Source organism: Pelodiscus sinensis, chromosome 19 (genome assembly GCF_052426305.1).
Source record: "Pelodiscus sinensis isolate ZL-2025 chromosome 19, ASM5242630v1, whole genome shotgun sequence".
Classification (NCBI taxonomy): Eukaryota; Metazoa; Chordata; order Testudines; family Trionychidae; genus Pelodiscus; species Pelodiscus sinensis.
In genome coordinates this window covers 10,735,707-10,806,129 of record NC_143070.1, presented here as the reverse complement: position 1 = coordinate 10,806,129, position 70,423 = coordinate 10,735,707, and the positions used below count along the sequence as shown (strand labels likewise).

The following is a 70,423-nucleotide window of genomic DNA, read 5'->3' as shown; positions in this document are numbered from 1 at the left end:
CTCATGATGCAGTGCTCATGTTTACAATGGGTTCCAGACTGTGGCCTGGCAATTACAGGCTGGTGAGCCTAATTTCAACAGGGGATGACTCTAAGCACCACACACGGCAGGAAAGGGATTGAAAGACTTCGCCTGCTCCCCCTCACTCCCAGTCAATCAGGGCCGGGTGGATGGGGGTGGAGGGGAAGCAGGCAAAGTCTCCTCCTGCCTTGCCCTGCAAGGAGTGTGTGGTGGTTAGAAGCTCTGCATGCTTCTGGCAGGCTAGCATGAGCTACTGAAGGGAACTGCCAGCTGTTCAGAATAGCTGGTCCTTCTCTTGTTGGGGGGGGGGGGGGTAAAAACTTTGCACACTCCCCCACCCCAGACTAATCAGGGTCTGTGGGTGAGGAAGCAGGGAAGTATCTTGGCCCTGACCCTTCCACCTGAGGCCCTGCCACTTCCAGAGTGGTTCAGGACCATTTCAAACATTTCAGAAGTGGTCCCCAGTCAAATATTATTGCCCACCCCAGGTGTACAGGCTCCAAGGGAATTCTCTCCTCTGGCCTCCCAGCCCTGCCTGGCTACAGTCTGCCTGGCTGTGTGCGTGCTGACCCCTGAGAAAACCCCTCGCTAGCACACTCAGGCTGGAGGCTTTTGATGGCTCTGTAGGGGCAACATCAGCAATATCCAGAACTTTGTTTCCCCTTCAAAACAGACTGAGACCCTCCCCCTCGCCCCAGTCGCTATTTCCATTTTGAGTCCCTTCCCCCCCAGACAGGAACGATGGTGCCCAAAGTATTTCTGTCTGGTAAAAAATGGCATTTTCCATTGACAATAAGGTGCTCTCAAAGGAAAACCATGAAACCTTGTGGGACTAGCCGGAGCCCTGCAGCCTCTCTCAGGGCAGGGCTGGTGTCATTGCTCCACTGAATCCTGCCTGCCCATTCCCCGCGCCCTTACCTGCCTTTCTGGCATGACTGCCCCCCACCCTGCATGTTCCTCTGCACCCCCCTCTTTTGAAGGGGGGCATGGGTCTCATTGGCTGCTGCTGCTGACTGATCAAGTTGGAAAGAGGAAACAGGACAAACACCCATTTTGCCAAAGAACTGGGGACAACCAGGACCGGGCTTAGAAAAGGGTCTGTCCCAGCCACAACAGGACGTCTGGTCTCCTTGATTCGAAAGGACCCTGGAATATTTTTAACCTGCTTCAGCCTGACTGTTCAGAACTGACCACACCTCTGTTCCCATCTCTCCCTCCAGGGGGCACCAGGTGCAAACTCTGCCCCATTCATTGGCTGCTGTGTGGAGACAAGTGCTATTGGCTGTCAAAAGAGAAGAAAGACTGGGCTGGGAGCCGGGACGACTGTTCGGGGAAACGCTCGCGACTGCTCGTGCTCCAGAGCCAGGAGGAGCTGGTAACACAATGCAGATCCATGAAATTCCACCTAGAGAGACATGTGCAGGGTTTGTCCAACCTGGCTCTTCCCTCCCCCACTCCCCCATATCCCTACTTTTCCTGTTCCTCCAGTTAACCGAACTCCATGACAGGAGGATTCTCCCCTGCAGGGCACCTGGCTGATGCACACACGGCTTGGAATCCGAGCCCCACAGCTTCCTGCCCCGCACTGCCTGGCTGGTTCCTGCAGGCTTTGCACCGCAGGGGAGTTGATAGGGGGCCCAGAAGGCAGGAGGCACTGGAGGGGGGAAGGAAGCTGGGTGCCAGTGGCTGCTGAACACCCACTAACATTTTTCTCCATCCCCAAAGCACCCACAGGAGGCAGCACCTCTGTCCCGACTGATCTGGGGCTGCCCAAATAACCCCGCCAGGCCTGGCTCCGGGTCACCTGTTTCCATCACCTGAACCCTGTGTCCAGTGCTCCTAGTCAGAGCTGTCCCAAGCTATGGGAGACTGGGCCCTAGCTCGGGGTGCCTAATTGTAAGGGGCGCAGCACAGGGGTGGGGGGCAGAGCTCTGGGTGCAATTATAATGTCTGCTCAGGGTGCAAGAATGGCTTGGACCATCTCTGCTCCTAGTCACAGGTGAGGCTGAACCCAGGGCTCCCTTAAGGGGCCAGCTCACCCTGTGACACCAAGGGCTGGGGCTGCTGTTACCAGATCTGCACAGAGTCACATTCCCCCGCCCCGGTGCTGGGACCTGCCTGCTTAGACGTGAGGATGCGTTAGCTCAGGTGCGGATGGGTTCTCCGGCTGGCAGCCTGGGCAGAGCCACCAGAGCCCAGAGCAGATAATAAATCCAGGAGCGCGGAGGGAATTCCAGCCAGTTAGAGTCTGGTCACGCCTCCCCCTGCTTGCCCCTCACAGGACTCCTTACAGGATGTTACACAAGATACAAGCTTTGTCTGGATCGGACTTAAAGTGACAGCCCCCGGGGGGACGTGGACCTGGGTGGACGGCTCCTGGTTAGACCCAGCGCGGTGAGTGCTGCCTGTCGCTGCCTGTCTCAGAGATGTTTGGGAAACGCTTCTTCTGTCCGACATGCTGCTGTTAAATACGCATCTGTCTACGGCCTGCACCTAGACATGTTACTAGCCTAGCCACCTTGGTTCAGGGCATTTCTGCTGCACCAGCACATGCCCTAGTGTTGCGGCTTCTCTACCAACGTAGCTGGGCTGGTAGCAGGCAGGTGGTGCTGACTGAGGCTGCCAGGGTGAAAGAAGCACTGACATGTGGCCAGGGCTGTGTCTGTGCTGGGGGTTTCACTGTAACCGCCACAGAAACACCTCCTGGTGTGGACAAGGCTCCAGGTGCTGCCGTGGCCCCACTGCCATCATATCTGAGCACCTCACGGCTTTCTCTGTACTGAGCCTCTCACTCCCCAGTGCAGCAGTCCTGGGCTATTAGCCCTATGCTACAGGTGGGGGAAACTGAGGCACCAAGCGACTACAGGTGGACCAGCTCAGTGGAGCCCACCTGCCCTTCCCCCGCCCCTCACCAAGCTGTCCAGGTGCCTGCCACTGACTGACTTCAAGAGGAGGTGGGTCGTGAGTCCCACCCTGGTGACTTGCCCTGAGTGGCACAGGAACCTGGGCAGAGCAGGGAACCAACCCAGCTCAGCGCCCTAACCACTGAACCAGCCTCCCTCTGTCACGTGTCGGCTCCACCAGGCAGGCAGCTGGAGGCTGGGCCATGTCACCGCTGCACAGAACGTGGCCACTGCTCCTGCCCAGTCTCTCCGCAAGGTGCCTATCGGGGAGACACCGATACAAGGTCGTGCCTGGACCTGGACCGATACAAGGTCCAGTCATGGCCCTGACCTGGGCTCTGCTCCTCCTGCTGGGCTTTGTGGTGGTGTCCCCTATACTCCCGCCCCATGTGTAGGGCAGGAGGGTTAAGCCGTCAGGCTGCAGTGAGCCCCAGGGCCCCTGACTGCAGGGGCTTCAGCAAACCAAGCCAGAGAGGTGGCTCAGCAAGGAAGAGTCCCTAGGGGACAGTACAGCCCCCCCACCTCCACCATACACACATTCTCCCAGAGCAGGACCCGGGGGGGGTGGGGGTGAGGAGGGCACCAAGCCCCTGACAGGGGGCCGCTGTGGAGCCTGCAGGGTCAGGGCATGGACAGGCCTGAAATCACTTCCCCAGCAGCACTGCAGAGCTCAGCCCGGGGCCGGAGACACTTCCCTGGGCTGCCCTGTGGGGGGTTTGGCACAGGCAGGACTCAGCTTCTGGCCAGCGCCCCACACTGGAGGGTCTGAGCTTCCCAGGGGCACTGGCCCAGCCAGAGGCAGCGGGGAGAAAAGGAGCCTGCTGGCCGGGCTGTGGGTGAGCTGTGTGCTCCGACCAGGGGCTAGTTCCCTGCTCTAGGGGTGTCAGCGTGTGGTCAGCTACACAATTAACTGATAAGACCGGGCTTATCAACTACAGGAAGCTACATGTATCAGAGGCAGCAAGCGAGCGGAAGGGGGGTGAGGCAGGAGCCAGGGCTCTGCTGATAGAGGGTGCAGTGCAGAGGATGAGGGGGCAGGTGGGAGCTGGTATATGCAGGAACCCGGCTTTCAGCCAGCTCCCCACGTGTATCGGCTCCCACGAGCTGCTTGGCCCTGCTGCTGCCTCTCTATCACACAGCACCCCACAAGCACCAGCTCAGTGGAGCCCACCTGCCCTTCCCCCACCCCTCATGTCTGTTGCCTTGCAGCTCGAGGCTCAGCTCCATCCACGGACATGAGGGGTCCGGCGCTAGCACTCTAGATCCATGGCCACCTCCCAGAGGCTGGCGTACAAGCCGCGGAGCATGTAAAGCGCTGATGGGTGGGAGCAGAGGGAACATGCAACTTCCCATCCACCCCCCACCACAGCTCCATCATCAGCCCCTGACTCCACACTCACTGCTGGTGGGTGGGCAGCTGGTGAGCAGGGATCTGGCCAGCAGCAGGATCTGCCAGTGCTAATGGGGGAGGGGGACAAAATAAAACATGGGAAGATTTTCCCAGTGTTAATAAAAGTCAGGAGACCTCCAGGAATGGCTATATACAGCACCGTCCCTTTAACAACAGGACCTCTGGTCACCCTGCCTCCAGCACACGTCTGAGCATCTGACTGTCCCAGCAGAGATTTTATAACTTGCAGGCAGTTGGTGTCCCCAGTGAGGGAAGGGGTTGCACCTTCCCAAAATGCCTGATAGGCCATGCCCATATGTAACCACCACTGGGCAGATTTGAACCTGGGACTTTTGAAGCACAGTGTAGGAGCCTCGACCTTCTGAGCTAAAAGCCAGCTGGCTCTCAGTCTGTGCTATAGAGGTATCTTGGTATTATCTATTGCTGTGGTCTAGGTGCCACTGCATGGGACAGTGAACCACACTCCAGGGTTTTTGCACGAGCACAGCTGTTCTTGCACAAAAACTCGAAGAGCGTCTACACTGCACATGCGTTTTTGCGCATGTAAATTTACAGTGCAGCGTTGTAAAACAGGGCTTCTTGCATGAAGAGGTATTCCTCTCCCCACGAGGAATAAGCCTTTATGCACAAGAGCTCTGTACAAAAAGGCAGTGTGAATGGGCAACAGGGATGTCTTATGCAGGAAGCCCCTATGGCTAAAATGGACACCAGAGCTTTCTTGCACAAGAGAGCATCCACACTGCCATGGATGCTCTTGTGCAAAAGCACATGGCAGTGTGAACACGTTCTTGCACAAGAACTTTTGTAGAATTCTTGTGCAAAACAGTCCTTATGCAAGAAGTGTAGATGTAGCCTAGGGATGTAAATTAGACATATCGAAAAAGGGAAATAAATTAGACATTTCGAAATGGTAAATAAAGCCAGGGTTTGAATTTTCTATGCTTCATTTATAGGATTACAGAAACTGTCAAAAATGTCCTGTTTTAACTGCGTCCCCCATTATGTAAATGAAGTGCGGGAAATTCAAATCAAAGAGAAGTAGTTTAGACATACCCTAAGGCTACGTCTACACTGCAGGCTTCTTGCACAAGAACTGTTTGCGGAAGAGTTCTTGTGCAAAAGGTCTTCCACAAGAGTATGTCCACACTTCCATGTGCTTTTGCGCAAGAGGGTCCATGGCAGTGTGGCTGCTCTTTTGCACAAGGAAGCTCTGATGGTCATTTTAGTCGTAGGGGTTTCTTGCGCAAGAAATTCATGTTGCTTGTGTACAGTGCCCTCTTGTGGAAGAGTTCTTGCACAAGAGGGTTTATTCCTCATGGGGAGAGGAATAACTCTTCCAGAAGAAGCCCTGTTTTCCAACACTGTACTGTAAATTTACTTGTGCAAGAACGCTCATGCAGTGTAGACACTCTGCAAGTTTTTGCACAAGAACAACTGTTCTTGCGCAAAAAGCCTGCAGTGGAGACGTAGCCTAGGTGTGTGGGTTACAAATGCACCACCTCTGCCCCCTCCTCCTGGCTCCCAGGTGCTGGGGGCTGCTCTAGATGCCCAGTCCTGGACTAGGAGACTCGGTTGGGGGGGTCTTCATGCGAGGGTGCACTAGGGGTGCTGGGGCCCCACTGCCTCCACAGCTTGACACTCAGGTGCTCCAGGGCAGCCAGGGCCAGGAATGTCTGCAACCACCCTGCTTGACAGCTCTGGGCTGGAGGGTGGGGGGCAGGGGCTGGTGGCTGGGACTGGGGGGTGCAGAAGGGACAGGGAGAGCCTGTCTCCCTCAGCCAGGGGCTCACCCACTGCCCACAAGAATGCTACCTGCCATGTTGCCGCATGTTAGCAGGCCAAAGCTCAGCGAATGACACCGCACAAGGCAGGTTTGTTCAGGCCTTAGCATAGACCTGGGAAAGGGGTGAGCCTGGGGTTCAGACTCACACAGGCCAACCGGCTCGGGGCCTGCAGGCGAGCTGGGCAGAGGAAAAGCATCACCCTGGTTTGTGCATCGTGCTGGGGAGGAGCAGCCAGTAGCCCGGGGGGGAAGGTTGGGGGAAGGAGGCTGCCCACAGCAGTAACAGCCACACTCCCTAGAGGGGGTAGACTCACTCTAGGGCATGTGGGGGTGGGATGGGGACCAAAGGTGAGGGTGTGGTGGGGTGATGGGGTAAGAGGGTGTTGGCATGGGCTGTAGGGATCAGATGTTAATGGGTCAAAGGGCATGTGGGTGGGGGGCAAAAGGTGTTGGGCACTGGGGAGCAAGGGACTGGGTTGGGACTAAGCAGACTAATAATATTTATTTACATATTCAATATTTGCATAATGAATATGCAAATAAAATGTTACCAGCCCATTTGTGAATGGGTTTGCTGGTCCGCCACATAGAAAAAGTTGGGGGACACTGATCCAGACCAGCCCTCAAGTTCCCTGCAGCTGCCCCTCATGGTGGTGGTAGGGGGGGCAGGTTTCCTCTCCCCCCCTGGGATTCAGCCTGGTTTGTTCCTTACCAGAGTCCCCTGATTCCTCTCAGCTCCTGGGCTGGCGGCTTGGCTGACGCTCTGCAGTAGGCGACAGGTGAAGGGCAACAGCAGAGCCAAACTTCCCAGCAGTGCAAAGGGGAGGAAAGACCCAACCTGGGGCCTTCCCTTGTGACAGGGAACCCCAGTGACACAGACTCATTTCCATTCTGCAGCTTCCCCGTCTCAGGCCCTGTGGATGGGAACAGCTGCGGTGGGATCAAAGGCAGCCGGATTCAGTCGGAGACGTGTGATGCTCCACTCCAATGGCTCTGCCAGAAAGACGCTGCCGTGATCTAACCAGTGGGACCAAGGAGCCGTGTCCGTGTCTGTGGGATGTCAAGGTCCCTGCGCTCTGGCCCAGCAGGCTGGATTGTGGCTTTAGGCAGAGCCTGGGAGATGCTGGGACTGAGACACACCCCAGAGTCACAGCTCCCGTTAGCACTGGGCTGGGTTCTGGGGTGAGATTTGTACCTGCCCTAAACCTGCAGGCTACGTCTGCACTGCGGACTTCTTGCGCAGGAATGGCCATTCTTGTGCAAAAACTTGCAGTGCGTCTACACTGCATGTATGTTCCTGCGCAAGTAAATTTACAGCAAAGCGTCAGAACAGAGGGCTTCTTGCGGGAGAGTTGTTCCTCTCCCCTCAAGGAATAAGCCCTTTTGTGCAAGAGGGCAGTGTGGATGAGCAACAGGGGTTTCTTGCGTTAGAAACCCATATGGCTAAAAAGGCCATCAGAGCTTTCTTCCACAAGAGCACGTCCACACTGCCATGTGCGAGCTGTGCTTTTGAGCAAGAACATTCATGGTAGTGTGGACACTCTCTTGTGCAAGACCTTTTACACAAGAACTCTTCCACAAAACAGTTCTTGCGCAAGAAGCCTGCAGCGTAGACACAGCTGCAGTGAGTTACTGCCCTGTGCGGCTTCCCAGGGTACCCAGGGCGGAGAGTCACCTTCCTGCCACCTGCTCCTTTAGTGTTGCCTTGTCTGTGCCAGCTGTGGGCCAACTCCCCCACCTCACTGGCCCCACATGCTGCTCCCAGGACACACAGACCAGCTGTGACACTGCAGGTTAGCGAGAGGGCCCCTAACTCCTGAGCATCTTGAGCATCCCCCTGCAGGGTTCAGCCCCAGCCCACGGGATACTCACCCTAGTCTTGCTGCCCCTGCTCCCACTGTACAAGCGCCTCCTCGGCTCCCCACTCCACTCTCACTCACTGCGCTTAGAGTGAATGGTCCTGGTGCCATCCCGTGTCAGTAGAGCTAACTCCGCACAGAGGGTCACGTACCAGGATTGGTATAAACCTTAGAAAGAAATGGCTCCATAGGAAATAAAATCTTTTCACACACTCTGGGGTGCGTCTCTGTTAACAAGACTCTCTCCTGCCCAGCCAAGTCCTGCTCACATTGAATCGGGCAGCGTTTTACAGCCCCTCGTGCTGTGACCCTGCCACACCAACACCTGGTTCCAGTTTGCCTCTCAGGTGAGAGAGCCAGGGTGTCTCTTTGCACCCCCAGCCCAGAGCAGACCAACCCTTTGTCTTTCTCCTTAAACAGGCTCTTAGGGAAATCAGAGCAGGAGAAACTAGTAGAAAAACAATCGCTAAGTTTGCAAGTGGCTCAGAGCACAAATACGCATCCAGCCTGAGCTGTACAATGTGCGTGTGGCCAGAGAGGGAGACCAGTATCTGTCCTCTCCTGCCTGAATGGAGCATGCCCAAGGTGTGTCACCCCCGGGGACCTGCCTGAACTTCAGGATCTTAGGGGCATGATTGTCAGTCTGGGTGCAGCACTGCTGGCATGTTCTCTGCACAGACATCTCTCAGGCTGCGTCTAGATTGGCAAGTTTTTTTGCGGAAAAACTTGCCAGCTGTCTACACTGGCCGCTTGATTTTGTGCAAAAGCACTGACGTTCTACTGTTTGAAATCAGTGCTTCTTGTGCAAATGCTTTGACGTTCCCATTCGGGCAAAGCCCTTTTCCAGAAATGCTTTTGCACAAGAGGGCCAGTGTAGACAGCTGAAAACTGTTTTGAGCAAAAAAGCCCGGATGGTAAAAATGGCGATCGGGGCTTTCTTGTGCAAAACCGCATCTAGATTGGCATGGACGCTTTTCCGCAAAAAGTGCTTTTGCGGAAAAGCGTCCGTGCCAATCTAGACGTGCTTTTCTACAAATGCTTTTAACAGAAAAACTTTTCCGTTAAAAGCATTTGCGGAAAATCTTGGCAGTCTAGACGCAGCCCTTGAGTCCTCAGTGATTATGATGACCAGGGGGCCTCGGATTAGGAATGCAAGCGACTAGTTTGCAGTAGTCGACTATTGGATAAGCACAGGCTTACTTGGTAGTCGAGTTTCTACTTGACTAGTTGTTTCCCCCATAGAGGCAGCAAAGAGGGGGAGCAAGAGCTGGTGCTGGGGGGGAGTTGGCTTAAAAGCTGCTTCCCCTAGCACCATCTCCACAGGTGGGCAGGGAAAGCAGAGGTGCAGCAGGGACTGAGTGTGAGCTGGGACAGCTGACTCCTCACTCATGCCCAGCCCTCCACAGCACCTCTGCCCTCTGAATGGAATAAGAACCTGCAGTTTACCCCCTTGTCAAGTCAGTGGAAATTCCACCAACTACTTGATTCGCTGATTACGCTCAATTTAACACCCCTAGACTGGACATCAGCACAAGCCTCACATGCTCCCTTTGGGGAACTGCTAGGTAGAGCTCAGCCCTTGGGATCCCTGTAACTCGGCCAGTGACCTCAGGGCAGCCTGCTGGGAACCAGGGCACAGGCCCAAGCTGGCTGAGAGTTGGACACTCAGATTTCCCCAACCAAACTCCAGTGTAAGCTCCTCTGGTGCTGCACCAGCCTAACCCTGCAGCCACAGGCAGGCCCTGGGGTGCTCCGCTCTGAGTCACTGCCCAGCTGAACCTGCCTCTGACACAGAGGGCCCCTTACAGCCAGAATCTGTGGTCAGGGCACCAGGGCCGTCCTTAGGATTTATGGTGCCCTACACGAGATTATTAAACTGGTGCCCCTCTGCCTGAATTGCTCTTCCACCTCTACCTCCTCCCCTTCCCAGAAACCCCAGAAGCCAATCCCCTCCCTCAGACTGTGCTGCAGGCAGCGCATTCAGCTCTCTAGGACCCAGCCCTGCTGTCCCATGTGCCACTGCTTCCCGTCATAGGCTGCACAGCACATTTCATTGGGGGGGTGCACCCAAAGAATTTTTTTAATGTACTCTTTGACCCCCATTAACCACACCCCTGACCCCAGTTAGCCACGCCTCTGACCCCTATTAGCCACACCCCCTGACTCCCATTAGCCTGGCTCTGAAGGGAACACTCTCTGGCAAGATGGACACATGACCAAAAGTAAAAGGTGTCATGTGACCCCCTCCCCCCCAAGGACTTTTCCCACCATACTCCTACCAATAGGGATTAGACTGGCACCTACCGAGACCCTCTCATGCATCTATCCTGAAATTGCATTAAGCGAATGTGTGTGACATTAACTGGGGGGGGGGGGGGGGGGGCGAGAGGCTGGGGGAAGTGTTCCCTCCCATGAGCAAAATGAATTCCTCTTCGAGTGGTCCCATGAGTGCTCCACTCATGATGTTGGGCTCGTCCCGGCACCGCAGCTTGGAGGCTTTACACAGCTGTTTCCAGCCGGGTGCGCCTGCTCAGTATACAGCATGCGCCGTTCAATCTTTGCATGCACCCGGATTCCCTGTCAGTTCCTCTCAACCATCCCTGAGCGCAGATGGAGCTCTCTCTTTCTCTCTCTCCTCACAACAGTTCTCTTCTCTCAGGGAACCTATAATTAGTTGATTGTATATAGTTAGTAGTTTTTACTTGTTGCCTGTTCTTATCTTATAAACAAACAAACAAACAAACAAGAAAGGGCTTCTGTTTATACTTCGTTAAGAAAACCCTGGCTTGCGGCAGTTCCCTGCTGTTACAAGCCGCTGATCAGCTGAAAAAAAAAAAACAAAAGAAAACCCTTTTCTCTGAGAAGGAAACAGTGATTGATCGTGCCTGGACCCCCAGGTTTTAAAAAGTGCGCTCACTGCAGTGAGCCAATGCCAATTTCTGACAGACGTTCTTTGTGTGTTCATTGTCTGGGGGAGAATCACGCTCCCCACAAGCGCGGGCATTGCTCTAAGATGACAGCCCGAACTCGCCGTGATGGAGAGGAGATTAAAAATGTTTCTCTTGGATGAGGCACAGGACCCCAATGAGGAAACCTCTGAACCATGGGGGAGAACCCCTAAGAGGAGAATCTCCTCTCCAGATCTGCGGGAGAAAAGGAAGAGAATCTCCCCAGCCGGATCCCTTCCACCCGAAATAATGGTGGTGGATTAGCATGGCTCCTCTGGCTCTGTCCCGCGATCCCTGCAATCTGGGTCAGGGACGAAGGGAGTAAAGGATGCGGTGCCCGAAAAAATGTCCTCTGGTCCAGAAGCAGCCCTGGTGCTGGCAAAGGAGCCGTCACCGCATCGATCATCAAAAGCGCAGAAAAAGCCTCGCGGGCAGCGGTGGCACCGCAAAAGACTCTCTGATAGCTTTGCCGGTGCCAAAGGCTGCAGCAGTGCGGATAAGCAGTGCTCACAGTTTAAACGCACGGGCACCGCTTTCTTCCCCCTGGCAGGTGGCTGCAGAACTTCATATAATGCCGGGCATGTCGCCAGCACCAGGGGAAACCCTCCAGCACCGGCACCCCTTCAGTCAAGGTCGCAGCTACAATGTGGGGCTTCTCGAGTACAGCCAGCCCCAGCACCGGACTACACAGCGCAGCAACAGCTGACTGGCACACCAGCGCCGGAGCAGGAGTGGGGGCCAGAGACACGGCTCCAAGTAGAGCCATTCATTCCATGGGGGCAGGAGAGTAACCTCTCCCCTTCCCCGAGATTCTCACCAGGTCCTTCTTTTTCACCTACAGCTTATGGCTCACCATTACGCCATGGCTATCCTTATCACAGCCCCAGGCATCACACCTATTACAGGCGGGACTCTCCATACGAGCAGCCTTATTGTAGAAGCTATTATAGACGCCCATCCTACTCGCCACCACATGGGCGGTCCTGTTGTCACTCTCTGTGCATCACACATGAGAGGCGGCATACCAGCAATAAATCATCCAGACTTTTGTCTCCTCATCCATCAGATCATTATTACAACTATCACCGCCTTTCTCCATGCTCATCACGTCCACATTCCCATCATTATGGGTATCAGCACTCCTCACACTACAAACCACCATCAGCGAGGCAATCTTTGCCACACCAGCACTGTGACCATCGTCTGGCATCTCCATCACGCAGCCACAACGCGGAAGTCAGACCTTGAAGAGGGTCAGTTGTCTGAGGAGGACGACCATCAGTCTGGGAACCCAGTTCCTGATGGTTCACCCTTGTCTTCTCATGGGGCAGTTTTCCCAGAGGACACAACCCCACCGGATGATTTTAAACAGTTTCAAGATCTATTTAAGTGGGTGGCTCAATCCCAAGAAATACAGATAACACAATCACAAACAAAACAACATCGACTGCTGAAAAATTTGCACCCCAGGCAGAGTGCAAAGGTAGCCATCCCAATTGACGAAGCCATTATGGAGGCAGCGGACACCATCTGGCAAACACCAGCATCAGTAGCGCCAACCTGCCGCAAGGCCGATAAGAGATATTTTGTCCTGGCCAAGAATCTGGAGTTCCTCTTCAGTCATCCGCAGCCAAACTCCCTCATGGTCGATGCAGCACAACAAAGGGCCAAGGCACCACAATATAAGTCAACTCTGGATGCTAAGAAACTGGACACATTTGGCAGGAAGGTTTACTCTTCGGCGACCCTTCTCCTGCATATTTCCAATTATGCAGCCTTATTTATCAAACCATAATTTCAATAATTATAAAAAAAATTCCCAGCTTCTTCAGTACCTTCCAGAAAACAAGTGACCTCTCTTGAAGTCCCTAGTGCAGGAGGGTTTTATGGCATCTAGGGAAAGCTTGCAGATCTCCTTGGATGCAGCCGACATGGCAGCCCACACTACTGAAACTGCGATAATAATGAGACACTCATCTTGGCTAGCTTCTGCAGCAGTACCAAAGGAACGCCACGCAAATGTTGAGGACCTCCTCTTTGATAAGAGCAAACAGTTTGCGGAAAAGACGGATGAAATCCTGCACTCTGGGAAAGATTCCAGATCCATGCTTCGCACTCTGGAGATGTACACACCTCCATTCCACTGCAAAAAACATTATCCATACCAGAAGACGTACAATTACCCCTATCAAAGACAACAATATCAGCCCCGTAGACCAATCACGTCGGAGGCAGCGCCTGCAATGTAAGAGAACCCAACCATTCCATTTGAACAACTAGCAAAATCCCAAACAGCAAGATTGATGGTTTGGTCAAGGGCATGCAACAACCCCTTACTGTGACGGAACAACATCAAGGCACTCATCTTTTTCACCATTGACTTCGACCTTTTCAAAACCAATGGACGGCAATTACATCAGACCACTGGGTATTACAACTGGTGGCATCTGGGCTCATCATCCCCTTTACCACCATACTACCCACAAATCCACCAACCCCATCCCTTTTCAGGGACCCCTTTCACGAGAGCCATTTGAAACAAGAGGCTCAGCGTTTGCTGACCATAGAAGCCATAGAGCCCGTATCTCCTCAGTTCAGAGGGTGAGGCTTCTATTCACGATATTTTCTAACAGAGAAGAAGACCAGAGGATGGAGGCCAAGCCTCGATCTCAGAAGGTTAAACAAATACCTCCGCCGTCAAAGGTTCAAGATGGTGACCTTGCCAAGATACTGCCGTCACTGGAGAAGTATGATTGGTTTGCAGCCCTCAACCTCCAGGATGCCTATTTTCATATAGCCATACATCTGGCTCACAGGAGTTTTCTCCGTTTCATTATAGGTGATGATCACTTCCAATATTGAGTGCTACTGTTTGGACTTGCATCGGCTCCCAGGGTATTTTCAAAGACCCTGGCGGCAGTAGCGGCTCACTTACAACACAGGGATGTGATCATATTTCCATATCTGGACTACTGCCTTACAAAAGGCAGGTCCAGGCAAGAAGTCCAGCGCATGGCAGCATTAGTCAGGCAGACATTTTCATTGCTCGGGCTCATCATCAACGAGCAGAAGTTGTCTCCAGACTGTACACCGGCTATACTCTTCATAGGCACACAGCTCGATACCACCATGGCCGTGCATACTTACCTCGAGAGCACTGGTCTGCACTGCTCTGGCCAGGTGAGCTGGGTGGGGGAGGGCTGGAGCCGGGTTTCTGTGGATCCAGATTGATGCTCTGATGGTGACAAGATGAAACCTGGGGTCCCTCTGCAAGATGCCTTAGATTTCTAGTGTCTTCCCTCTCCTACAGATCTGCACCAGTTAGTCATCACATGCATAGACATATGGTGACCATATAGTCTGACCCAAAATTAGAGACACATTAGCCATGCCCCCTGCCACAAGCAGTCCTTGGGGGTTGTACATCTGGGGTCAGTACAGACATGTGACCAGAAGGGCATCATGTGACCCCTCTAGGAATTCCCTCATGCAACTGTCCTGCAATTGCTTTTACTCAACTTGCATTGCATTTACTCCAGAGGAGAGGCTGGGGGAAGTCTTCCCTGTAAGATTTTCCTCCCATGAGTGCAGGGAATTTTGTCTTGTGCACCAGTATTGAGTTCATGTGCACTTGTTGGGATGTGCCACTGTGGCACCTGAGTTATTAATAAATATCTTATAAACCTTCCCCTTTTCCCTCTGCTGCCATGTCCCCTCCCCTCTCCCAACTGCTCCCCTGGTGCCTGCTGCCTCCCCACCCCTCACCCTCCTCTGACTCCTGCCCTTTTCACTCCCCTCAGCCCTCCTGGGACCTGCTCCCCTCCCCTGCAGCAGCACTTCTCTTCCCCCTGTGCCCAACCCTCCTCTAGCCCCACTCTGATCTGTAGATGCCCCTCCCCATCCCCCCTCCTAACACCTCCCTCTACCCTCTTGCCCTGCCTCTGTCCTCTGGTGCCTGTCCCTCCCCTCCACATTTCTGCCTTTCTGCTTCACCCCAACATGCCCCTGGCACATGCACCTTCCCTTCGTGGTGCCTCCCCCTTCCCTCACTGCCCCATTCTCTTTGCCCACTTCCTCCCTGGTGCCCACCTCCTTACCACCTTCTGCCCCAATTCTCCTCATACCCCTCTGTGCCCTCACACATGACTTGCTCCATCCCCTGACCTCCTCATGCCCATCCCTCCTTTCAACCCCACTTCTCCCAGCACTCCTCCCTCTTGCCCCCATTGTCCTTCCTCTTTCCTCTCCCAGCATCACCCTGTCCCTTCCCTTCCCCTCCCCACACTGACACCTCTCCTCCCCTTCCCCTCCTTTTCCTCATTGTCTCCTCTTGGCCTCTTGGCATTTGTCTCTCCTCCATTCTTCCCCTTGATACCTTCCCCTTTCTTCTCCTGCCCTCCCCCACTCAGCACAAGTCCCTTCCTCTCCCACCCCTCCCCCTTCCCCTTAGTTCTCTCTCTGCCCCATCACTCACCTTCTGCCTTCCAGTTGGCAGGGCTGGAGCCTGCAGTCAGGCCTCAAAAGTCCCCACAGGCCTGGCCCCAGCTGCTCCCGGGGTGGGGCCACTTGCTGAGATTAGAGTCGAAGCTGCCTGCGGGGCTATTTTTAGTGCTGCGGTCTAATCCACACAGCTGGGCCTGGCTCCAGTGAGGCTGCCCTGGCTGGAATGTGCCTCATGCAACTGCTGCTTGACTCCAGCTGGAGCCAGGTAGCCTGCAGGGACAAGCAGCATCAGCATAAGGCACGTTCCAGCCAGGGCAGCCTCACTGGAACATGCCTTGTGCAGCTGCCACTTGATTCCAGCTGAATCTAGGGTCACCCGCAAGGACCTGGACCGTGACACTAAAAATAGCTACATAAGCAGCCCCTGCTTGAGCCTCAGCACCTGCCGAGATGAGCGCCTCACCCCAGCCAGGCTCCACACAGCTACTGCCAGGCTCCAAAGTGGCCCAGAGGAGGAGGATGCAGGGCTGCCAGATCAGGGCACCACGTGGCAGAGGCAGTCCCACTGAGGGAGGGAGAGAGGAAAGGGCCATGTCAGTGCCACTGGAAGCTGACCTGCCCTGGCTTGTCTATGTACCCTGCTGGTGGGAGAGCAGAGGAGGCTGCTACGCTGTGCTGGTGTCTCATCAGGTAGTGAAATGTCCGGCAGGACTTTCCGGAACATTTCACTACAAGAATAAGAACAACCCAGGAAATTATAGACCGGTCAGTTTAACGTCTGTCCCAGGGAAGATAATGGAGCAGGTAATTAAGGAAATCGTATGCAAACACTTGGAAAGTAATAAAGTGATAGGGAATAGCCAGCATGGGTTTGTGAAGAACAAGTCATGCCAAACTAATCTGATAGCTTTCTTTGATAAGATAACGAGCCTTGTGGATAAGGGAGAAGCGGTGGATGTCATATACCTAGACTTTAGTAAGGCATTTGATACGGTCTCGCATGATATTCTTATTGATAAACTAGGCAAATATAACTTAGATAGGGCCACGATAAGGTGGGTGCATAATTGGCTGGATAACCGTAGTCAGAGAGTTGTTGTTAATGGTTCTAAATCCTGCTGGAAAGGGATAACAAGTGGAGTTCCTCAAGGGTCTGTTTTGGGACCCGTACTGTTCAATATCTTCATCAATGATGTAGATATTGGGATAGAGAGTACTCTTATTAAGTTTGCAGATGATACCAAACTGGGTGGGGTTGCAACTTCTTTGGAGGATAGGGACATAATTCAAAATGACCTTAGCAAGTTAGAGAAATGGTCAGAGGTAAACAGGATGAGGTTTAATAAAGAGAAATGCAAAGTGCTCCACTTAGGAAGGAACAATCAGTTCCATACATACAAGATGGGAAGCGACTGTCTAGGAAGGAGCATGGCGGAAAGGGATCTAGGGGTCATAGTGGACCACAAGTTGAACATGAGTCAACAGTGTGATGCTGTTGCAAAAAAAGCAAATATGATTCTAGGTTGTATCAACAGGTGTGTTGTAAGCAAAACTCATGAAGTCATTCTGCCGCTCTACTCTGCACTAGTTAGGCCTCAGCTGGAGTACTGTGTCCAGTTCTGGGCGCCACATTTCAAGAAAGATGTGGAGAAATTGGAAAGGGTACAGAGAAGAGCGACAAGAATGATTAAAGGACTAGAGAACATGACCTATGAAGCCAGGCTTCATGAACTGGGCTTGTTTAGTTTGGAAAAAAGAAGATTAAGGGGGGACATGATAGCGGTTTTCAAATATCTAAAAGGGTGTCACAAGGAGGAAGGCGAAAATTTGTTCCTCTTGGTTTCTGAGAACAGGACAAGGAGTAATGGGCTTAAAGTGCAGCAGGGGAGGTTTAGATTGGACATTAGGAAAAAATTCCTAACTGTCAGGGTGGTCAAATATTGGAATAAATTGCCAAGGGAGGTGGTGGAATCTCCCTCTCTGGAGATATTTAAGAACAGGTTAGATAGACATCTGTCAGGGATGGTGTAGACGGAGCTTGATCCTGCCTTGAGGGCGGGGGGCTGGACTCGATGACCTCTCGAGGTCCCTTCCAGTCCTATTATTCTATGATTCTATGAAGATGGTTTATTAGGTGATGAGCTTTCATGGCCCAGACCCACTTCTTCAGATCAATTTGTGGAAGAAAATTGGCATGATCATATATACGACAGGTTGAACCTTTCTAATCTGGTAGGGTATGTCTACACTACAGCGCTAATTCGGACTAACTTAGTTCGAATTAGTTAATTCGAACTAAGCTACTTTCTTTCTAATCTGGTAGGGTATGTCTACACTACAGCGCTAATTCGGACTAACTTAGTTCGAATTAGTTAATTCGAACTAAGCTAATTTGAACTAGCGCATCTAGAACTAAAAGCTAGTTCGAATTAGCGTTTTCCTAATTCGAACTAGGGTGTCCACACTGATTGGATGCAGGGGGGCATTTAAGGGCGGCTGAAACCGGTTCTGGCAGGGCATCAGGTCAGTAGTTGCTTTGTGTGGCTGCTGTCTGAGGCTATCTGAAGCTCGTGCTTAAAGGGACCCCCCAGGACAGCCGGTTCTCAGCTTTTCCTGCTTGCTTGCCAACCTCGCCGAGGGACAGCAAAGCGTTGGTCTCTGTGCCCGTCTGTGTCGGTGCTTCCCTTCGGGGGGGCCGCCGCAAGTGGCAACATGGAGCCACAGCTCACCCTGCACCTTCTGGTGCACTTTCTGGACTTGCTGCTGCAAGCCTGCCACCAATGGCTCGAGGCTGCCTGGCACCTCCTGGTGCACGTCAGCCCCCTGCCTCTCCGCCTGGCCGCCCTAGGGGCGTGGAGGAGCCGCGGCAGCGCCCCGGCACTGGCGTGCCCTGCCGCGTCTGGCGTCTGGACACCAGCACCGACTGGTGGGACCGCATCGTCCTGGAGCTCTGGGACGACCGACAGTGGACCCAGAACTTCAGGATGAGGAGGGACACCTTCCTGGAGCTCTGCGAGTGGCTCGCCCCTGCCCTGCGCAGAAGGGACACTCGCATGAGGCCCGCCATCCCCCTCCAAAAGCAGGTGGCCATCGCCCTCTGGAAGCTCTCCACGCCGGACAGCTACCAATCCGTCAGGAACCAGTTCAGCGTGGGGAGATCCACCGTCGGAGCGGTGCTCATGCAGGTATGGCACTCGTCGGCCACTGCGCCGGAGGGGAGGGGGGCTGCGAGGAGGGGATGGGCCGCCCCAGGGACAAAGAGGGGGCGGGAGGAGGCAAAAGCTCCCGGCACCGGAGGGGTCGGTCTGTCCCGGCCGTACTACACGCCGCCAGGGGGGTTGCTACCGGGAGTGGGGCACGGGGCACTGCCAGGGCACGAACGCTCCCAGCCACCCGGGTGCCCCACTGATTGGCGCTTTGCTGTGTCTCTCTCCGCAGGTGGTCAAGGCCATCAACCGGGTGCTGCTCCGCAGGGTGGTCCGCCTCGCCGACCCGGTCGCCGTCATCCGGGGATTCGGTGCCCTCGGCTTCCCCAACTGCGGGGGGGCCATCGACGGGACGCACATCCCCTCCGTGCCCCGGAACACCAGGCGTCCCGGTACGTGAACTGCAAGGGGTACTTCTCCGTGAGCCTGCAGGCCGTGTGTGACCACCGGGGACAGTTCACGGACATTAATGTGGGCTGGTCCAGCAAAGCATACGACGCCCGGGTGTACCGCAACTCCTCCGTGTGCCAGCGGCTGCAGGCTGGGACCTTCTTCCCCGACCGCCACATCAGGGTCAGGGACGTGGACATACCCGTGTGCCTGGTGGGGGATGCCGCCTACCCACTGCAGCCGTGGCTGATGAAGCCCTACACGGGGCACCTCAATCCCTCCCGCCAGGCCTTCAATGCCAGGCTGACCAGGGCCCGCATTGTGGTGGAGGTGGCCTTCGGGCGACTGAAAGCCCGCTTTCGATGCCTCCTCACCCGTCTGGACCTGGCAGAGAACAACATCCCTCCCGTGGTGGCAGCATGTTGTGTGCTCCACAATTTGTGTGAGCGAAAGGGGGAGGCTTCCCTGCCAGCCTGGATGGCTGAGGCTGACCGCATGGCTGGACACTACGGTCAGCCCCGCACCGCCGCCATCCGGGAAGCCCGGGGGGGGCCGTCCGGATCTGGGAAGCCCTGCAGGAGAGCTTCCTGGGGGAGGAGGAGGAGGACTGACCTCTCCCTGCATGCCCCACTGGGGCCTTCTTCCACCCTACCCCCCTTTCCCTTTCCCCTCCCTACCTACTGTAAAATAAAGACACCTGTTTTTCAATCAAAAACGTATGTTTATTTCACATAACTGGGGTGGGGGGAGGGAGGGGGAGGGTGGGAGAGGGGAGGGGGAAACCTGGGACGAGGGAGCTGGAAGGGGAGGGAAGGGAGGAAGGGAAAGGAACGCTCAGGTGTGGGAGTCCAGCTGCCTCTCCCGTCTCGCCACACTGCGGGTCCGGGGGCCTCGGTGGGAAATGGTTGTGGAGGGGGGGGCAGGAGGGACAGGGGGTGTGGAGGAAGCAGGAGGGGGAGCAGAGGGGGAGCAGGGGGAGCAGCAGGAGGAGGAAATGGGAAGCGGTCGAGCAGGCTCTGGAGGTGGCCTCGCAGGGCATGGCCCTGCTCCTCCAGGGCCTCCAGACTCCTCTGGCGCAGCCTCAGGTCCTCCTGGACCCAGTGGTCCTGGGTGCGGAGCTGATGATCCATGAACCGGAGGTGCCGCCTTTGGTACTCCTCATCATTCCTGGCTCTCCTGCTGGCCCGAGCACGGGCAGCTGCTGCAGGCGGGGTCGTGCGCCCTGCAGGCCCAGGTGCTGCAGCTGTGGTGCAACAAGACCAGCGGTCAATTACCCCAGGGGCCCAGGTGTGTGAAACCCAGCTCCCCTCTGCAAGGCCAGGGCCCCTGCAGGATCCCCAGCTGCTGCTCCGTGGTGGGCAAGGCCCAGGCGCACGGTCCCGGGGCTCCCTCTCGCCCCAGCCCCCCGTACACATAAGGGGAACACAATGGTACTCACATGTAGATGCTTCCCCGGCCTCGGACGACACAGGCGAGTGGCTCTGTGGGGTGCCTTGGGGGTCCCGGGTCCCGGGCAGGCTGGCGGCAGGCTCCAGGCTCTCAGAGCCCTCCTCCTCCTCCGTCTCCTGGAGCGGTCCCTCTGCCCCGGGGTCTATCACGTCCCGGGGGGCAGGGACAGCATGAGCCCCCAGGATGCGGTCCAGGGCATGGAAGTGGGGGCAGGCCTCCGGGTCGGCCCCTGGCAGGCAAGCCCGGGAGTAGGACTGCTGCAGATCCTTGATTTTGCAGCGCACCTGCTCCCGGCTGCGCTGGTGGCCCCTGGCGGCCAGGCTGGCAGCCATGCGTCCGTAGACGGCCGCGTTCCTGTGGCTAGTGCAGAGATCGTGGACATTGGAGGCCCTCCCCCAAACCTCGATGAGGTCCACGATCTCCGCACTTGACCAAGCGGGCGCCCGCCTTTTGCGCCCCTGGGCAGGCTCCTGGGAGCCGCCAGGCTGGTCCTGGGGAGCAGTGGAGGGCTGGGAGTCCTCGGGTGGCTGGCTCATGGTGTGGCAGATGCAGGGTCTGCTGGCACGGGTGCTGGCAGCCTTGCAACTGGCACAAAGTGTGTAGCCAGCCCGTGCCCCTTTAAGGGCTCCGGGGCCGGGAGGGGGGCAGATGAGTTTCCCTGGTGTTGGCCAGAGTGGCCACCAGGGAAAGCTGGGGAGGGCTAGCCTCCCACTAGTTCGAATTAAGGGTCTACACAGCCCTTAATTCGAACTAGCTAGTTCGAACTAGGCTTAATCCTCGTAAAATTAGGTTTACCTAGTTTGAACTAAGCGCTCCGTTAGTTCGAATTAAGTTCGAACTAACGGAGCGCTAGTGTAGCGCCTATTAAAGTTAGTTCGAACTAACTTTGTAGTGTAGACATACTCGGACTGACTAGTCTGGCAACATCTATGGTTTGGCATCCTTGGGGACCCTGTGGTTGGAGCAATATGTGTGTGTGGAGGGGGAGGGGGGACTATGGCAGCAGAATCATAGATGTTGCCAGACAAGAGAACTCCAGCAGCAGAGCCAGGTTGACAGCAGGAGGCCGAGGACCCAGCTGGGACTGGGAGAGGAGCCGGGCCAAGTGCCCTTGGGTCTTCACTGACCTCCCATAGGAAACTCCTTGGTTTGGGACCAATCAAGTCCAGGGGTGCCGGATCAGGGAGATCCAGCCTGTCCCTGCAGGCTAAGAGAAATGTTTTTGGTAATGTTTGAGATATTAATTACTAATTAAACAACCCTGTTTTCTTAAACTCTGTGCAAATATCACTTCTAATTTATAAAAATAAACCTTAAATGTAAACACAGGGCCAAGTCCTGCCTATTTAAATGAATATATACATAGAGTAAATCTGCTGACGACTCCGAATTATTTTGATTTACACTCATTAACTGAGCACAACTGATTAGATATTAGGAATCAGCTAATTGTTATTGTTAAAACAGAGTCAACTCTAGCCTCATGATTACTGAAAATGTTTCATCGCATTTTTTCTTCCAGACCCAAGAAACCATGTAATAGAGTACACATGCAAATTAGTTTATCTTAACTGACTGCATTCAGTTTAATGGACCAAAATTATGGATCTTTTAAGCTTGATTAGAATGGCAGTCTCAAAAGAGCAATTTTTCATGGTTACAATGGGCAAATGTACACAGTATGGGAGAGGAAGGGGGAGGCTTTCCTGCCAGCCTGGATGGCAGAGGCTGACCACCTGGCTGGCCAGTATGCACAGCCCCGCATGTCTACCAGCCGGGAGGCCCTTTGAGGGGCTGTCCACATCCAGGAAGCCCTGCGGGAGAGCTTCCAGGTGGACGAGATCTGAAGTCCCCCTGGCGTGCCCCACTGGGGCCTTGTGCCTTACATTCCACCCCCCACTTCCTTCCCTTTCCCCTCCCTAACCCCTCTTCCTGATCTACAATAAAAACACCTGTGTTGCCACAAAAAAAGTCTTTATTTTACATAGCTGGGGTGGAAAAGGGGAAGAGAGAGGGTGGGAGAGGCGAAACCTGGGAGGAGGGAGCTGGAAGGGGGAGGCAAGGAAAGGAAGGGAGAGAGGAAGCTCAGGGTTGGGGATCTTCAATCAATCCACCAGAGCCTGCAGGTGCTTGTGGAGGGCACAGCCCTGCTCTAGTAGCTCCTGGAAGCTCTCCCGCTACAGCTGCAGGTCCTCTTGAACCCACTGCTCCTAGCTGTGGATCTGCTGTCCCTGTAACCACAGCTGCTGCTTCTGGAACTCCTCCAGGTTGCGGGTGCGCCTGCTGGCCTGGGTGCGGGTGGATGGTCCAGGCGGGGTGGTGCGTCCTGCACTCACAGGTTCTGCAGCTGCAGAGAAACAAGAGAAGTGGTCAGTTCTCCCTGGGGACACAGTGGGTGAAACCCAGCCGCCCTCCGCAAGGCGAGGACGGCAGGTATCTGCATCATCACCTCCTGCTATCCCCGGGAGTGTGAGCTGGCCCAGGACTACACCCCAGACCCTGTGCTGCCTCTAATGTGGTGTGTGTGTGTGGTAGGGGGAGATGTGCCTGCTTCTGTGTAGAGGGGGTGTCTGGAGGGAGGGCAGTGTGCAGTGTCTGTCTCTGAGGTCAGGAGCCTATCATGTGCCTTCACACGTAGATGTGTGTGGGAACAAGCCAGGGCCCCTGCATGGCACCTAGCTGGGGCCACATGTCCTGGATGGCATGGCAGATGAACAAGTTGCCGCCTGCTCTGTGGCCATCAAGGCCCACGCGCACAGTTCCTGGGCTCCCCCTCGCCCTGCATAAGGAGACCGTGATGTCACTCACATGTGGAGGCCTCCCCGGCCTCGGATGAGGCTGCTGACGGGCTCTCTGGGATGGCTCGGGGGTCCTGGGTGCTGGGCATGGTCCCTGCAGGCTCCTGGCTGCCGTCGTCCTCCTCTTCCTGTATCGAGGCAGGGTCCTCTGCCCCGTGGTCAATGAGGACCAGGGGGGCACAGACCGTCTGACCCCCCAGGATACATTCCAAGGCCTCATAGTAGGGGCAGTCCTCTGGGTCAGCCCCCGGTTGGAGGCCCTGGCACAGGCCTGCCGCAGCTCCTTAACTTTTGTCCCCACCTGCTCCTGGCTGCACATGTGGACTCTGGTGGCCTGGCTGACAGCCATGCGGCTGTAGATGGCCATATTCCTGCACCTAGTGCAGAGATCATGGGCATTGGAGGCCTCCCCCCAAGCCTCAATGAGGCCCACAATATCTGCACTAGACTAGGAAGGTGCCTGCCTTTTGCCACCCTTGGAAGGCTCCTGGGAACTTCCAGCCTGGTCCTGGGGAGCGGTGGAGGGCTGGGTGGCAGCGGGTGGCTGGCTGATGGTGTGCCAGGTGCATGGTCTGCTGGCTGTGTGCTGGCAGGCTGGCAACTGGCACAGGTACTGTGGCCAGAGTCTTCCCCTTTAATGGCTCTGGGAGGGAGCAGATGAGTTTTCCTGTTTGTGCCCAGAGTGGCCAGAAGGGCTCCCTGGGAAGGGCAAGAGGCCCCCTAATTCAAATTAAGTGTCTACACAGAACTTATCCTGAATTAGCTATTTTGAATTTGGTGTTATTCCTCATAGAATGAGATTTACCAAATTTGAAATAAAGGCTCCACTATTTCAAATTAATTTCAGAATAGTGGTTTGTATGTGTAGACGCTATTAAAGTTAATTCGAAATAACAGCTGTTATTTCAAATTAATTTTGTAGTGTAGACATACCCTATAACAGAACGTATTACATATCCAAAAACACCCATTCTAACATACCTGCAGAACGTATGTAACAATACCTGAAACATAAGAACATCTGGAGTCACTACTGTCTGCCACGTTTATCTCTTGGATAAAAACACTAGATAGTCACCCAAATAAAATATAAGCCTACATTGTGCAAAAAGAATACTAACCACTTAACTAAAAAGTGATAACTATGAGGATACAATTTAGCGATAAAAAGATGGTTAGAATTCATCAACGTTGTTGCCACAATGTATGTTTGTTAACTGGAATTTTTAATCAATTCTAGGTAACTGAGCTTTAAAAGGCCCTACATATTGGCTCCAGGGCCATGACTGTAGGTGCTGTAGATAATGTAATTCACCCAACAGCAGAAAGATGGGAGGTCAAAGTATTTACAAGAAGTGAAAAAATGAACAAAGAGTTTCTAATAAATATTTGAATCTTATTCCAACATGCACTTTGATAGCAGTCTACAAGCCATAGCAAAACTCTTATGTCAGAAAAAAAGTGCCAGATTAGCTAACTTATTCTCCGGGAGCATTTTATTGGTTTTTTATAAAAAAGATATAGGTAAGAATCTCTGCGCTCAGACCACACTCAATCTTTGTCATTTATTGCAATTAAAAAAAATAGTAAAACCAATTTTCTCCAACGACTGAGTTAAAATTTTATACAAAATATTGTTCCAAAATCTGTTATAAATGGAAAAGCCACCCCCTCAGCTCCCAGAAGGGTGGGGACTTGAAGAACTTTGCAAAAGAAGAGGCTACAGTTGTTTTAATTTTAGAAAGTATTTACTTTTGAGGGTTATTGATCAAAGAGTGCTTGGTTGTTTCCATATTCAAAAGAGTATGAATAACGCTGATATTCTTAGTTAAATAAATTTTTCTTACGATAGGGATATTGTGCAATAAAGGGAAACTGTTAAACATTTATGGTTTCCAGTCCATTTTTACATTATTTAATAAAACTTATTGTTGAAGCAAACGCCTCAGTTTACGCAGCTAAACAGACAGTTTTATTGGCCAATAAAAGCAAAGTGAGCCAAACGTGGTCCCAGCAAAGTCGGGCCCAGTAAGGCTGCTTAATACAATCAATCCTAGTATTTTATACCCTTAACCAAACAAGTTTGACGTTAGGGCAAGAAATCAAAGAGAGCTTCAAAGAGGAATTATTATCAGCATAGAAAGAAACAGGTTAAAAGGGAGTTTGAGCTTCAGTTCAAAATAGTTCATTAACACATTCCAACAGCGCATCCCTCTGGTCTCTCCCCACCTCGGTGAAGGCCAGTTCACTCCCTCGTGCAGACACAAGAAACTGAAATGGCTTTTTGTTATACAGAATGGCTTTTAGCTAAATATGAAATGGTATATACATTATATTGGCTTACAAGCCTTACAGGGTGGGTGGACGGGCAGGGGAGGTGAGGGACTAGACCCATTCTGGGCACCACCAAAAATTATACAAACCTGCCACCCCTGCTGGCTTGAGCCCGCACCCAGTGACCTGGGAAATCTCATTCCCCCCCTCCTCCCGGTACCTCAAAGAGGCAATACTTCCCCTCTCGGAAGCACAGTATAGTAGAAAATGTTTAAGAAAATGAGGTGAACAACATCAGCATTAAATTGAGAAAACACAACAGCTAGGGTTCACAGACCGAACCATGAGCAAAGACCCACCCCAGGGAAAGCTGAGGGTGGTGCTGCAGCTCTCTGCTCAGGGAAGATCCCAACACCCCTCGCCAGGTGGGAAAGGCTGATCACTGGCAAGGAAAATAGGCAGCAGAGGAGAGAGGACAAAATGTACAAATGGCTTTTGTGTTTTTCACCCAGAGAGCCTCAGACCAGCCCCTGGCACTGGAATGGCTCAGGTGTGATGCTGAAGAAAGATCAGTCCAGCTTTCCCCGGGCTAATTCTAGAAACACTTCCATTATGAGTCTCCTCCCGCTGGAATTGCCTTTGCTGCTTTAAGTGCATCAGGTTTGCTGCAGATCCAGTGTCTCTCGCTGGCACATCGCAGGCTGCCAACCCTGATTTCATTCAGATACGCGCAGTCACCTCCTTCTCGGATTTTAAACCTGCAGGGCAGAAGCCAGGGAGCGGGTGTCAGGCAGGGGCTGAGTGTTTCCTGTCCATCACAGACGGAGCAACACTGGTATGGGGCAGGGAGCTGCTGCATTCACAGCCCCTCAGTTCCCCTTCCGGCCTCCTAGCCGAAGGGGACAGTTCCACGGGGGGCAGTGCGGCAGCAGAACCAGGTGAGGTTCTAAGAGGAACTGGCCACCATGGAGCATTTACACCAAGGGGATGTTTTAACCCCAGGTCCCACTCCCCACCCAGCTGCCCCAGCACCCAAACTGCCCTGGCGCAAGTTCCAGGGGAGCAGCACATGGTGAGGAGCAGCAGGTGATGCTGCACATGAGCTAGGGCAGGCATTTGACATCAGCTCTCAGGCCAGGTATCCAGCAGGCCAGGCTGGAGCTAAAAATGGCAGCAGCACAGACCCTGGGGCCATGGTGTGACCCAGCCGCTCACACCCAGCTTCCCACCAGAGCCGCAGCCCCACCTCTGCACAGGGCAGGATCCTGACCCACAGGCAAATGTCACCCATGGTCTCATGCTGGCTCAGTAGCAGGTACTGGACTGGGAGGAGGCCCAGCACCACTCTGGGCAGGCTGGGATCTCCCCACCCCCAGACCTCCAGCCTCTGGCTCTGGGTGGGCTAAGACATCCCAGAGACAGGATACCCACACCCCCGCCCACCTGGTCACATGGCTGGGGTGTGCAGGGGGAGGCACCAGCACCCTGCCAGCAGAGCTCTGCTGGAATGGCAATGACGTAACCCACAACATCTTGAGTGGGGGGCTCCTGGCGTCTGATGAAGTGGGATTTTGCCCACGAAAGCTCATGCTCCAATAAATCTGTTAGTCTATAAGGTGCCACTGGACTCCTTGTTGCTTTTGCAGATGGAGACTAACACGGCTACCCCTCTGATACTTAACAAATAGTCTAGTAGCACCTTAAAGACTAACAAAACATGTAGATGGGCTCATGAGTTTTTGGTCCAGTCATCTGAAGAAGTGGGCTGTGCCCATGAAAGCTCATGATCCCATCTACGGCTGCGTCTAGACTGGCCGATTGAATTTCCGCAAGAACACTGACTTCCTACTGTCTGAAATCAGTGCTTCCTGCGGAAATACTATGCTGCTCCCATTCGGGCAAAAGTCCTTTTGTGCAAAGCTTTTGCACAAAAGGGCTAGTGTAGACAGCTCAGATTTGTTTTGCACAAAAAAGCCCCAATCGCAAAAATGGCGATTGGGGCTTTTTTGCAGAAAAGCGCGTCTAGATTGGCACGGATGCTTTTCCGCAAAAAGTGCTTTTGTGGAAAAGCATCCATGCCAATCTAGATGCTCTTTTCCGCAAATGCTTTTAACAGAAAACTTTTCCGTTAAAAGCATTTGCGGAAAATCGTGCTAGTTTAGACGTAGCCTAAATGTTTTGTTAGTCTGTAACTGGAAAGCCTTAAAAAACAACAAATAGTCTAGTAGCACCTTAAAGACTAACTTGCCTCCTCTTCTGAAGATGTAAAAGTAGGGGGCTCTGGCTAGTAAGACTCTGGGTCCAGTCCTGCAGCCAAGCCTCAGAGGAACCCCGAATTCTCACTCGTTCAGCCTTGCCTGGCCAACAGGACAGACATGAGCCACAACAGACTGGTAACTACACACTATCTGCAGGACCTGTGTGTGTCTGTACGACAGGCTTGTCTTTATAAAGCAGATGCTAACTATTTGTTTACTGTATTCTCAAAAAATGCAGCATATTGCCTTCTCCCTTGAAAAAGTTCCCATTTGCTTCTGATAAGCCAGAGCTGGGGAACCTTTTTTGGGGTCAGGGCCACTGAACCACAGGAAAAAAATAATCAGTCAGGAGCCACGCACAAGTGACAAATCAAAGCCTTGGAGGCTGGATCCAGGCAAGCTGGGCCCTAATGGGTAAGCTCAGCCCCTCCCCAGGGCTGGGTTTTACCCTTAAAGGGCCAGTACAGGGTAGGTGCCCCTTCACAAGGCCATACATTCCTACTGTACGAATGGAGGAGGTGCAAGGTGTGGGAGGCAGCAGGGTGAAGAAGGGAGCGCTCGGCTGGTGCACAGAGTTGGGATGCAGGAGAGGGTGACAGCTGTGGGCTCTGGGCTAGGCACTAGGGTGCAGCAGGTGCAGGCTCGGGCCAGGAGGCCTTACCACAGGTATAAGCAAATATGTGGACAAGGGCGAGCCAGAGGCTACAGCATGCTTAGACTTTCTGATAATCCTATGTGGCTCAGTAAAGTGCCACAGCGCAGCAGGATGTTCAGGAAGGCTTCAGAATTCATAGGTGAAGACCATCTGGTCTTGGTGTCTTACTGCTGTTTAGCTCGTTCCAAAACATCTGACACCTCAGTCTGGCTCAGTTCCTCAGCCTTCTCCTCTAACAAGAATGCTTGGGGGGTGGGGAGGGGGGATGACACCTTCCCCACATCCTCTGCAGGGACAATGGATGCAAAGAATTCACTCAGCTGCCCTGCAATGGCCGAGTCCACTGGATGCTTCTTTAGCACCTCAAAGGTCTTGTTATTCCTCCCTCCCTTCATCACTGTGTGGAAGGTTTCCTGCTTCTGACAAAAACAAAAAACAAAAAAAACCTCTGTGCTGTCACTTTGACTCGTCGTTCAACAAATGCTTTCTGGACCTGCCTCATTGAAACTGTACACTTGACCTTCTATTTTCCTTACTAGGATTTGGCTTCCAATTTTCAAAGTAGTAACCCTTCCACCAGTGCCTCTTTCTCTGTTTAGCTAAAGTGGCTTTTTCGTTGTAATTTTTTAAGTGTTTGGGGTCGGGGATAATATACCCTAACCTTATCCACTGCACCACTGGAGGAGCCCCTCAATGTTCCCACATTCTGGGACCCTCTTATCAGTCCTATGTCCCAAGGGTGCCAGTGTGGGGTTTGAACCCTTGACATGTGGCAACTGAGTTAGGTACCTTTGCCACTCATAGAATCATAGAATCATAGGACTGGAAGGGACCTCAAGAGGTCATCGAGTCCAGCCCCCCGCCCTCAAGGCAGGACCAAGCTCCGTCTACACCATTCCTGACAGATGTCTATCTAACCTGTTCTTAAATATCTCCAGAGAGGGAGATTCCACCACCTCCCTTGGCAATTTATTCCAATATTTGACCACCCTGACAGTTAGGAATTTTTTCCTAATGTCCAATCTAAACCTCCCCTGCTGCACTTGAAGCCCATTACTCCTTGTCCTGTCCTCAGAAACCAAGAGGAACAAATTTTCTCCTTCCTCCTTGTGACACCCTTTTAGATATTTGAAAACCGCTATCATGTCCCCCCTTAATCTTCTTTTTTCCAAACTAAAAAAGCCCAGTTCATGAAGCCTGGCTTCATAGGTCATGTTCCCTAAACCTTTAATCATTCTTGTCGCTCTTCTCTGTACCCTTTCCAATTTCTCCACATCTTTCTTGAAATGTGGCGCCCAGAACTGGACACAGTACTCCAGCTGAGGCCTAACTAGTGCAGAGTAGAGCGGCAGAATGACTTCACGAGTTTTGTTTACAACACACCTGTTGATACAGCCTAGAAACATATTTGCTTTTTTTGCAACAGCATCACACTGTTGACTCATATTCAACTTGTGGTCCACTATGACCCCTAGATCCCTTTCTGCCATGCTCCTTCCTAGACAGTCGCTTCCCATCTTGTATGTATGGAACTGATTGTTCCTTCCTAAGTGGAGCACTTTGCATTTCTCTTTATTAAACCTCATCCTGTTTACCTCTGACCATTTCTCTAACTTGCTAAGGTCATTTTGAATTATGTCTCTATCCTCCAAAGAAGTTGCAACCCCACCCAGTTTGGTATCATCTGCAAACTTAATAAGCGTACTCTTTATCCCAATATCTACATCATTGATGAAGATATTGAACAGTACGGGTCCCAAAACAGACCCTTGAGGAACTCCACTTGTTATCCCTTTCCAGCAGGATTTAGAACCGTTAACAACAACTCTCTGACTACGGTTATCCAGCCAATTATGCACCCACCTTATCGTGGCCCTATCTAAGTTATATTTGCCTAGTTTATCAATAAGAATATCATGCGAGACCGTATCAAATGCCTTACTAAAGTCTAGGTATATGACATCCACCGCTTCTCCCTTATCCACAAGGCTCGTTATCTTATCAAAGAAAGCTATCAGATTAGTTTGGAATGACTTGTTCTTCACAAGCCCATGCTGGCTATTCCCTATCATTTTATTACCTTCCAAGTGTTTGCATATGATTTCCTTAATTACCTGCTCCATTATCTTCCCTGGGACAGACGTTAAACTGACCGGTCTGTAGTTTCCTGGGTTGTTCTTATTCCCCTTTTTATAGATGGGCACAATATTTGCCCTTTTCCAGTCTTCTGGAATCTCCCCGTCTGCCATGATTTTTCAAAGATCGTAGCTAAAGGCTCAGATACCTCCTCTATCAGCTCCTTGAGTATCCTGGGATGCATTTCATCAGGACCTGGTGACTTGCTGACATCTAACTTTCCTAAGTGATTTTTAACTTGTTCTTTGTGTATCCTATCTTCTAAACTTACCCTCTCTCTGCTTGTATTCACTACGTTAGGCACACCTCCAGACTTCTCGGTGAAGACCGAAACAAAGAAGTCATTGAGCATCTCCGCCATTTCCAAGTTCCCTGTTACTGCTTCTCTCTCCTCACTAAGCAGTGGGCCTACCCTGTCCTTGGTCTTCCTCTTGCTTTTAATGTATTTATAAAAGGTCTTCTTGTTTCCCTTTATGCCTGTAGCTAGTTTGATCTCATTTTGTGCCTTTGCCTTTCTAATCTTGCCCCTGCATTCCCGTGTTGCTTGCCTATATTCATCCTTTGTTAGTTGTCCTAGTTTCCATTTTTTATAGGACTCCTTTTTTATTTTGAGATCATGCAAGATCTCCTTGTTAAGCCAAGCTGGTCTTTTGCCATATTTTCTATCTTTCCTACACAGCGGAATTGTTTGCTTTTGGGCCCTTAACAACGTCCCTTTGAAATACTTCCAACTCTCCTCAGTTGTTTTTCCCTTCAGTCTTGCTTCCCATGGGACCTTACCTACAAGTTCTCTGAGCTTATCAAAATCTGCCTTCCTGAAATCCATTACCTCAATTGTGCTGGTCTCCCTTCTACCTTTCCTTAAGATCATGAACTCTATTATTTCGTGATCACTGTCCCCTATACTGTCTTCCACTGAAAGAGCGCCCTAATGTTCTTACATTCTGGGATCCCTTTATCTGTCCTATGTCCCAAGGGTGCGAGGTCCAGGTTGGTCCTTACAATCTCCATGCAGTTTGCAGGCATTTCACTGACCCTTTTTATTCCCATTTATGTAACTTCTAATTTTTATGCAGTTGTCCTGCATTTTCCTTCTTCAAATAAATGCTGCTGTGGGGGGTTCTTTGACATTTCCCCACTAAAGTGATGTTAAATGCAATTACTTAAGATCACTGTTACCAATCGGTCCAGCTATGTTCACTCTGGGACCAGATCCTGTGCTCCATTCAGAACTGCCGCTCCTCTCACGGGCTGCAGGACAAAGACTCACCAGTTGCTTCCAAGAAGCAGTTACTGATGCTGTCTAGAAATCTGATCTCTGCCTCCCATCCTGGAGTGATGTGTTCCCAGGCAACATGGGGAGAGCTGAAACCCTCCTGTATTACTGGGGTTTCTGCCTTTGCAGCATCTCTCATCTCTCTGTTCTTCTCACAACCACACTCACCAGGCTGGTCCGGTGCTTGGTGGCACTTCCCTACTGCTGTGCTCTCAGGGTTCAGGCAGGGAAATTTCTATTTAGAGATTCCATGGTGCAGCTTGAGGTGAGATTTTTACACCCCATCCCCACCACTGTAGCCTAATCTGCCATTCTAGGGTTCGCCCCCTGCGATCGGCTCAGGTGGGGGGTTGGGTATTTGAACCCACCCAGCTCCCACTGAAATCAGGCTGGGGATACCATCTGAGCCCATCTCTACCTGATTCCTGTTCCAATGGCAGCCCCAGGAACCCAAAGCTTATGACTCTCTGGATTCAGCAGTGTTGATGCCTCGTTACAGATTCAGGGGCCACGTTACAGCCAGACAGATGAGGAGGCTTTGGCCCGAGACACCAGATGGCACCCGTCACTAGCACACTGAGCACACGCCCCCAAGTGCTCTCTGGCTGCTCCCACAGCTCTGGCTGGGGGGGCTCAGCCTGAACTGGGTACCTCAGACACTGGGGACCCAAAGCCCAGGGAGTTCACAGAGAGGGGGGCAAAGACTCACCAGATGTTGAATTCGGTGCCGTTGGCCCATTTCCAGAGCTGCCCTGGGCCCCTTTGGAGGCCGATCCAGTGGTCGAATTTGCCTTTATGGCGCAGCAGGAAAGTCTAGAACAGCAGAGGGGGAGGGAGTGTCAGGGCCTTATTAACCCTCCCCCCCCCAAACCCAATTCCCCCCACCCCAACCTCCCCAGGGCTGGGGCCGCTCTTGGGAACTGCCAGGTCCAAGCTCCCCCACCCACCATGCTGGGCCAGGCTCCGTGTGAAACCCTCCCCTGACAGGGCAGCTGGGCTCCCTCCAGCCCTCCTAGGGGAAGGAGGGTATGTCTACACTACAGCACTAATTTGAACTAACTTAATTCGAATTAGCTAATTCGAACTAAGCTAATTCAAACTAGTGCATCTAGACCTAAAAACTAGTTCGAATTAGCAAAATGCTAATTGAGTGGACCCTGAACCGAGGTTAAGGCTGGCCGGAAGCAGTGCCGGCAGGGCATCAGATGAGGACTTAGAGCATGGAGCTGCTGTCTCAGGCTAGCCGAGGGTTGTGCTTAAAGGGACCCGACCCCCACCCCAGACAGACAGTTCTCAGCGGTTCCCCGCTTGCAAAGCAGTCCTGGCTTGGAGTGCCCTGAGTGCCCACACTTGGCAGATCACAGCACTCGGCCATCAGCCCAGCTGCACTTGCCGCAGGCTGCCATCCGGGGGGGTCAATCGGGGGGCTGCAGGAGAGTTTCCACCCCGAGGAGCCCGCAGAGCCACCCCAGTCCTCCCCATCGGGGGCTCATACCCCATTCCTCCCTCACCTCCTTCCACTTACCCATCCCTAGCCACCCCTTCCTGATGTACAAAATAAAGGACATGTGTGGTCAAAAATAGAAACTCTCTTTATTGAACAAAACTCGGGGAGACTGGGAAAAGGAGATAGGAGAGGGGAAGACAGAGGGTGGGAGAGGGGAGGGCAACTAAAATGATCAGGGGTTTGGAACAGGTCCCATATGAAGAGAGGCTAAAGAGACTGGGACTTTTCAGCTTAGAAAAGAGGAGACTGAAGGGGGATATGAGAGAGGTCTATAAAAGAATGAGTGGTGTGGAGAGGGTGCATAAAGAAAAGTTCTTCATTAGTTCCCAAAGTAGAAGGACTAGAGGACACCAAATGAAATGAATGGGTAGCAAGCTTCAAACTAATAACAGAAAGTTGTTCTTCACAAAGCAAATAGTCAACCTGTGGAACTCCTTGCTGCAGGAGGTTGTGAAGGCTAGAATTAGAACAGAGTTAGATAAATTCATGGAGGCTGGGTCCATGGAGTGGTATTAACCAGGGGGTAGAAATGGTGTCCCTGGCCTCTGTTTGTGGAAGGCTGGAGATGGATGGCACGAGACAAATGGCTTGGTCATTGTCTTCGGTCCATCCCCTCCTGGGTATCTAGTGTTGGCTGCTGTCGGCAGACAGGCTTCTGGGCTAGATGGACCTTTGGTCTGACCCAGTACGGCCGTTGTAAGCTCAGGGTTCAGGGTCGGGGGTCTCACTGGACCACCTTGATTTTAATGCAAACCTGCTCCTGGGTGGCCAGGCTGGCAGCTATCCTGCCCTAGACGGCCACTTTCCTGTGCCTAGTGCAGAGGTTGTGGATGAGGTCCATGATCTCTGCACTAGACCAGGCAGGCGCCTGCCTCTTGCAGCCCCGGGCAGGCTCCTGGGAGCCGCCAGCCTGATCCCAGGAAGAGGCGGAGGGCTGGGTGGCAGCAGGTGGCTGGTTCGTGCCGTGCCAGGTGCAGGGTCTGCTGGCTGGGTGCTGGCAGGCTTACGCCTGGCACGGGCACCGTAGCCAGACTGTGCCCCTTTAAGGGCTCCAGGGCCGGGAGGGGGGCAGAAGAGTTTCCCTGGTGGTGCCCAGAGTGGCCACCAGGGAAAGCTGGGGAGGGCTAGCCTCCCACTAGTTCGAATTAAGTGGCTACACAGCCCTTAATTCAAACTACTTAATTCGAACTAGGCGTTAGTCCTCGTGGAATGAGGTTTACCTAGTTCGAATTAAGCACTCCGCTACTTCGAATTAAGTTTGAACTAGCGGTTTGCATGTGTAGCGCCTATCAAAGTTAATTCGAACTAACGTCTGTTAGTTCGAATTAACTTTGTAGTGTAGACATACCCGGAAAGAGATGATCAGAGCAGGGGATGCTGGGAGGGACCAGGACCAAGAGGACCCCTCTCCCACCCTTAGCTGGCTGCTCTTCCCTACCCTGGGGCACTGGCTCTTCCAGCCACACTGGGGTCTCAGCCCCCTCCAGCTCCAGGCAGCCCAGCAGACACCGGGGCCAGCCCAGCAGTCACTGATACCAGAGGGGCCCTGGGCCCAGCCCAGCCTAGCCCAGCCCAGCCGGGCATTCAGGGCTGGAAAGTCCATTGGCTCTGGGCTCCAAGCTGCTCCTCCCCCGCAGGGCAGAGCCCAGGCCAGGCCAGAGCGAGGAGTCTCTCACCATTTCCTGCTCGTTGTCGATCGCAGCCAGGGATGCCCCTAGGGCAGAGCAGCGGCTCCGGCTGTAGGTCCAGTTCCCTTCGCCCTTGGAGAAATAGAAGCATTTCCCCTGGTAGCCGACCCAGCCATCCAGGCATGCGGGGCCCTGCACAGCTGGGGAGCGCCCAGATAACGACACTGAAACGAGACAGGAAGAGGTGGGGTGAGAGGACCTGCCCGTGGGTGGGGAGAAACGATCCTGGCACCCCAGGCTGCTGAGACTCCTCTGATGCCTAGTAGCTGCTGTGGGGGAGAGGAGAGGGAGCCAGGAGGATGCTGGGAATCCAGCCCCACAGGGAGGGTTCTCTGACCCGATGGCACCCGGCCACTGTCTCAGTTCACACTCCACAGGGAGACAGCTGACAAAGGCCTCGTGTGTCTAAGCCCGTAAGGCTGGGCCCAGGCTGTGGGTCAGAGCAGGGGGCTGCAGGGGGAGGGGACCATGATCAGGGCCGGCAGGAGAGTGATGCTGGGTAAGAGGCGGGTTCAGCAGGGTTGGCCAGGCCAGTTCCCCGAGGAGTTCTGCTCGCCTGGGCCGCTGCCCCTCCCCTGCCCTCCGCTGCGCTGGGCTGCCCAGGAGGGGGTTAAGGAGCGGGGGGGGGGGGGGAACAAACTCCCTGCCCTTCGCCAGGCCGAGCGCCCGCTGCCCGTTGCTCCCAGCGCAGCCAGACACAGGGCGAGGGAGACGTTTGCCGGGCAGGAAGGGACACGCCCAGCCTGGGGGCAGGGACAGCTCAGAGCAGCCCAGGCACAAGTCCTGGGGCCAGACACGCAACTCAAAGCAGGTGAGTAACTGAGAGAAGTGCAGTGACTGTCCATCAGGGACACATCAGTTTACACTGAGTGCCTCTCCCCGCCAATGCCTCCCACAGAAGCAGCAGCAGGGGGGCAGGTGGGAGCCGGTGCTGGGAGAAACCAGCTTGTTAAGCTCCCCAGGAGCACCGGATAACACAGTCTCCTGCTCCCCAACTCCCATGCTGCTGCCTGTATGGAGAGGCAGCACTGCGGAAGGTGAGGGGGGCCAGTGGGAAGCAGCTTTCATGCCAGCTCCCCACACGTATGGGCTCCCATGCAGCCGCCTGCCCCCCTGTGCTGCTGCCTCTCTCTCAGTGGCAGCAGCAGGGGGGAATGAGGGAGGCAGGCTCCAGGAGTCGACACTGAGAAATGGCTTTTCAACTAGCTCTGTGCATGTGCCAGTTCTGCAGAGCCTCCTTCCCCCCACCCCCACTGCCTCAAGGAGGACAGGCGGGAGCCAGAGCTCAGGAGGAGTCAGCTCAATAGCCAGCTCCGGAGCTGCCTGCCCTTCCACCCCCTGCACTGTTGCCTCTGTACCAGAGACAAGAGCACAGGGAGGCTGGGAGGGTCGGGGGGGGGGGGGCAGTCAGGATGCTAGAGCAGCCTCTGTCGGTGGTGGGCCCAGGCTCCCCTTGCAGCCCGGCTCTGGCACCCCACGCTTTGTGTTGCACTGGCTGCCGGCCCCGCCCCAGGGAGTATTTTAGCAATTGCCTGACAGATCATTTGTTGCCGCTGCAGTATTAAAATAAACGTTCTGACATTCCTGTTCCAAACACCATGTGAGTTTGGGATTTCCCTCCCTGCCCCCCGCCCCTGAGCCCTCCCCCGAATCACTCCTGCTCACACTCAGCCCCAGGGGAATCTGGCAGGGGGAGGAGTCTGCTGCAAACCCCTCCAGCCATTTTTGTGCACTTGCCCCAGTGACTCTGTAGCTGGTTTGAAGCCTTCCCCTGTGGCTGGGACACAGTCAGGTTTGGGGGCCATTAGCAGCTGGGGCAGGGGGATCCAAGGCCTGTACCCTCCAGAGAGGTCACCGTGCAGGGTGCTGTTCGCACTAGTGCTGGCGCACGACTGGAGCAGGGCAGGCCTCGCGTATGATGCTTCCTGGCGCCGCTCAGCGTGTGCCCTGTGTCACTGATCTCAGGGGGCTGCTTCAGGGGCACAATTTCAGGTTTCACATCCTGTACAGACTGGAGGTGGACATGGACGTATACGGCCCCCAGGAGAAAAGGTGCCAGGCCTGTGGGCACCTTCCCGTACTGCCTCAGAGGGCCAGGGCACTGCAAGGAGCGGTTCAGGGCTGGGAGCCTCTGACTAGTGCCATCTCCATCTGCATTCTGGGCTCCCTGAACTCAGCAGGGTGGAGCCCCAAGCTCCCAGATTTCATCTTACACACCATGAGCCAATGCTGCTGGCAATAGACCCTCTGAACTGGTGTGATAATGCTGAGCAGTGCTCCCTGTAAGTGTGAGCTGAGCACTTGGGCAGCCACCCAGGGAAATTCAGGTGTCACCCCACTGAGGAGCTGGGTGCCCACAGCAGGCAGTGTGTGTTGCTGCAGGTGGTGCACATCTGCACCTGCCTCAGTGCACAGATAAGTTATTCTGCACACACATGGGAAAAAATGATAGAAAGCTTCATCCTTGCAAATCACTCACACAGAGGTGCTGGTGTAGCAAGTGTCACTCTGGTCATGTACTGCAGGGACCAGCACCAGGGTAGGCCCCTTGCTACACCCTGCAGTGCCCTGATATTACCCATTTGCACCAATTCCATTTTATCAATGAATTAACATTCCCAGGCAGCACCTGCCAGCCTGGCCCCAGGCACGACGCGGGGACACAGGCAGGCCAGGCTGGTGCCTCAGGACAACGGGCTGCAGGCAGAGGGCCCAGCTCACTGCTGCCCTGCACCCGCCCTGTCAATCATCCCTCCCCCCAGTGACTGCGTCTGGAGCCCAACAATAGTCACTGGCACCCCACGTGCACAGAGATGGACTGGGGGGAGTGGGGCTAGTGTCAGTCAGACCCTCCCCCCACAGCGAGTGCCCAGGGCAGGGTCTGGGAGGGGGCAGGAGGCGGCTCTGGGAGGAGCATCCCCCAGGAAGCCTCTGTCCCAGGGGCAGGTGCCAGACAGGTCAGGAGGAGATGCTGTGACTAGGGCAGCTTCAGGGGGGTGGGACGTGCAGAGAGGGGGCAGGGGGGCTGAGAACTCACCTGCCAGGGCAGTAACAGCAATGAGAAGACCAAAGTTCATGACTGCGAGAGCGACTGCACATGTCCTGGAGTTCCAGCAATGCCCTGAAACAGAGGGACCCGTCAGGCCGGGCCGCGAGGCTGCGTCTCACTGACAGCACCGGGCTGGGGCTGCCCTAGAACACATCCCGTTCTGCCCCTCACACCTCCTACCAGACGCTCTGGGAGAGGCACCCAGGAGCTCAGGCAGGCTGGGGCTGGCAGAACAGCCCCTCCCCCCTCAGCCCAGCGCCCCTCTGCCCCCGGCACTGCCAGCCAGGCCAGCACCAGGCTTGTGAACTCAGGGCACATAGACAAGGACCCATATGTGCCAGGGGCAAGAGCTTCCCCTCCCCCGCAAAGTGCCTGTCCCCACACACGGGGTCTCACCCGGGCAGCACGCAGCAAAGGGGGAGAAGGATCCAGGCCGAAAGAGGCCAGGGCTTTCATGAGGGGTCTGATCCGCCAGCCCAAACGGCCCCTGCCCAGACATACACCCAGCACTGTGTGCGCCAGCCAGCCCCTGGGAGTCCCCAACCTCCTGAGCAGTGTCCGCTGTGAGCTGAGCGCAGCTCGGTCCCAGTCCCGGGGATAAGCAAATCCCCCCACTGCGATTATCCTGGGGTCCACGTGATTCCCCCCACATGGTAGGAGTCCCCTCCCCCCCCAGCAATGCCCCCCCGTCTGCCCTTTCCCAATTCCCTGCGCCCAGCGTCGCGCAACTTCCAGCCCCCAATAGCACCCCGCAGCCTGGGTCCCTGTCACTCACCGGCCCCTCGGCAGCGCCTGCCCCAGTCCAAAAGACACGGTCGCTGCCAGCCTGGGATTGGGGCGCTCCTGGCTGAGGGGATGTGACGCGCAGCCAGGCCGCCCTATGAGCCCGCAAGGCAGCTTCCATTTCCAGCCCTGTAACCACCCCGCTGTGCTCACAGCAACTCGGCTGAGGGGCGCTGTGAGTAACAACATGACGCTGGGACCGCCCTGGAGTCTGATTTCCTGGGTGCTGAGATGTTCTCCCTGCCCAGCTGCTGCCTGTGTCCTGGGACCTGCCTGTCAGTGTGGGAGGGGGCACACTGCAGTGACCACCACACAGAGCAGTTTAGTATCATCTGCAGGTTTTGCCACTTTACTGTTTACTCCTTTCTCCAGATCATTTATGAATAAATTGAATGTGATCGGTACCAGGACCATCACTAGTTACCTTTCCCCACTCCAAAAACTGACCATTTATTCCTACCCTTTGTTTCCTGTCTTTTAACCAGTTCTCAGTCCATGAAAGGATCTTCCCTCTTATCCCATGACAACTTAATTTACTTAAGAGCCTTTGGTGAGGGACCTTGTCAAAGGCTTTCTGGAAATCTAAACACACTAGATCCACTGGATCCACCTTGTCCACATGTATGTTGACACCCCCCCCCCAAGAAAGTCTAGCAGATTAGAGTCAAGATTGCCCTTTACAGAAACCATGTTGACTTTCTCCCAACACATTATGTTCAGCCATGCGCTTGACAATATTATTCCTTTCTATAGTTTCAACTAATTTTCCTGATACGGATGTTAGACTTACAGATCTGTAACTACCAGGATCACCTCAAGAGCCCTTTTAAAATATTGGAATGACATTGTCTATCTTCCAGTCATTAGGTACAGAAGCTGATTTAAAGGATAGCTTACAAACCACAGTTAACAGTTCTGCAGTTTCCCATTTGATTTCTTTCAGAACTCTTGTGTGAATGCCCTCTGGTCCTGGTGATGTGTTACTGTTAAGTGTGTCAATTTGTTCCAAAACCTCCTCTAATGACACCTCAATCTGGGATAATTCCTCAGATTTGTCACCTAAAAAGAATGGCTCAGGTTTGGGACTCTCCTCAATATCCTCAGCCGTGAAGAATCAAGTAAAAATTAATTTAGCTTCTCCTCTATGACTCCATCATCTCTGAATGCTTCTTTAGCATCTCAATTGTCCAAGGGCCCCACTGGTTGCTTAGCCATCCTATCCTGAGGTGACATGTACCCCACCAATATGGGGATAGTTGAAATCCCCCATGATTATTAATTTTTTTATTTTTAGACTCTCTAATCTCTCTTAGCATTTCATAGTCACTTTCACTGTCCTGATCAGGCGGTCGATAATATATCCCTACTGCTATATTTTTCTTATTAAAACATGGAATTACTATCCATAGAGATACTATGGAACATTTTGGCTCATTTAAGATTTTTACGTCATTTGATTCTTTATTTTCTTTCATGTATAGTGTCCCTCTCCCACCCACATGACCTGTTCTTTCCTTCTGATTTACTTTGTACCCTGGTAAGACTGTACAAGTTTCCATTATGCCTATTATGTCAATATCCTCCTTTAAAACGAGGTGCTCTAGTTCACCCATTTTATTATTTATACTTCTAGTGGTTGTGTATAATAAGCACATTAAAAAGTTGTCATTATTTATGTCTGCCATTTCCTGATCTGTCAGACTCATTTTTCATTTGATTGTGTCTCATCTGATCTGACCCATACGTTCATCCTCTCCTCCTGACTAGAACACAGAGAATCTCTATTAATAGACTCTCACCTAAGAGATGTCTCTGTCTGATCCATGTGTTCCTCTGTACCCGTTAGCTTTTCCACAGCTCTTAATTTAAAAGTTGCTCTAGGACCTTTTTAATGTTAAGTGCCAGCAATCTGGTTCCATTTTCCTTTAGGTGGAGCCCATCCTTCCTGTACAGACTCTCCCTATCCCAAAAGTTTCCCCAGTACCTAATAAATCTAAACCTCTCCTCTCTACTCCATCATCTCATCCACGCATTGAGACTCTGAAGTTCTGCCTGCCTGCCTAGCCCTGTATGTGGAATAGGAGGGAACATCCCCACACACCAAGGAGACGTTTTCCAGTGGCATTAAGTGATACAAAGGCTGCTGTGGCCAGCACTTCCCTGCTCACACACTGGGGTAGCAGATGCTAGAAAGGGCTGGGCTGGAGCCCTCTGCTTGGGTGCGGGGGTGGGGGGTAAGAATGGGGGCTCAGCTACTTGGGATCCCTTTGATAATGTCAATTCACTTTGGATAAGTCACTCAGCCCTGCTTGTGCTTGGTTATTGCTAGGGATGTCAACGCGTAGTCAACTGCTCAGCTCCCATCCTCTATTAACCCTCCTTTACTTTCCCTACACTGGACGAATCCCACAGAGAATGTCACAACCTGCACCCCACCATCAATCTCAGCCTGGACACTTTGACATGAGAGATCCATTTCCCAGACACCACAGTACAAATCACTGATGGCAAAATCAATACCAATCTCTAGAGGAAGCCCACTGACTTCTACACTTACCTACATGCCTCCAGCTTTGATCCAGGACACACCATATGACCCACCCTTGGACCTGCGGTTCCCGACCTTTTCCAGATGGGGACCCATTTTGACAATTCAGGAAGACTTGGTGACCCAAGGCAATTCAAAAAAGGGGGGAGGAGGGTGAGCAGTGCCACCTGGGGAGACACTTGGCGACCCTTTTGAAATGTAATGGCGACCCATATTTGAGTCCCAATCCATAGGTTGGGAAACCCTGCCTTAGATACAACTACATCTGCTCCAATCCCACTGACAGAGACCAGAAACTTCAAGATCTTTACCAAGCATTCGTAAAACTCAACTACTCACGAGGGGAAATAAAAAAACAAATTCAGAGTGCGTGGCTAAACGTGTCAGGCATCCCTCCCGACATACATATCTCCCTCTGTGACCTGCTTTTTGAGGGAGCGGGTCTCTTTTTGGACCAAACGGACTCCAGACTACATAACCTGAAGGATTCTTGGGTGCCCCTTAAGTCTCTGGGAATCCCTTGTCTGCATGTTTGTTAACCCCTTCAAAGAACTCTAATAGATTAGTGATAGAAATGCAGCCGTGTTAGTCTGGTGTAGCTGAAACAAAATACAGACTATGTAGCACTTTAAAGACTAACAAGATGGTTTATTAGATTGGAATGGAAATCCATCAACCATATGAAGAAACTTGCACAGATACAGACAGACATCATCTTTCTATCCAATTGCAAGATGGACATCGTACCCAAAGGACTGAAAGTGAACAATTCCGGCCCACGAAAGCTCATCATCTAATAAACCATCTTGTTAGTCTTTAAAGTGCTACATAGTCCTGTATTTTGTTTCAAATAGATTAATAAGGCATAATTTCCCTTTACAGAAACCATGTTGATTTTTGCCCAAAAATTATATTCTTCTTTGTGTCTGACAATTTTATTCTTTACTATTGTTTCAACTATTGTACCCGGTGAGAGTACAAGCTGTGGTGTGAGTGTGTGTGCGCCTGACTGTTTGAATTTTACAGTTTGAAGTGTGAATTGAGTCTGATTCCAGGTGAGTGCTAGCAGTTTCAGTTTCAGCTTCTGTGGCAGTTGGGACTGAGAGCCTGCCATTGTTCCCTTGATTGCCTCTGATTAGCCTCAGGCTCAGCCTTCCCCTGTGTGACTCAGAAGGGGGCAGGCCTGACCTAGGCAAGCAGGCTTTAAAAAGCCAGAGCAGTGCGACCAGGGGAGCGAAGTGGACAGGAGACTGCAGACAGGGGAGTTGAAGAGGGAGTTGAGCAGAGGGAGTGACTGATGGTGATGAAGACCCGAAGCGCTTGTGCTAGTACTTCTCCTGTCTCCTCCACCTGTGCCTGTATCCAGACAGAGAACCTGAGCATGGATGCCTCTACCCAGGTCCTGGTGTGGTCTTGCTGTATTTGTGGCTTGCAATTCCCACTGAGTGATCTCCAGGCTGGGGGAGACAACCATTGTGAAAGGTGCCTGCTGGTGGAATCTCTCAGGCAGCAGGTGGGAGAGCTACAGGAGGAGGTGGCCAGGCTGAGGAGCATTCGAAGCCATGAGGAATTCCTGGATAGTATTCCTGTGGAGTCCACTGAGGTCACTGTCCTAGGATGTGGGACTGTTGACCAGCCACTTATGGAGGAGGCAGTGGTACAGGGTGAGCACTGGCAGCTGGTTACTTCCGGCAGCAGGCAGTGTTCCACCCCTGCTCCTAACCCTCCCACTGTGTTGTTACATAACCGTTATACTTTACTTTCTGCAGGAGACAAGGAGTCACCCCCCACAGTGGAGGAGACCAGGCCTTGCACCACCAAGGTTGAGCAGTCTCCTGCCACCACTGCGAGGAGGAAACGTAGGGTAGTGGTGGTTGGAGACTCTCTTCTGAGGGGAACGGAGGCACCCATCTGTCGCCCTGACAGTTCATCTCGAGAGGTATGCTGTCTGCCAGGGGCCCGTATCCGAGATGTTACGGAAGCATTGTCGAGGATTATCCGGCCCTCTGACTACTACCCCATGCTACTCATCCACGTGGGCACAAATGATACTGCCAGGTGTGACACTGAGCGGATCAAGTGTGACTATAGGGCTTTGGGAGTACGGGTGAAGGAGTTTGGAGCGCAGGTGGTATTCTCTTCTATCCTTCCTGTCAAAGGTAGGGGCCCGGGCAGAGAGAGGTGCATCCTGGAGGTGAATGCCTGGCTGCGACGATGGTGTCGCCAGGAGGGATTCGGCTTCCTTGATCACAGGGTGCTCTTCCAGGAAGGACTGCTTGGTGGAGATGGAGTTCACCTTTCCAGGAGCGGGAAGGCCTTATTTGGACACAGACTGGCTAACCTTGTGAGGAGGGCTTTAAACTAGGTTCGACGGGGGCAGGTGAGCAAAGCCCACAGGTAAGTGCTGAATGTGAGGGACTGGGAGATGGGTTGGAAATGGGGGGGACTACGGCCTATAATGGGAAGGAGAAAGGAAGGTCAGGGCACAACAGGGAGGCAAGATCAAATCAGTATCTTAGATGCCTATATACAAATGCAAGAAGTATGGGTAATAAGCAGGGAGAACTGAAATTGCTAACCAATAAATACAACTATGATATCATTGGTATTACAGAAACCTGGTGGGATGGGACGCATGATTGGAATGTTGGTATGGAAGGGTACGGCTTGCTCAGGAAGGACAGACGGGAAAAAAGGGAGGAGGGGTTGCCTTGTATATTAAAAATGTACACACTTGGACTGAAGTGGAGATGAACGTAGGAGATAGCTGTGTAGAGAGTCTCTGGGTTAAGCTAAAAGGGGTAAAAAACTAGGGTGATATCATGCTAGGAGTCTACTACAGGCCACCTAGCCAGGTGGAAGAGCTGGATGAGACCTTTTTTAAACAATTAACAAAACTATCCAAAGCCCAAGATTTGGTGGTGATGGGGGACTTCAACTATCCAGACATATGTTGGGAAACTAACACAGCGAGGCACATGCTATCCAATAAGTTTCTGGACTGCATTGGAGACAACTTTCTGTTTCAGAAGGTTGAAAAAGCTACCAGAGGAGAAGCTGTTCTGGATTTGGTTTTAACAAATAGGGAGGAACTAGTTGAGAACTTGAAAGTGGAAGACAGTATAGGGGACAGTGATCACGAAATAATAGAGTTCATGATCCTAAGGAAAGGTAGAAGGGAGACCAGCACAATTGAGGTAATGGATTTCAGGAAGGCAGATTTTGATAAGCTCAGAGAACTTGTAGGTAAGGTCCCATGGGAAGCAAGACTGAAGGGAAAAACAACTGAGGAGAGTTGGAAGTATTTCAAAGGGACGTTGTTAAGGGCCCAAAAGCAAACAATTCCGCTGTGTAGGAAAGATAGAAAATATGGCAAAAGACCAGCTTGGCTTAACAAGGAGATCTTGCATGATCTCAAAATAAAAAAAGGAGTCATATAAAAAATGGAAACTAGGACAACTAACAAAGGATGAATATAGGCAAGCAACACGGGAATGCAGGGGCAAGATTAGAAAGGCAAAGGCACAAAATGAGATCAAACTAGCTACAGGCATAAAGGGAAACAAGAAGATCTTTTATAAATACATTAAAAGGAAGAGGAAGACCAAGGACAGGGTAGGTCCACTGCTTAGTGAGGAGGGAGAAGCAGTAACAGGGAACTTGGAAATGGCGGAGATGCTCAATGACTTCTTTGTTTCGGTCTTCACCGAGAAGTCTGGAGGTGTGCCTAACGTAGTGAATACAAGCAGAGAGAGGGTAAGTTTAGAAGATAGGATACACAAAGAACAAGTTAAAAATCACTTAGGAAAGTTAGATGTCAGCAAGTCACCAGGTCCTGATGAAATGCATCCCAGGATACTCAAGGAGCTGATAGAGGAGGTATCTGAGCCTTTAGCTATGATCTTTGAAAAATCATGGCAGACAGGGGAGATTCCAGAAGACTGGAAAAGGGCAAATATTGTGCCCATCTATAAAAAGGGGAATAAGAACAACCCAGGAAACTACAGACCGGTCAGTTTAACGTCTGTCCCAGGGAAGATAATGGAGCAGGTAATCAAGGAAATCATACGCAAACACTTGGAAGGTAATAAAGTGATAGGGAATAACCAGCATGGGTTTGTGAAGAACAAGTCATGCCAAACTAATCTGATAGCTTTCTTTGATAAGATAACGAGCCTTGTGGATAAGGGAGAAGCGGTGGATGTCATATACCTAGACTTTAGTAAGGCATTTGATACGGTCTCGCATGATATTCTTATTGATAAACTAGGCAAATATAACTTAGATAGGGCCACGATAAGGTGGGTGCATAATTGGCTGGATAACCGTAGTCAGAGAGTTGTTGTTAACGGTTCTAAATCCTGCTGGAAAGGGATAACAAGTGGAGTTCCTCGAGGGTCTGTTTTGGGACCCGTACTGTTCAATATCTTCATCAATGATGTAGATATTGGGATAGAGAGTACACTTATTGGGCTCGTATACACTGGCCCCTTTTCCGGAAGGGGCATGTTAATTTCAGCTATCGTAGTAGGGAAATCCGCGGGGGATTTAAATATCCCCCGCGGCATTTAAATAAAAATGTCCGCCGCTTTTTTCCGGCTTTTAGAAAAGCCGGAAAAGAGCGTCTACACTGGCCCCGATCCTCCGGAAAAAGCGCCCTTTTCCGGAGGCTCTTATTCCTACTTCGAAGTAGGAATAAGAGCCTCCGGAAAAGGGCGCTTTTTCCGGAGGATCGGGGCCAGTGTAGACGCTCTTTTCCGGCTTTTCTAAAAGCCGGAAAAAAGCGGCGGACATTTTTATTTAAATGCCGCGGGGGATATTTAAATCCCCCGCGGATTTCCCTACTACGATAGCTGAAATTAACATGCCCCTTCCGGAAAAGGGGCCAGTGTAGACGTAGCCATTAAGTTTGCAGATGATACCAAACTGGGTGGGGTTGCGACTTCTTTGGAGAATAGGGACACAATTCAAAATGACCTTAGCAAATTAGAGAAATGGTCAGAGGTAAACAGGATGAGGTTTAATAAAGAGAAATGCAAAGTGCTCCACTTAGGAAGGAACAATCAGTTCCATACATACAAGATGGGAAGCGACTGTCTAGGAAGGAGCATGGCGGAAAGGGATCTAGGGGTCATAGTGGACCACAAGTTGAATATGAGTCAACAGTGTGATGCTGTTGCAAAAAAAGCAAATATGTTTCTAGGCTGTATCAACAGGTGTGTTGTAAGCAAAACTCGTGAAGTCATTCTGCCGCTCTACTCTGCACTAGTTAGGCCTCAGCTGGAGTACTGTGTCCAGTTCTGGGCGCCACATTTCAAGAAAGATGTGGAGAAATTGGAAAGGGTGCAGAGAAGAGCGACAAGAATGATTAAAGGTTTAGAGAACATGACCTATGAAGCCAGGCTTCATGAACTGGGCTTGTTTAGTTTGGAAAAAAGAAGATTAAGGGGGGACATGATAGCTGTTTTCAAATATCTAAAAGGGTGTCACAAGGAGGAAGGAGAAAATTTGTTCCTCTTGGTTTCTGAGGACAGGACAAGGAGTAATGGGCTTAAAGTACAGCAGGGGAGGTTTAGATTGGACATTAGGAAAACATTCCTAACTGTCAGGGTGGTCAAATATTGGAATAAATTGCCAAGGGAGGTGGTGGAATCTCCCTCTCTGGAGATATTTAAGAACAGGTTAGATAGACATCTGTCAGGGATGGTGTAGACGGAGCTTGGTCCTGCCTTGAGGGCGGGGGGCTGGACTCGATGACCTCTTGAGGTCCCTTCCAGTCCTATTATTCTATGATTCTATGATAACTAATTTGCCCAGTTGCTGATGTTAGACTTACTGGTTTGTAATTCTGGGATCGCCTCTAGAGTCCTTTTTAAATATTGGTAATACATTAGCTATCTTCCAGTCATTGGGTACAGAAGCTGATTTAAAGGATAGGTTACAAACCATAGTTAACAGTTCTGCAGTTTCCCATCTGAATTCTTTCAGAACTCTGGGTGAATGCCATCTGGTCCCCATGACTTGTTACCATTACGTTTATCTATTAATTCCAAAACCTCCTCTAATGACACTTCAGTCTGTGACAAATCCTCAGATTTGTCACCTACAAAGGATGGATCAGGTTTGGGAATCTCCCTAACGTCCTCAGCCCTGAAGACTAAAGCAAAGAAATCATTTAGTTTTTCTGCACTGACTTAAAGACAATAAAGTGCTCCTTTTGTATCGCAATTGTCCAGGGGCCCCACTGGTCGTTTAGAAGGCTTCTTGATTCTGATGTGCTTAAACATTTTGTTCCTGCCTTTGGAGTTTTTGGCTAGCTGGTCTTCAAACCCCTTTTTAGCTTTTCTTATTACATTTTTACACTTAATTTGGTAGTGTTTAAGCTCCTTTCTGAACCTCACTAGGATTTGACTTCCACTTTTTAAAAGATGCGTTTTTCTCTCTCACTGCTTCTTTTACATGGTTGTTAAGCCATGGTGGCTCTTTTTTTGGTTCTTTTATATTGTTTTTTAATTTGGGGCTATACCAGTGGTCTCCAACCTTTTTCCACCCAAGATCACTTTTAAATGACATAAGCCAAGATCTACTACCTCGCCCCTTCCTTGAAGCCCCACCCTCTCTATTCTCCACCTCCCCATCATTTGCTAACTCCAACCCTTATACTGCTGCTTCCCCCCCCCCCCCCCCAATTCTTCTGTAGGAAGAGGTTTTTCCAATATTTGGCCTGTTTAGGCTGGACCAAATGGGAGAAAAACCCCTTCTGTTGGAAAGAGGAATATAGAAGTGACTGAAAGATTGTTTGTTCTTCCACTAAAAGAAGTGGAAGAACAAACGCATCCCTGGATGCCTAAGAGTTTTTCTGAGATATCTCCAGAATCCTGAAAAACTCCTGCAGTCTAGCCCTACCCTCGCTGGGTTGAGACAGGATGTGTAGACTCCGGGGTGGGAATGAGGGATTTGGGTGTGGGAAGGGGTGAGAGGTGCAAGCTCTGGGAGGAAATCTGAAGGCAGGAGGAGGTGGAGAAGGGGACGTTGGCCCGGGGCGGGGGCTCCAGACTGGACAATGTTGGGGTCAGATGTAGGGTAAGGGTACTAAGCAAGCCACAGACTTCTGGATGTGAGAGTTCAGGAATTTGGGTTGGGGTATGTGAGGGGCTCAGGGCAGGGGATTTCCAGTGTATGATAGGCTTTGATGTAGGGTCTGGGTAAAAAGGCAGTGCATGAGTGTTATGATGTTGTGGCCAGATGCAGGGGCTTGACCCCAATTGGGGGTTTGTTGGCCAGGCTTCATTTTTAAATAAAATACTATGTCAAACACAAAAAGTTTCTGCCTTGTCTTTATTTCTGAGAAGGGCTGGGAACCTGTTTTGACTCAGGGGTCACTGACCCACAGAAAAGTCAGTTGGGGGCCACACAAGTGAGATGCAAAAAAAAACATCCTCCGACCTCCCAACCCCCAAGCTTCACTAATATGGCCCCAACTGTGTTGGTGGGAGCAGGGACATAGTACTGGGGAAGGGTGCTTCGGCAGGGGACAGGGTGCCAGTGGGGACTGAGTTCTGCAGCTGGGGCAGGGGAGACAGAACAGGGAGCTGGGAGGGCAAGGGATAGGGTACCCGTGAGGACAGAGTTCTGTGGCTGAGAGTGGGGAGAGGGGTAGGGTGGCTGGGGAGAGGGGGCAGGGGAGAGGGTGCCAGTGAGAGCAGACAGCCCCCTGCACCAGCCTCCTCCCAGGATTCCCCCTCCAAAGAGGGAAGCCGGCGCACCTCTCCTCTGGGCCCAACTCTCCCCTCCTGAATCACCCCTCCTGCGGTACAGGGAAGCCGCCGTGCTCCTCCTCTGGGGCTGACGCTCCCTCCCATAGTGCGCCTGGCACGCCACAGACACGACGGAGGAGAGCAGCCAGCACACTTCTGGAACCTCGCAGAAGTGGCACAAAGCTGCAGGACTTCCGTCCACCCTGCAGGAAGCCGGCACTACCTCCAATTTCATTGGAGGTAGGTGGTGAGGCTTCTTGGGGGCGGTGGGAAAATGGCGGGGGCTCCAAACAACTTGCAATTGACTGGTCGAGGCCTTGCAATCGACTGGTCGAGGCCTTGCAATCGACCGGTTGGTGACCACAGGGGTATGCATTTAAACTGGGCCTCTATTATGGTGTCTTTGAAAAGTGTCCATGCAGCTTGCAGGGATTTTACTTTAGTCACTGTACCTTTTAATTTCTGTTTAACTAACCTCCTCATTTTTGCATAGTTCCCCTTTCTGAAATTAAATGTCACAGTGTTGGGCTGCAGAAGTGTTCTTCCCACCACAGGCATGTTAAACGTTATTATATTCTGGTCACTATTTCCAAGTGGTCCTGTTATAGTTATCTCTTGGACCAGATCCTGTGTGCCACTTGGGACTATATTGAGAATTGCCTCTCTCCTTGTGGGTTCCTATACAAGTTGCTCCAAGAAGCAGTCATTTAAGGTATCAAGAAATTTTGTCTCTGCAATTCGCCCTGAGGTGACATGTATCCAGTCAATATGGGGATAATGGAAATACCCCACTATTATTGAGTTCTTTATTTTGATAGCCCTTTAAAGTGGGAGCTCTTAGACATGTCTGAGCCTTCCAGTGAGCCTCCAGCAAAACCAGACAGGACGTTCCTGGGACTTCTCGGTGAAAGCACAAGCCTAGAAACAGCTTAGCCATAAAAACGGAGAAGAGGGGAGAAGGGGGGAAGGAGGACGGGTGCAGCTACACTGCGTCTTGAAGGGAGTCTGTCAGCCTGGGGCAATGGACTCGCCTTAGCAGGGCTGCTGCTGTCACCCTAAAAATAGCTGTGGTGATAATGCTTTGGCCTTATGTCTCAGCCCGGATCCCCAGTTCCCAAGCAGTGTGCACATCTCCTTCATGGCTTGCTTCTCTCCTTCACCACAAAGCTAGAAAGGCAACGGGCCTTTGGTATTAACAAGCCTCTGTGGGACGTGTCTCTCATCTTGGATAGTCTCTTCAGGGACCTCAGTGTCTCCTAATTGACCCTCCTTAGTTTGTGATCAGTGAGATCAGTTCTTGGATGCTCATTTTCCATTAAGCCCATTAGCCCTTCTCTCTGTGGGCCTGCAGTCTCCTGGGGGCAGGCTGAGGCAGGGCCCCTCCCCCTTGCTCTCTCTTCTGCCTCCTATTAGCTTTTCTGTCTTCTTCCCCTTTATAGTCGGCCTTGCTTCCTCGGGAGCACAGCTGTGGGTGCCTGCTGCCTCTATGGCTGGCGGCCCTGTGGGTTCTGATCCAGCTATTTGTGTGTAAAGAGAAGAGACTCTGCTCCCCATTCTCTGTCTGTCTATAGACCCCATTAAAGCATGGGAAGGCCATAATCATAGCATCCACCACCTTAAATGATTCCTTCCAAATCCCTGGTCTGGCATCGGTACGCACCATCTGCGCATCTTCCCCATGGCTGAGGAGGCCACTGTGAGCCCATCAGACCCAGGCACCAGCCCTTCCATTAGCCACCAGTTAGCTCCTGATGCCAGCTGGAGACCTGGGTCCCAATATTCAACATGACTAATAAATCAAGCCCCAGCTACATTAAATTATGAACTTAGAATTATGGTCTGTGAACCGCCACGACAACCACACTCCTCTGGGACAATGTGCGAATGTCACAAAGTCCAGGACAAAGCTTGTGAGAATGGGTAAAGCATTCTCAGCCAATGACTGAGGAACAACCAGCGGAGGAGAGCAGGTGAACTGAGAATCGGACTCTGCCTAGGAAATGCTCCAAAGGTTTCCTCTTTACCCCAAGAATAACATTCCTAACTCAGATACCTCCTTCTACCTCTAAACCCCAAATCCCCTTCTGCCCAATAGCCAATCCGAACACCCCTTCTACCTTTAAAAACAAACCAACCAAAAACAAATCCACTCTAAAACAAAAGTAAAATTAAAACAAACTCCTCCCCAATAGTGTTTTGACCTCCTAAAGGGGTAATTCCATGAATCCTACTGGTGACATCACCATTCTTGCTGATTTAATGTGGAAGATGCCCCCATACCATGGTGATGGGTGGCAGAATGAAACCCACAGGTAGTTTGATCCTTCTCCCCATTCTTTAGCAAAAGCACCAGAGATACTCTGCCAAGTTGGGTGAGTTTTGGTCCTTCAACTGTTTTAAAGCTTTCTTGGACATTTTGGCTCACGGCTGGCGGCACATTTCCTAGTGACTGTGGAAAAATCAGTCAACTGTTTTTCTTTACCTTGCTTGTCCGCTTCAGTTTTGCTTGGTTTCAAAAAATTCTCCTCTTCTTCATACCTATCCAAGATAGAGGGATATTATTCATCTGACTGTTCCAGACTGCCATTAAGCCAAAGAGAAAGAATGGGAAAGATTGAAAACTCCCACTGCAAGCTGGGAATGGGTGTGATTTTATATCCCAGATGGAAAAAACTTCCTATACAGTTAGAGATCACTGAGACTGCAGAGCAAAGAGGCAGGAAATGGCAAAGTTACCATTCAAAATGGTTACTGCTATGAGCATAACCCTACTGTACTGGCTTGCTCTTCAGGAATAACTGTTCCTATAAGAAACATGGGCAGTCAATGAAAATGGGTCTGAGGGAGACAAGTACCCAACCCCAGCCTCTGCTCTGCCTCTTCTGCTGATGCCCCACCCCTCATGGGTGCCAAGCCACTTCCTTGTGCTGCCCATGGACCGCATGCTCACTACCACCATGAGGAGGGGAAGAAGGTAGGTGGGCGCATATACCCCAGCCTCGCTGGTCCCGGAGCACAGGGAGGGAGGAGAGCATGTGGCCCCTCCCCAATCCAGAGCACTGGGGAGGTAGAACAGTATGTGACCCCAGAGCACTAGGAGGGCAGATGCTGGGGGCAGCAACACTGCACCTCCAGAGGCAGGCTGGTGGTTTGGGAAGGCAATGTTTTCCCTGCCTAGGATACCAGACGCCCATGGAAAGGAAGTGGGGGGGCGAGGGGAGGAATCACCTGTTAAAGTTAAACATCTAGAGCAGGGGCAAGGAACCATTTTTTGAGCCAAGAGACATTGACCCACAGAATAATCAATCAGGGGCTGCACTGCAGAAGCAAAAACAAACAAACAAACTTTCTACACAATAACAAGGTAATTGGAGAATGGGAGAGAAAGAACCACTCACTTGTTCAGGGTCTTGGGCCTTTTGGTAGCCTAAAACAGAAGGGAAAAGAGACATCCAGTTACCATTCTACAGAAATGTGGATCTTAAGTCACTGTTCTACCATCTAGGCACCGATGTCTGGGCAATGCTACAGATACAAATGTTGTGCCAACTCTCATAACTGTGTTGCAAGTCTTGTGATATTTGATGTTTTTCAGCTCCTGGAGTCATGTGATTCTTTGAAACACTCCAGTTTAATTTTAAACATTAAATTAGGGATGTTAAATTTCGAGTGATTGACTAATTAAATAGTTAGTGCAATTTGCAGCGACGATTTGATTAGTCGATAGGGCACCTCTGCTTTTGAAGTGTAGCAACAGCCCTAGAGCTCTTGCTACACTTCAAAGGCAAAAACACTGCCAAGTGCGTGGGTCCAGCCAGGCAGACCCTTGCTGTCCCTGTGCTCCCAATGGTGTTTCAAAGTGGCAGCACTGCATGAAGCCCAGGATCAGCTGGGGTCTCCCCCACAGCACCTGGGCTCTGTGTGGTGCTGCCACTTTGAAATGCTGTGGGGATCCTGCTGTGGGGAGCCTGCACACAATGTCACATGGAAGCTGAGGGCAGTGGGGGAGTCCCCAGCTGATCCCAGGCTTCATGCAGTGCTGCTCTTTGAAACACCATGTGCAGCCTGGGGACAGCCCAGTTGGTTCCATGCTGCACATGATGTTTCAAAGAGGCACCACAGCGTGGAGCCCAGGATCTGGCCCCAGGCTCCCTGCTTGAAGTACCCCCTCCGCTTCCCCCGCCCCTTGCTGCCTCTTTCTGATAGAGGCAACAAAAGGAGGGGTAAGCAACTAGTTGACCAGCCTGTTGATTATCTGATAAGCATTTGCTTATCGGATAGTAGACGGGTTGTTCACATCCCTACATTAAATGTCATGGATTCAGCAGAAAGCCTGAAGACACGACCTCCCCTTTAAAGGTTTTTGTAGCTGCATCTAGTTGACCATTTGTGGTACATTTTTGCCATGAGTGTGTAAAAATATACATTGATTAGAACTGATGACCTATGAGGCCTAGTCTACGCACACATATACACTTAACAGTTCAGTTTATTTAATTCCCACTTTTTGATTTTCTGATGCATGTCTATGTTCAGACAAAAGGAAAAACTATGTAGCACTTTAAAGACTAACAAGATGTCATTTTGTTAGTCTTTAAAGTGCTACGTAGTTTTTCCTTTTGTTTCAGCAAGATCAGACTAACACGGCTACCTCTCTATTACTGTGTTTAGACACGTATTTTTGTGAGAAGTGTCCTACTTCCATTTTACTTAAGTTACTTTAAGAAAACTGACTTAAAAGAGGAGTATCTATACGCAGATTTGCACAACAACCAACAGTGTGAACGGAAATTCAATTCCTTATTTTGGTGTAAGTTTGGATGAGGGCAAAAAGGGAAGAGGAACACATTGTCTTGATTTTGCAATTACTGGATACCAGACAACAGTGTAGAAATGTTGCAGTTCCTTATACCTGAAACTACTTAATATATCCACCCAAAAGTGATGTTGAATTGTGTTTGTTAAGTGCTATTTCAACCCAACCCCTTATGTATAAAAATCTCTAATCCCCTAAGTGTAACAATTCAACCAATCACATTCTAAGGGTAGACTAGTAATAGAGATGTAACCATGTTAGTCTGATCTTGTTGAAAAAAAAAAAAAGAGAAGAAAAGAAAGGACTATGAAGCACTTTAAAGACTAACAAGATGTTTTATTAGGTGATGAGTTTTCAAGGGCTAGACCCACTTCCTCAGATCGGATCTGAGGAAGTGGATCTGGCCCACAAAAGCTCTTTGCCTAATAAAACATCTTGTTAGTCTTTAAAGTGCTTCATAGTCCTGTCTTTTATTCTAACGGTAGATACATAATTTCCATCCGGGTATTAACAACTCACATACATATAACACCCGAATAAACAGAGAAACATTCACTGACCACACTGCCAATCCTAACTCTGCCCTGTAAGGGCACCCCAGCAGCCCTAAAGTGCATGAACAGCCTGAACCATGAACCTTCAAAACTTTCTGAGTGGGGGGAGCCTGCAAAGGAGAAGTGGATGGCAACTGCGACACAGACAAGATAGCTGCCACTTTTGTCTAGCAACAGGAAACCCTCGCCAACCGCGGTGGATGTGTCTGTGGCCCCACTGTGAATAACAGAATTTGCAAATACCGGGAGCTGCACTTCCCTGACCTGGTGGTGAACTTCCCACGGCTCCTTGCCCCTGCTGCCCCACCCCACCCACCGGCCCGGCCAGGAGACCCACGTGACCACAGAACCGTGAATAGCAATTGCACAAATTACAAGAGTCTCCTGTATTTTTACATTGCTCGTACGGAGATTAAATATCTGTAGCTGTGGGGAGAATGAGGATGGGATTTGTGGCTTTTCCCTTTTAGGAGGCCCTGGTTCCCGTCAGCGGGGGGAGGGGGGGGGGGAATCTGGCTGGCTCAGGGCAGGGGACACGGCCCTTTCCTCTCCAGGGAATGCTGGTGGAGCGGCCAGGGAGCAGTCTGTGCGCCTACACTTCAGAGAAGAATTCTCCATGGAGTCTGATTCCATACTGCAGGGCTGGGAACCTTCTTGGGTTGGGGGCTCCTGACCCACAAAAAAATCAGCCAGGGGCTACGCACAAGTGGGAAGCAAAAAAAACAAAAACAAGAAAACCTCACAAAAACAAGCAAAACCCACCCTCACTCACTGACGTGGCTCCCAACTGAGGAGACAGACACTCCCCTGTGCACCAGAGCTTGGGAGGCCTACTGGGCTTTGTGTGCCCCAGCCCTGTGATAGGGTAGGAGGAGAAGCAAGGATCTAGGCAAGCTGGGTCTGTATCAGGTCCCTTGGCCTGAGGTTCCCCACCCCTGCTACATGGCCTTGGACGGACAGTGTGAGGCTGGTGGAGTCTGGTCTGTCCCTGATTTCCAGGGTCCTGTCCCAAATAGTGGAATTTCCTACCTCTCGATCCTGAGCAGCATCCTCCAGGTAGATTATAGCAGGATCTTTGTGAACCGGGGACTCTTTGCAGACCTCATTGATTGGAGTCTGAGCCTCTTGGCCAAAGGGTTTCGGTGCGTCCCCGTGGGTTTTACATTCTCCGCTATCTGTCCCCACGCTTTCTGGGGCTGCGGGATACAGGTATTTGGCTTCCCAGGCAGCTTTTCCCAAGCGCACATTGGGTATGAGATCGCTCTGCGAACACGCATTCCTACACTCAGGGCAGGCAGTTGATTCACAGCTCTCCCAGTACGGAATGATGCAGCCTCGGCAGAAGTTGTGGCCACAGCTTGTAATCACCGGGTCTGTAAAATATTCCCGACAGATGGAGCAAAATAGTTCTTTCAGGAACTGTTCCGTGTCTTTGGGGGCAGTGGCAGCCATGTTACCCCAGCAGACACAGAATTGTTCTGCACTTCTCACCAGAGAAAATGGAGCCGCCTGCTTCCTGTACAAGCTTGGCCCGCCCTTTGTATTTCCTTTGCACGACAGTTTCCTTGCAGCAGCTGCCAAAATACCCAGGGGTCTATATATATAGTGGAGATTGCCTATCTTCTAGAACTGGAAGGGACCTTGAAAGGTCATTGAGTCCAGTCCCCTGCCTTTGCCACAGGACCAAGTACCATCCCTGATGAATTTTTGCCCCAAATAGCCTCCACAAGGATTGAACTCACAACCCTGGATTTAGCAAGCCAATGCTCAAACCACTGAATTATCCCTCCCCAGGATCTGTAGTAGATCTGAACAGGGTTGTAGAAAACTCAGCAGTTCCTGGCATGGTAAATGTTTGGCTGGGTGTGTTTTCCTGCGCTCCATATCAAACCAGCTCTGCGCAGACAGCAAATAATTGGGGGGCTCTGTCTGTGGGAACAAACTGGCAGTCAGGGACATGGGGAAGGGGCTTGCAGACAGAGGCTCTGTCTGTGGGGTCAGACTGACAGTCATGGACATGGCGGGGGTGCTCTGTGAGGCCCAGACTGGCAGTTAGTTAGGGATGTGGGGGAGGGGCCGACAGAGGGGCGCTCTGTCTGTGGGGCACAGACTGGCAGTTAGGGATGTGGGGGTGGGATGAGAGAAGGGGGCTCTGTGAGAAGAGAGGAGAAGGTAGCGTGAGGCCTGGGGCTAAGAGTGAATGAGGTCACAGCCTGGGTTGGGGGGGCAGCTGATAACCTTGCCGGCCATGACCCTTGAGGAACCTGGGTGACTGTGGTTAGCTGGGGTGACACAGAAAATGGAGGTAGAGACTTTCAGAGTTAAAACATGTGAAACTTTAGCTTGAGCTAAGAGCAAGGCCCTGGAGTCAGGCCTGTAACGCATTTACATCCCTTGTGGACCGGGCACAGCTGGGGACTGATAGAACTCTGGGAAGGCCTGGTCTCTTTTCTCCCCTGGAGCTGTAGGGGGGGCACAATGTTTCCTACAACTCCCTGCCAGGGAGAGGCTCTGAGCCAGCCTTGCATTCCTGACCAAAGCCAAATGCCACTCTCTAGCCCTAGAGGTCTCACACATTTAATTGCTCCTCCCTCAATGCAAGGTGCTACCCTTGAGAAAAGATGTTGACAAACTGGAGAAAGTCCAGAGGAGAGCAACAAATATGATTAAGGGGTTCGCAAACCTGACTTGCGAGTGAAAAGTTACAAAAACTAGGCATGTTTCAGGAAAAAAAAAAGAGAGAGAGAGAGAGAGAGAGAAAGACCAAGAGGGTGGTGGTGGAGGTAACAGATCTCAAAATATGTGAAGAACTATTATACCGAGAAAAAAACAACAAATGATCTGGTAGCACGCTATAGACTAACAAAACATGTAGAGCTTTTGTGGGCACAGCCCACTTCTTCAGATGTGCCCACAAAAGCTCATGATAACATCTACATGTTTTGTTAGTCTATACAGTGCTACCAGACCTTTTGTTATTGTTTTTTCTGTAGCAGACTAACTCGGCTACCCCCTTAAAGCTTCTGTTATACCGAGGACAGCCATTCTGCATGTGCTGTAAAGAAAGGAGGAACAGTGGTGTCATTTCAGATTTTGCTGGGGCGGGGGAACCTGTGCATGCCATGATGGGGAGAAGAGTGAGAGCATGGGGAGGCAGACAGGGGACAGCAGCTTCAGCAGTATTGCTGAGCATGCCCAGTACAAGTCAAGCACCAAATAGAGGGACCAATTCCTCTTGCCCTCCTCCTCACCCCTGCCCCACATCATCTCTATCTCAGGGTTACTAAGGCACTGGAAAACTGCTATTTTTGGCAGATTACTTAGCAGTTAGCTGGCAGGAGCACTATGTCTAATTCTATAAAAAAGAAAGAAAATTAAATAAATATTAGACCCATTCAGCTCTATCACTAACATGTTCTGACATCTCGTGGCAAGTCACTTAAGGGACACTGGTTAGCCTTAATATAAGTATAGTCTTATTTTGTTAATAACTCTGGGGAGAAACAGACCCCGTCAGGATTCCTGGACTCTTTCTCAGGTCTGGGAGGGACGCAGGGTCTAGTGCAGAGGAAGGCAAAAACTTCTCAGTGGTTGGATCCAGCCTACCTAGGGCTTTGATCCAGACCGCGAGGCAGTTTCAGACCCTGGCCCATAGATCGTAGCCTTTAAAGGAGAGGAGAGTGAGCCCTTCAAACTGCTTCTATTGAAAGGGCTCGCATCTTCCCCACACCTTGCCTACCAGCTGGGGAAAGGCAGCAGCCAATAGAAAGAGCTGAAAGGGATCCTGGTCTCTGGCAGTGCTCTAGAGCAGTGTTTCCCAATTGGTGCTCCATGGAACCCTGGGGATCCGCAAAGCAAAAGTAGGGGTTCCGCAAGGAGCCGGCACTTCCCCGCCCCCTCTGAAAGAGAGAGCGCTGGTGTGACAGGACGGGCCCATCCAAGGGGGGAGGACTGATCCATCCTGCATGCAGTCCTCATTGACTCCTGCCTTTTACAGGGCATACAACGGGTGGACGCCTGTCTGTGCCGCCTTTTCTTCCACAGTGGCACAGAAAAAAAAACAGCAGAGCTGTTCTTCCACCGAAGGAACGCTGAACCAGGAGACATCAGTTGCCCGCCGGGCTGTGCACCCGGGACAGGAGGGAGCAGGATGGGTGACGTCAAGATGGAGCATGCATCAGGGGGAGGGGTTAGCAGGGTGGAACCAGAGCGGGGAATTCAAAAGAACGGTGGCCGCAAGAGATAGGGAGGGAGAGGCAGTGAGGGAAATTAGAAGGAGATGGGGGAATGGGAGCAGAATCGGAGCGGGGGAGGAAGCACCAGCATTATCCCAATGCCTGGAGTTAAGGTGCGGAGGTGGTGAGCATCAGAGCTAGGAGACCATGGGGGCCTGAAGTTTGAGGTCCCTGAGGGTAGGAAGAAGCCTAGGGCGGGGCTTGCCTACAGATGGCCTGCAGGCTGGTGCGATGTGGCAGGAGCCCCACCAGCCAGACAGGTCCTTTCCTGCACCTGTCCTTAGGGCCCTGGTCTGGGACTTGTGAGTGAGGGTGGGTCTGGCTCCCCCTACCCCCACCCGCCAGCAGTGGTGCAGAACTGTTGGAGATGCTTGTGGTATTGGACTACAGAACGGACTGCCATTGAGGCAGAAACAATTGTAAACTGGTTAACAAAAGGACGGCTGGGCGGCCATTAAAACCAGAGTAAACTGACAGAAAAGGGGGAGCAGACTGCCACCCCTTTACAGCCAGCTAGCCAGCAGAGGCATATGGAGGCGGGGGCAGAGGGAGCAGTTGCTCCCAGCCAGCATACCAGGGGAGTGCCGGACAGGAGTGACCCCATGTGACCCACAGCGGGGAGGGAAGCACTTACTTTCCCCACAGGAGCCAGCGTGCGCTGTCTGAATAGCTGGGGCTGTGGGACCAGAAACTTAGTTCCGGGGCCTTTCTGTGTGGAGCTGGGGAAGGGAAGAAGTTCAGGAGACCCAGGGCTGCGCAGCCCAAACTATGCAGGCAGCACGTTCTGCCCTGGGACTCCTCGTGCCCTCCCCATGCAGGACGGCATTGCAGAAGTAAATTGCTGGGGTGCAACAGCTCCTGCTGCTCAGGCAGCACGCATGCCAGCTGTTTGGGGAGGGGGAGTGCAGTCGCACACTTCCCGGAACCCAGAGGTGCTGCAGGATTGCCAGGTACTAGTCCCAGCTGCCCCGTCTAGTCCCCCCATGAGTACCCAGTCCCCACCAACACTGTCCCCAGCACCTTGCCATCCACCCTAACACCCAGCACCACCCTAACCCTGGCCCCAGCACCCTGCCACCCACCCCAGGATTCAGCACCACCTTGTCCCTAGCCCCAGCACCCTGCCTTCCACCCTAGCACATGGCACCACCCTGTCCCTGGCCCCAGCACCCTGCCACCCCAGGACCCAGCACCACCCTGGCTCTGGCCACGGCACCTTGTCATCCACCCTAGCACCCAGCAGCACCCTGTTCCTTGTCTCAGCACCCTGCCACCCACCCCAGTGTCCAGAAAGACCATGTTCCTGATCCCAGCACCCTGCCACCTGCCCCAGCACCCTGCCATGTAAGCCAGCATCCTGCCACCCAGCAGCACTTTCTCCCTGGCCCCTGCCCCCACCAGCATAGTTGGGACCATATTAGTGAGGGTTGGGGAGGGGGGGGGTTGGAGTTTTTTTTGCATCTTACTTGTGTGGCCCCAACTGACATTTCTATGGGTCAGTGACCTTTGACTCAAAACAGGTTCCTCACCCCTGTCATAAATAAAGACAATGCTAAGACCTTTTGAGTTTGACTTAATATTTTATTTAAGAATGAAACCTGGCCAACAAGCCCCCAGTTGGGGCCAAATCCCCATCTCACTGCAGCATCATAACACTCCTGCACCACCTGACCCCAAATCTGTGCCTATCAGACACTGGAAACCCCTGTCCTGAGCCTCTTACATCCCCAAACTCCTGCATTCCCACATCCTCAGTCTTCTGCCACAACATTCCTCCACCATCCACACATCACAGATCTGTGTCCTGAGCCCATCATACTCACAACCTTCTTGCCTAGTCCCTCACATATCTAGCACAAACTCCTGCACTCTCACATCCAAAAGCCCATGGCTTGCTCAGCACCCCAACCTTCCACCTGAGCCCAACACTCCCGAGCCTGGAGCCCCCTCCCTAAGCCAACATCCCCTTCTCCTCCATCCAAATTCCCTCCCAGAGCTTGCACCCCTTCCCACACCCAAATCCCTTATTCCCACCCCAGAGCCCACACCTTCTGTCTCAACCTAGTAAGAGTATATAAGGGCTGGGGATAGCAAGTGAAGTTCCCAGGTTACCTAGGGAAGTAGCGGAGTCTCCATCCCTAGAGGTGTTTAAGTCTCGGCTTGACAAAGCCCTGACTGGGTTGATCTAGTTGGGATTGGTCCTGCCTAGAGCAGGGGGCTGGACTTGACTTTCTGAGGTCTCTTCCAGCTCTATGGTTCTATGATTCTATGAGTATCATTAATCTCTCCTTTTATGGAAGCAGTTCCTTACTCTAATCATTTCCGTTGCACTTTCTGTACCTTTTCTAAATTCAATAGATTTTTTTTTAGATGGGGTGACGAGATCTTCATATAGCATTCAAATTGTGGGCATCCAATGATTTTATATAGAGGCAGTCTGATAGTTTTTCTTATTATCTACTCCTTTTCCTAAGGATTCCCAATATTCAGTTAGAGTTTTAGTTTTTAAATTGCCACTGCACGTTGAACAGATGTTTTCAGGAAACTAGCCACAATGATTCCAAGGTCTCTTTCATGAGTGTTAACAGCTATTTTAGACTCCTTCATTTTTTAATCTATAGTTAGGATTACTTCAGGGCTACTCAACATGAGGACTGTTTGTTTGCAGCCCACGGTGTGAGCTGGGTTTACATGGGGCTCAATATATTGCTCATGGGTGGGATCCAAAACAAAAAAGTAGTCACTATAATGGACTTCTGTTGAGATGCTTTTTAGTAGTTAAATCCCTGGACTGTCATTGCTGATTAGAAGTGCTGTCCTATGGGCGGAAATCAGGTAACTATTGCATTTTATTCATATCAGCAGAACTGACTTAAATAGGACTGAGTGTTGTATAGTCTTGTCCTAATCTTTGTATTCATGCCTTCAGTGGAAAAGATGCTATTTTTTGTGACAGTCCGGGCCGTATCTGGGCACAGCTGAGTGCGTCCGCTCAGGGCGAATTGCTCAAATCCGGGGCTCCTTACAGCCCCCGACTGGCGACCTCTCCACACAGGCCAAAAACCAGTCACACAGAGCGCTTCAGCTGCCTGCCTGAAGCCTCCCGAGCAAAACCCCTCTGACACCCCAGCAATATCCGTGCCCCAGATGGCCCCGGGCCTCATACACAGGTGGGGGGTCCTAGCACCCAATCCCACCTACTCCGAACAAGTTCTGTTCTGTCCGGTTCCAAGAAACCAGCCACAGATCCCTGGTCAATTTACCCTCTGGATCTTACCCACAAATCACGCTGGGCCAATCCTTTAGAATCTAAAACTAAAGGTTTATTAACACAAGAAAGAAAAGCCTGAGAGTAAGGTTATTAAAGTACAGTACGTTACATGCACCGAATCTCCCAGTTCTCGATGCAGGCTCTAGCAGAGGTGTTGCAGCTTCTGGCTTAAAAGTTCTTATTGCACATCCTACGATCAGGATGGGTTCACAGGTCTTCCGGGCTCTTCAATCCCTGCAGTGCTGCCTCTGGGATGAAGTGCTGAGCTGAGAAAAAAATGGCATCGACCACATGGCCTCTTTTATTCCCTTCCTGGCCTCTTCTTGTATGCAGCAAGTCACCTGGTCCGAGGCCAATCTCTATGTTTCCTGCTGGCTGCCCTCAGGTGACAAATCCCATTCTTTGGGTGTGTCCATAGCCTATTGAGAGTCATTGTTCCACAGGGCTTTGCTACTCAGCCTGTCCATAGCCATGCTTAACCACATTCACAGAAATATTCAGCTTCCACACAGATTACAGATTCCTACCTACACACACAGACATTATATACTCACATAAATAGTGTACATAAGATTAACAAACAATAAGCTCCCATTCAATACCCCACATGGCTCCCCCATACCAATTTCTGGGGCCAACACCCCCACCTAGGGGTGCAGCAGCGATCTGGCTGCTTCCCTCCAATTCAGCAACGTGACAGCATATATATTTGCCTCTATATGCAACCCCACTTACCTTGTGCTCCCCCACGTCGAGGTGGGTCAGGAGGCACCTAAACTGTGAATTGAGGTGGGCAAAAGTGCACTCCACCTGAATCCTCATCCGGCTGAGGTGGGAGTTAAACTGGTCCCTGCTGGGGTCCAGATGGCTGGTATATGGCTTCCAAAAATATTTGGAAAAGTGGATGCATTCTTTTGCCATCCCTGTAAACCTTGTTCTACGAGGCATAAAGAATGTGTCAAAAGAGGAGGTTTTTCCAAAATTTGACCCCGGGGAGACAGGCCAAATTTCAGAAAAGCCTCTTCTGAAAGAAAAGCAGAAAAAGATACACAAATTAAGGTTCACAATTTGCAGTTCTGACTTTTCTTTGCAAGAGAGAAGAGAGATTCAGGTGACACTCAGCTGATTAGCAGAGCATCCACAGCAGCATGTGTTTCTATTGGTGGTACCCATAAAAATTATTTCACACATGTATGGAAAACAATTAGAATGATCACTGGTATGCACTGCTTACATGTGGAAAGAGCCGGGTAAGCTTGTTTGTAACAGCACTACCTGGTGACTCCTGCCATAACAGAAATCCCGTTTAATTGATTAAACATGTTGTTTAACCAGTTAACAATGTAATGGCTGGGTGGGGGAAGGGGGCATGGGAGGCAGATTCAGAATCAGATGACTGCCCAGCTATTGGACCAACTTCTGTTGGTGAAAGAGACATGTTTTCAAGCTTTTGACAGGGATCAAGATGGCTACAACAGCACTGCAAATGTCTTTCCCAAAACTGGACACAAGTTTCAGAGCCTCCAATCTAGTCCATTATGCAGCTGCTTCTTTCTCATTCTTCTGTCTCCATGTGTCCCTTATGTTGATCTCCATAAAGGTCAACAGCTCAGTCCAGATCTGAGTAACTTCATTCGCTGTGTTACATAAAAATGATTCACAGTGAGGAAAAACTTGACTGTTATTAAGCTTGGAGGGATTAGATTTTAATTGCTAAGTTTCATTACATGTCAATTTCACCCTTGTACTCTCAAACCAAAGGGGAAAAGAATCAATCACTGAAATTTAGAGATAGGAAATGTAGGAAAACTGTTTTTTGAGAACACTAGCGTTTGTTTGTTTGTTTGTGGATTTATTTGTGTAAAATAGTCATACTTTGTGATTACCTACAGATACCAAATTTTGCATAAAGAATCCTGAAACTTACATTAGCTGAATGCACTACTTTTTATACTGGAGAATGCTGGGTGAAAGGTTTAAATAATTATATAATAAAGTCATCCCAGCCAGGGCTTTGTGAAGCTGAGACTTAAACACCTCCAGGGATGGAAAGTCCACCCCCTCCGGAGGTAATCCATCCCAGTGCTTTACCACCCTCCTAGTGAAATAGATTTTCCTAATGTCCAACCTAGACCCTGCCTCCTCAGCAACTTGAGGCCATTGCTCCTTGTTCTGGCATCTGCCTCCCACTGAGAACAGCCTCTCTCCTTCCTCTTTGGAACCTCCCCTCAGGGAGTTAAAGGCTACTATCAAATCCCCCCTCACTCTTCTCTTCTGCAGACTAAAGAAGACCAAATCCCTCAGCCTCTCCTCATAAGTCATGTGCTTCAGCCCCCCTCATCATTTTGGTTGTCCTCTGTTGGACCCTCTCCAGTGTCCAGAACTGGACACAATACTCCAGTTATGACCTCATCAGAGCCAAATAAAGGGGAATAATCACTTCTCTAGATATGCTGGCAATGCTCCTCCTAATGCAACCTAATATACTATTAGCCTTCTTGGCTACAAGGGTGCCCTGTTAACTATATCCGCTTTCTCATCCACTGTAACCCCCAGGTCCTTTTCTGTAGAACTGCTACTTAGCCAGTCGGTCCCCAGCATGTAACAATTCCTGGGATTCTTCCATCCCAAGTGCAAGACTCATCAGAACCTCATTAGATTTCTTTTGGTCCAATCCTCTGATCTGTCTAGGTCACTCTGGACCCTACCCCTGCTCTCTAACCTCTTCTGCTGCAGGGGGTGATTCCTCACCTCCTGTATCAAAAAGCGTGTAACTGTTTCCCAGTACCACGGCGGGAGGGATGGGAACAGGGGTGGAACACTGCCTGCTGCCAGAAGTGACCAGCTGCCAGTGTCCCCGAGCTATCTCCTGGTCTACCAGTGCTGTGTCAGCAGTCTTATGTAGTGGGGCAGGTACCACAGCCCCAGCTGCCCAGGAATCCCGCATTGATCCAGATGCTCCTCAGTCTAGCCACCTCCTCCTGTGCTCTCCTATTTCCTACCTGCTGCCTGAGAGATTCTATCAGTAAGCACCATTCACATTGGATGATCCCCACCGCCTGGATTTCAGTAAGTGGGAATTGCAAGCCATGGGGTCAGAAAAACCACACCAGGGTCTGGGTAGAGTCACCCATGGTCCAGTGCTCTGTCTTGCTACAGATGCAGGCAGAGGAGACAGAAGCAGTGTGGGCACAGGTGTTGCAGGTCTTCCTAACATATTTGGACTCCCTCTTAAATTCCCCTGTCTGCAGCCCCCTGTTTGCTTCACTTCCCTAGTCGCTCTGCAGCTGGCTTTTTAAAGTCTGCTCTGCTATATCAAGCCTACCCCCTCATTAGCCTCATGTGGAGGTACCCACATCTTGAGTGTTGCACACAGATGTGGTCATCTCATCTCAAAAAAGATAGGCTGGGTACATCAGGTAGAAGTTTATAACTAATCAGGACAAGTCGGCAAATAACAACAACCTTGTATTATCGTGGTAATGGGAGGAGTTAGCTCTCAGACATCTGGTGGGAAAGTAGCACTGCAGGACACATCCAAAATGTTCCTGGAATGCATTGGAGACTATACCCTATTTCAGAAAGTGGAGAAAGCTCCAAGTGGAGAATTTGCTTTAGAGGTGGTTTTGACAAACTGGTTGAGAATGCGAAAGTGGAAGGCACTTGGACTGAAAGGGATCACGAAATGATCTAAGGAATGGGAGGAGGGAGAACACCAAAATAAAGACAATGGATTTCAAGAGGGCAGACTTTAGCAAACTCATGGGCTGTGTCTACATTGGCACCCTTTTTTGGAAAAGGGATGCTAATGAGACAAGTCGGAATTGCAAATGCCGCGGGGAATTTAAATATCCCCCGCGGCATTTGCATGAACATGGCTGCCGCTTTTTTCCGGCTTGGGGCTTTGCTGGAGAAAAGCGCCAGTCTAGACGGGATCTTTTGGAAAATAAAGCCTTTTCTGGAAGATCCCTTATTCCTGATTTTGAGGGGGCAGACCTGCAGACCAGGGGGCGGGGGGGGAAGCAGAGCAAAGCAGAGTCAAGCCGCGGAGCGCGCGGTCAGCTGGCCCCGCGCTCCGCGGCTTCGCTCTGCTTTGCCCCCCCCTTCCCCTGGTCTGCAGACCAGCGGGACCGGGAGGGGGGGGGCAAAGCAGAGTCAAGCCGCGGAGCGCGCGGTCAGCTGGCCCCGCGCTCCGCGGCTTCGCTCTGCTTTGCCCCCCCCCTTCCCCTGGTCTGCAGACCAGGGGGACGGGGGGGGGGGCAAAGCATAGCAAAGCAGAGCGAAGCCGCGGAGCGCGGGGCCAGCTGACAGCCCAGACGCGTCTGGGCTGTCAGCTGGCCCCGCGCTCCGCGGCTTCACTCTGCTTTGCCCCCCCCCGTCCCCCTGGTCTGCAGACCAGGGGGAGGGAGGGGGGCAAAGCATAGCAAAGCATAGCAAAGGAGAGCCAAGCCGCGGAGCACGCGGTCAGCTGACAGCCCAGACGCGTCTGGGCTGTCAGCTGGCCCCGCGCTCCGCGGCTTGGCTCTGCTTTCCCCCCCCTTCCCCTGGTCTGCAGACCAGGGGGACGGTGGGGGCAAAGCAGAGCAAAGCAGAGCCAAGCCGCGGAGCATGCGGGCAGCGGACAGCCCAGACACGTCTGAGCTGTTTGCTGCCCGCGTGTTCCGCCGCTTTGCTCCCCGTCCCCCTGGTCTGCAGACCAGGGGGATGGGGAGCAAAGCAGAGCAAAGCCACGGAGCCCGAGGGCAGCAGGACAGCCACGGCGCGTCTGGGCTGTCCTGCTGCCCCCGTGCTCCGCGGCTTTGCTCCGGACACCTGTGGTACAGCAGCTGGGGTGCTTCCAGTTGGTCCCGTAGCGCCACTCTGGGCGCTACTGGACCAACCGGGCAGCACCCCAGCTGCTCTGCCCCAGGCGTCCTGATTCAGCCACTGCTGGTCAGTTTCAGCAGCGGCTGAATCAGGACGCCTGGGGCAGAGCAGCTTGGGTGCTGCTGGGTTGGTCCAGTGTAGAGAATCAGCAAGCATAGTGCTTTGGCCGCATGACAGAGCGTCCCAAGGACGAAACCAAGCAAGAGTCCTGAGCCAACAATAACAACATCTGCCTAAGTCAATGACCTTCAAGAATGCTGTTTTTGTGACTGGGAAAAAGCAGTTTGGGAAAAAGCAGTTTGTAAACTTTTAAGGGTATAAAGGTCGTTGTAATCTTTCAATAAAATGATTTCGTGCTTGCACCGGCCGGAGTCCGTGCCTTCATACACCACAAATGGCGCCCGATACAGGGCTTGAACTGAATGAGTGATTCAAACCGGTGGTGTACCCGCGGCTGGACGGAGGATAAGTTGTTGAGAGGAGCTCCCGAAATTACTGACATCACCATTCGCAGGACGAACAGGTGAGCAGCCGCGGACAGAGTAACAGAATGGGGCAGTCTGCCACGAAAGAGCAAAAACTGCAGCTTGAGATCTTGCAGCACATTGTGAAGGAACAGGGGTTTAAGGTTCCCCCTGTACAGCTGGTTCAGCTGTTGGTTTGGATACGAGACCATTGCCCGTGGTTCCCAGAAGGGGGTTCTTATGATTTGACCTTCTGGGAGAAGGTGAGCAAGGAATTGAGAACCTCTGAACATCTTGCATTATCCCTCCCAAAAGGGATCATAGTAACGTGGCGAACTGTTTATACAGCCATACGGGCATTGCATCCCGCCGAGCGGGTCCTGAAGGAAGCGTCAGCAACATTTGATCCCAGGCCATATCAGGACCCAGAGGATCCCTCGTCTCCTCCCCCAAAACCCCCCGGGGAGGATTGTGAGCCAGTGTACGCCACGGTCCCGGTCTCCCCGGAGCCTGATGACTTGTGCCTCGGCGCTGAGGACAGTGAATCTGAGGACAGTGGGCCCGAGGACCCCCTTTGACACAGGGATGGCGGCGGTCGGCGTAGGGCCTGACTCGTACCCGTTGCTCGAGCCCGTCAAGGCCCTGGCGGCATCTGCGCCGACGGCAGAGCAAATTTTACAGACTCAGAGGCTACAAGCTGTTTCTCAGTCCTTGATTGTAGCCCTGCCGCCTTTTGCCCCAGCATTAGCTCCCGCTTCTTCATACAGGTCCGCAAGCCACACGGTCACTCCATATGGGCCCCCCTTGGCGGCACCCTCGCATAATGAACAGGCAGGGGTTTTATCTGAATGCCGACGTGAGGCTCTTCGGCGAGAAGATGTGCAGCTTCTACAGGCTTTTCCAATTGTATATGCACCCCAACGGCCCGCCCGACATGAGGCTTTGCCATATGAACTTGTAAAAGAGTTGTGCAAATCTGTGAAGGATTATGGATTACAGTCTTCTTATACGATGAATTTGGTTGTGGCTATTTCGGAGTCATATGTTATGGCCCTGCATGATTGTCGCACGCTATTACGCCTGCTACTTAGCCTGGCGCAGTATGCAGTTTGGGACACCGAGTATTGTGATGGTGTTATGTCGCAAGTTATGGATAATATTACCAATGGGGTAAACGTTGGCATAGATGAACGCATAGGGCAGGGCCAATATGCTACTCCCCATGCTCAGGCTCAGATGAATCGCTTGGTATTTACGCAAGCCACATCGCTGACCCTTCGAGCCTTATGACAGGTCCCTGATGCGGGCCAAAGGGACACATCTTTTGCTACGGTCCGCCAGGGCCCCCAGGAACCCTATGTGTAATTTTTGGATAGGCTCCAAACCACCATACAACAATAAGTAGACTCAGAGGAGGTTCAGCACCTGTTGCTGTTTCAATTGGCTATTGAAAATGCTAATATAGACTGCAGGAAGGCTTTGGACCCCCTGCGTAACAAGGCGAAAACTCTTTCAGAATTGATAAATTTGTAAAACCTGAACCCTAAGGGTTAAATGTGTCTTCCAAGGAAACTAATTATTGTTTTAAGAATCCAAACTCTGAAACTTCACTGTGTTTCTTTTCAAGGCTGAGTTGATAGCACTCTTGGCTTGCTTTCAGACCCAAGGTTGTGTGTGTCTGCAAACTGCCTGTCTGTTCTGGAAGGGGGGGGCACTGTCCCCCATAAGTAAGCCTGTAACATTGCATGTGATTCTTTTCAGGAAAAGAAAACCTTTTTGCTTGCTGGAATAGTAATTAGCAAGCACCTTGTTCTATGAGAGTTTCTGTGGCAGTAAAAAAAGCCTGGTCTGCAGTACAAGAGGGAAACTGAGGCATGCCACCTTTAACTTAATAATTAAACAATAAAGTAATTTATTCAAACCCTCTCAAGCTGGTGTTCAAAATAAAAGCATACCATAGGGTAACAGCAGGCTGATCAAAAAGTAGCAAAAATCTGTAAAGAAAAAGTGTTCTAAAATATAATGCACCACCCCAATGTGGGTAGAAATGTTTTCTTGTCTTTCAGATCATCAGAAAGCGCTGGTGCCAGCTGAAGAAAAACAACAACAACAAAAAAACCATGGTTCTGTGTCATGACATAATAAGTTTGTGTTCTGTGTTCTGTCCAGATTTGTCTTGTGTGTCTTGTTTGTGATATATGTATTTCAAACGTTGTGTGTACAATATTGTTGTTTTAATGAAAGAATAATTTAAGTCCCTTGAATAATCTTAACTTTGTGCTTTACACAGATGGTTTTTTTGCTTTTATAATTCTAGTGGAGTTTTAATAGCAGGCTATGCAGTTTGTACTGTCTGGAATGTAGTGAAATCTGCTCCTCTACCTGCTGTTTTTCCCTTCTCTCCTACGATCGCCAGCTCCTTTCCCATCTCTTTCGGAACTGGCCCTCCTGCAAGACCAAGCCCCAGAATCGGGAAAGCAGGAGTGGAGACTGGCAGGGTGCACCTTGCACCCAGAGCACTACTGGTGCAGCTCTGTTGGCCACATTGTTGCCCCAGTGGTCTTGCTACCTCACCTTGCCTCTGTGCTCTCTGGATTGTCGCACGTTGGCAAACATAAAACAAAATTGGTTTGCTCCCAAATTCTCCCAAGCAGTCAAAGATTACTGTTTGGCTTGCCCTGTCTGCCAAGCCTACAACGTGGGTAAACCTGTAAAGACAGTCCCGGCAACCAGACCTCCGCCTTTGGGACCATTTCTGAATTTACAAATGGACTTTATTCAATTGCCTAAATGTCAATTTTTTTGAATAATGTGCTGGTGATTGTTTGCTTGTTTTTGAGATGAGTAGAAGTTTATCCCTGCAGGAAAACTGATGCCATCACAGTGGCAAAGAAACTTCTAAATCATTACATCCCATCATGGGGAATACCCCTTGTGATCTCCAGTGATAAAGGTACCCACTTTACTGGACAAATTGTTCAAAAACTGGCAAAGCACTACTCTACCAGACAAGCACTGCACTGTGCGCGACACCTGGAGAGCGCAGAAGCAGTAAAAAGATGAAACAGGATTTTA

The 70,423-nt window shown here is 51.5% G+C and overlaps 2 protein-coding genes across 3 annotated transcripts in view; one reads left to right on the top strand and one right to left on the bottom strand.

Moving 5' to 3' along the window:
* LOC112547597 (killer cell lectin-like receptor subfamily B member 1B allele C) overlaps positions 1-7,195 on the top strand; it is a 17,541-nt gene extending 10,346 nt beyond the window's left edge. Inside the window, exons 4-6 of the mRNA XM_089770494.1 lie at positions 1,242-1,396; positions 2,303-2,415; positions 7,016-7,195. Coding sequence (XP_089626620.1) covers positions 1,242-1,396; positions 2,303-2,415; positions 7,016-7,139 — 392 coding nt within the window. The 3' untranslated portion in view covers positions 7,140-7,195. The remainder of the gene's footprint in view (positions 1-1,241; positions 1,397-2,302; positions 2,416-7,015) is intronic.
* A 14,060-nt stretch (positions 7,196-21,255) lies between these two features.
* On the bottom strand, positions 21,256-55,995 carry LOC149522164 (uncharacterized). 2 transcript variants are annotated; one of them, XR_016347266.1, is made up of 8 exons: positions 55,542-55,995; positions 52,541-52,569; positions 51,625-51,680; positions 38,043-38,126; positions 34,994-35,169; positions 32,520-32,623; positions 25,541-26,243; positions 21,256-25,135 (listed from the first exon to the last, which is right to left on the bottom strand). XR_016347266.1 is itself a non-coding variant. In XM_089770493.1 (7 exons), exons 1-7 carry the CDS (start codon positions 55,962-55,964, stop codon positions 26,096-26,098), a joined length of 1,020 nt encoding a protein of 339 aa, XP_089626619.1. In that variant the 5' UTR covers positions 55,965-55,995; the 3' UTR covers positions 25,534-26,095. The 2 variants fall into 2 exon arrangements, 1 of the variants encoding a protein (XP_089626619.1); XM_089770493.1 differs by lacking the exon at positions 21,256-25,135 and having other exon boundaries at positions 25,534-26,243.
* Between the last annotated feature and the right edge of the window lie 14,428 nt (positions 55,996-70,423).

Coding starts and splice junctions, on each gene's coding strand:
- LOC149522164 (XM_089770493.1), bottom strand. CDS start 55,964: ATGGCTGCCACTGCCCCCAAAGACACGGAACAGTTCCTGAAAGAACTA. Junction 35,170..38,042: donor TGCTGTTACTGCCCTGGCAG/GTGAGTTCTCAG, acceptor GTCTCGTTTCAG/TGTCGTTATCTGGGCGCTCC. Junction 26,244..32,519: donor GGCACCGAATTCAACATCTG/GTGAGTCTTTGC, acceptor TCTGCCCTGCAG/GTTTAAAATCCGAGAAGGAG.